This window comes from Tamandua tetradactyla, chromosome 2 (genome assembly GCF_023851605.1).
Source record: "Tamandua tetradactyla isolate mTamTet1 chromosome 2, mTamTet1.pri, whole genome shotgun sequence".
NCBI lineage: Eukaryota > Metazoa > Chordata > Mammalia > Pilosa > Myrmecophagidae > Tamandua > Tamandua tetradactyla.
In genome coordinates this window covers 85,860,158-85,932,246 of record NC_135328.1, presented here as the reverse complement: position 1 = coordinate 85,932,246, position 72,089 = coordinate 85,860,158, and the positions used below count along the sequence as shown (strand labels likewise).

Sequence of the window (72,089 nt, the reverse complement as noted above, 5' to 3'; positions counted from 1 at the left end):
AGTGGAAAAATACATGATCATCTCAATTGATGCAGAAAAGGCTTTTGTCAAAATTCAACATCCTTTCTTGATTAATACACTTCAAAGGATAGGCATAGAAGGGAACTTCTTCAACATGATAAAGGGAATGTATGAAAACACACAACTAACATCGTCTCCCATGGGGAAAGCCTGAAAACTTTCCCTTTAATATCAGGAACAAGCAAGGATATCTAATGTCACCAATGTTATTCAACGTTGTGCTGGAGCTTCTAGCCAGACCAACTAGATAAGCAAAAGAAATAAAAGGTATCCAAATCAGGAAAGAAAAAGTAAAACTCTCACTGTTTGCCAATGACATGATTTTATATGTCAAATATCTTGAAAAATCTACAATAAAGCTATTAGTGCTAATAAATGAGTACAAGAAAGTGGCAGGGTACAAGATCAAAACCAAAAATCAGTAGTGTTTCTATACACTAGTGCTGAGCAATCCAAGGAGGAAATCAAGAAAAAAAATTCCAATAGCAACCCAAAGAATAAAATATATAGGAATTAATTTAACTAAGGATACAAAAAACCTATATGTAGAAAACTATAAGAAATTGCTAATAGAAATCATGGAAGACCTAAAAAGTGGAAGGGCATACTTGTTAATGGGTTAGAAGACTAAATATAGTTTTGATGTCAGTTCTACCTAAATTGATTTATAGATTCAATGGAATACCAATTAAAATCCCAACAACTTACTTTGCAGAATAGAAAAAGCAATAACCAAATTTACGTGGAAGGCCAAGGTGCCCCAAATAGCTAAAAATATCTTAAGAAAGAAAAGTAAAGTGAGAAGTCTCACTCTACCTGACTCTAAAGCATATTACGAAGTTACAGTGGTCAAAACGGCATGGTACTGGCATAAAGATTCATACACTGACCAATGGATAGAATAGGATGTTCAGAAATAGACATGCTCATCTATGGGCAATTGATATTTGATAATGCAATCAAGCCAACCTACCTGGAACAGAGTAGCCTCTTCAATAAATGGTGTTTGAACAACTGGATGTACACATGCAAAAGAATGAACGTGAACACATATCTCACACCCTATATAAAAATTAACTCCAAATGAGTCAAAGACCTAAACATTACAGTTGAGAACATAAAACTGTTACAAGAAAATGTAGAGAAAGTACTTCTAAATCCTGTAATAAGAGGTCATTTCTTAGATTTTACGCCCAAAGCAGAAGGATTGAAAAAAGAAATAGATAAGTGAGATCTCCTCAAAATTAAACAGTTTTGTGCATCAAAGAGCTTTGTTAGAAAGTAAACAAGCAGCCTAAGCAATGGGAGATAATATTTGGAAACCACATATCAAATAAGGGTTTAATATCCAGAATATATGAAGAGATTCCTCAACTCAACAACAAAAAGACAAACAACCCAATTTTAAAAGGGGCAGAAAACATGAACAGACACTGTTCAGAAGAGGAAATGCAAACGGCTAAAAGGCACATGAAAAGATGCTCAACTTTTCTGGCTACTAGGGAAATTCAAATCAAAACAACAATGAGATATCATCTGACACCCACTAAAATGTCCATTATCAAAAAAAACAAAAAACAAAAAAAAACCCCAGAAAACCACAAAGGCTGGAGAGGGTGTGGAGAAAGAGGCAAACTTATCACTATTGGTGGGAATGTAAAATATTACAACTGTTCTGGAAGGCTTTTGGACAGTTTCTCAGGAAACTAAGTTTATAATTGCCATATGATCTAGCAATCCCTTACTAGGTATATATTCAGAAGAACTGAAGACAAGGACACGAACAGACATTTGCATAACAATGTTTATAGCAGCATTATTTATGATTGCCAAGAAAAGGAAATAGCCCAAATGTCCATCAGCGGATGAGTGGTTAAACAAGCTGTGGTATATGCATATGATAGAATATTATGCAGTTGTAAGACAGAATAAAGTCATAAAGCATGTAACAATCTGGATGAAACTTCAGGATATTATGCTGAGTGAAATTAACCAGAAACAAAAAGATAAATTCTGTATGTTTTCACTCAGATAAACTGACATTAATGAGTGAAATTTGAGAAGTGGAGTTAAGAACACAATATCAGGAGATAGCAATGGAGTAGAGATTGGCCATTTGGTGCTGAAAGTATACAGATTGTGCAACAGGAATGATTGCTAAAATTCAGAAATGGATAGCACAATACTACCTGACAGTAGCACAATAATATAAATACACTGAATGAAGTTGATTGTGAGAATGATGGAGGGAGGATGGCTGGGGGCACGTTTGAAACCAGAAGGAAAGATAGAGGATAAAGACTGACATGGTATAACTTAGGAATGCCTAGAGTGGACAATGAGGGAGAAGAGAGAAGTGAGACAAAATAAAGTGTCAGTGGCTAAGAGATTTCAGAGTCGAGAGATTATTCTTATGCATTACATAGATATCACTTTTTCATTTTGGTGTATTGGAATGGCTGGAAGGAAGTACGTCAAACTGCTGAACTGTGTTCCAGTGGCCTTGATTCTTGAAGACAGTGGTATAATGATATAGTTTTCATAATGTGACTGTGCGATCATGAAAACTGTGTCTGATACTCTTTTTATCCAGGGTATGGACAGATGAGTAAGAAAAATAAATAAATAAATAATAGGGGTGCTAAAGGGTAAATAAATTGCATAGATTGAAACACTAGTGGTCAATTTGAGGGAGGAATAAGGGGTTTGGGATAAAGGAGTTTTTTTCTTTTTTCTTTTTATTTCTTTTTCTGGAGTGATGCAAATGTTCTAAAAATGATCATGGTGATGAACACACAACTGTGTGATGATATCGTAAGCCATTGATTGTACACCATATCTGAACTGTATGTCTGGGAAGATTTCTCAATAAAAAATGCTAAGAAAGAAATATACCAACATGCCTAGGCAAAAACTGCTAGACTTACTGGTTCCAGGCATTCAAGCAAACCTCTGTATGATCATTAGCAGACCACAAAGTTAAATGAGCACAGACTCCAGTGGCTTCACATGACGAAGCATACAGACTTTATGAAACTATCACAGAAAAGTCAGTAAGTAAACAACTACCACCACCACCACCCTGACTACCATCGAACAGCAGCAACAGCAAATCCTGGGGAGGGGAGGATCTGATGCCCAGAGTTGAATAGAAACTGTCCCTTAGAAGCCCAGACACTGGGCTTATTAGAAAAATATTTTTAAATCAGCTGTTTTAAATATGTTCAAAAATTTAAGGAAACCATATCTAAAGAAGTCAAAGGGAGTATGGGAATGGTGCCTTACGTAACTGAGACTATTTTTAAAGATATTGAAATTATTTAGAAAGAACCAAATAGAAGCTCCTGAGTTGAATTGTACATTAATTGACATGAAAAATTCTGTAAAAAGGCTCAATAGTGTATTTTAGCAAGAAGCTGAATAAATCACAGAAAATGATCTTACATCAATTAAGATTACTGACAGAGGAACAGAAAGAAGAAGATAAAAGAATGAAGAAAAATGAATATATCTTCAGAGACTTAAGGAACAACATCAAGTATATCAGTGTATGCATAATGGTGCCCTGGAAGGAAAGAGAGACAAAAACGAGCAGAAAATACTATTTGAATAAATAATTGTCAAAAACTTCTATATTTGTTGATAAACATTTGACTATACATCTAAGAAGCTTAATGAATTCCACATGCCCATATCATGATCATACTGAAAGGCAAAGACAAAGACAGATTCTTGAATGGAGGAAGTGTAAAATAAGATTAACAATCTTATTATTATTATTATTGATTGTTAATCAGTAAGATTAACAGCTGATTTCTCATCAGAAAGCATAGAGGCCAGAAGGGAGTGAGATGATATATTCAATGTGCTAACATTAAAAGATTGCTAAACAAAAATCAGTAAAACTATCTTTCAAAACTGAAAGAGAAGTTCAAAATTCCCAGATTAAAAAAAAAAACAAAACAAAACAGAGAATTTCTCACTAGCAAGCCAGGTGTACATTCCATACTCAACAGAGTCCTTCAGGCTAAAGTGAAAGGACAATAGATGGTAACTTGAATTCAAATGAGAAAATAAAGAGCACCAATTTATCAGTCGGTTCTCCAGAGATTCAGAACCAACAGAATATAGGTACGTATGTATTAATAAATTTATTTTAAGCACTTGGCTTATGCACTTGTGGGGGATGGCAAGTTCAGGTTTCATAGGGCAGGCTGGAGGCTAGAAATTCTGGTAAGAATGATGGTGGAGTCTTGAGTCCCAAATCTCCAGGTGAAGTCAGCAGACTGGAAACTCACGGAAACAGTTTTACAAAGATGCACTGTGCTCCTAACTCTTACTTAAGTTTGTACTGGAAAAAAAAGGAATACATATCAGAAGTTCAATTACCAAATTGAGGGTGGCATGGCAACATGATTTATATTCTCTCCGTGATTTTGTATTTCATATGAATAAGCAAAAGGAAAGGGAAAACATATGTGTTACTTAGCTAGAGAAGTATGAAATTTATGTTAAAATAGAATTTTTTCATGAAATAAATGTATGATAACAATTTTATACATAATTCTAGACTGAAGTAGAAAATTTTCTTATCTTGTATAAACATAACACTGAAATTTTGAAATTTCAGTGCAGATGAGAATATAAAAGTAAAATGACTTTTTATATGGAAGTCTTTAATGTGTATTTAAAATAGCTTGAGTTTGTGAGTATGCTTCTCCAAATGTAAATTTAGAAAACCTAAATACTAATCTAGCATACCTAGTGAAAATTTACTATACAATTTGAGATGTGTTATAAGGGTAAAATGTTTTCCAGCTTTTTAAATTTTGACAGTGTAAAAATGTATGATATAGCACTGTAGTGGGTAGAGTTTTCAGAACTCCTCAAAATATGTTCACCCAGAAACTCAACATGTGACCTTCTATAGAATAACAGTCTTTGAAGATATAATTAAGGTAAGAATCCCGATATGAGATCCTGCTGAATTAGGGTACCCTAAATCAAATGATGAGTATCTTTAAAAAAGGCAATAAAGAAGAAGAGAGATGAAAACAGAGGTAGAGGCCAAGTGAAAATGAGGTAGAAATTGGAGTGACACATCTATTAGTTAAGAAATGTCAAGAATTGCTGGCAGCCACCTAAGCTAGGAGAAGATCATGAAACTTTTTTTTTTCTTTCTCAGAGTCTCCAGAAAGAACCAATCCACTCTACAATTTGATTTTGGATTTCAGGGTCCCGCAGCTGTGAGAGCATAAATTTCTGTTGCTTTAAGACACCTCAATTTGTATTGATTCATTATGGCAACCATAGGAAACAAATGCATTTACTAATAATTTTTAGATTGATTATATGTTGAAATGATGTTATTTTGGATATAGTAGGTTAAATAAATGATGTAATTTAAATTAATTTAATTTGTTTATTTTTCATATTTTAATGTAGCAACTAGAAACTGTGACGTTATAAATGTGGCTGGAAATACATTCCTGTTGGACAACAGTCACTGGTATATAAAATGCATTTTCTTTCTCTTCTGAAAAATACTGTTGTGGTTTTAATTTCTATCATTCTCAAGTATTTTTCACACTCTCAACTATTCCTTAAAGGTTGGCAGTGCTACTTTGGTAAATTCCCTTGTACATTGCCAACCACCTGGTTCCAGAGAATAAAAATTATGTGGAACAGCTGAATTACCTCATCTTTTCAAGAATTCTGGGCTTTAATTACTTCAAACTAATGTTAATTCTATTCTTTAAATATTTTAGTCATTTTCTTTGGTCATTTTCTTTGATAAATAGTATGGAAGGTGGCAATTCATACCCATTTACCTGTTATAAAACTCCATAAGCTGCAATTAGCTTTTTGTTTTTCTAATTGCTCTGAATAGAACATTAAACATATTTGTTGTGCTGTTGGTGGTTGTGGTTAATATTTCTCACTTTAGCCTTCTAAATGCAATTCTCGTGATACTCATAACGGTCCTTACTCAGTGATATGCCTTCCATCTTTTAGCTATATCACTGTTTTGTTTACTGTTTTATAAAGAAACTATATGCAGTTTTAGAGTACTCAACCCCAAAGTATAGTTGAGCTTAAAGGAAACTCCTGAGGCAGCCATGGACAGAACTAGCCACTATGCCACAGAGTTTAGTTGTTAGTGCAACTAGCAGACTCCAGCTGTTAGTGCATCCAGGACTGATGTACATTAGACCAGATAAAAATATCTTGTCTACCCCCTAGAAATAGAGGTGATTAGTTACTTTTCTTCCTGATAAAAGAAAGAGCGAACAGAAATGTTATCACATGCTATTCCAATTCTTTGTGATTTAAAAATGATTGTTTTTCAACATAATTTTGTTATAACAAAGCCCTGAATAAGATTTTTTAAGAGCATTACCTGGAAAATGTGTACTTTTAGGCCAAAAATATTTGCTTTGTAAGAAACTTCTCTAAAAACTCTTTTATATTATGGTATGTATTTGAACAAGATAAATAATATGCCAGAAATTTGTAATTTTTTTTCCTTTACTCTTAAAACTATTCATTAATATTTGACATTGTGCTGTATGGTAGAGACTCATGCTCCATTCCCTCAAACTTTTAAATTGGGAATTTGCATAGTTTCTAAATCTGGTGAAGTATGCCTTCATCCAGGGTTGGCAGACTGTAAATTCCAAATGCAATTTAAACTCTCTATTCAACCACATAGTTCCCTCTAGATGTTTAACATGGTGCATGTGAAATACACGGAGCACAGAGTAGCGGTACATCAACATCGGAGAATTTGTTTCTAATAAAAAGGAGGCTGTCACCAAAATTGTTCTACTAGCAGAAAATGCTGACTTAATTGATTTTTAAAATGGGAAGTGAAGGTTGAAAAGCAAAAGATAACATGGTATATGGTAAAGCAGAGGTGGCACAGATACATCCTAATGTAGAAAACTTAAATTTGCTGGTTATAAACACCGGAAGAGGGGCTGAAAGCAGCAGAAAATCCTGAAATGAAGAGATTCTTTTGAGGATCACCCTGAGAAGGCTGAAATGGGGACGAGTGTAATGTGGAGTTCATCAGTTCAGCTTTATGGAGGTCGGGGAAGGTCCTTTCCTTCCTTCCATAAGATAGAAGGAAAAAAGAGGTAGGGCAGTTTTGAGTTGAAATGAGAGTTTCTGAGTCTTTTTAGGGCTCATTATCTGTATAAGAAACAGAGGTGGCTGCAATGGCACTGCAATAATATTAACATGTTAAACAAAGGAGAACGAAGTGTTCCTCCTTGGCAGGGAGAATTAATCTATAGATTTGTGTGACTGTGACCTGTGGATTGTTGGAACAGGTGCTATGCCAGATACATGGAGAAAACAGCAGAATCTTTTAGATAACACAGCAAAATGGTAGAGCCCATAAAAACCTGAAAATTACCAACTTCTGAATAAAGGTATTTTTGTAAAGTAAAGTCCTTGCAGATTCTATTAATATTTTAATCAGATCTATCATTTATCAAGTGTCTATTAGGTATCAGGATTGATTACATATGTTATAATCAATGGGGATTTTTATCCCCATATTCCAGATATGGAAACTGAAGGGCAATGTACATAAAGAATTTATCATAAATCCTTTTCAAACATTTGAAATGATAAGGTAATTCTATTTTTTTTTCATATTGTACTTACTTTTTCTTTTCTTTTTCATTCCTTTTTAGTATTTTGAAAGATCTTTGTTGAAACCAGTAGAACCTCAGTTGTAAAAAATGTATCCCACCATTTCTGCCCATGACAGAGCTTGGTAACGCTGTCTGTCATTGAACAGCACACTTTTGGGGACTAGGCATGTTGGCAACAGCTAAAGGGATTAAAGTCAGAAAATCTCAAAGGGGAGGTAAAACAATGGGACAAAGTCAGTGGACCAAATCAATTGCATAGGTTCATTAGTAAAACTCTGTTTCTACCTCATGGGCTGTATAAAAACAGAAGTCAGTTTGGATTTGGCCCACTGGCCAACCCGTATCCTAGGGAACAGTTAGGGCAGGGCAGGGTCGAAGGTGGGGGTCTAAGACTCACAAACCATTTATCTGCGTGTGGTAGAAAGTGAGGAAAAAATTCTTAGCACAGGAATTCAGTGGCTATAGATTGGACTGTAAAGAGAGTTCAAGACACCTGCGGAAGGAGAAAGTCCCACATGCTTTGTTCATCAGTCTCCTTCCTGTCTTAGGAATCTCTAGGGCAAACTTCCTGTTTTTATAGCTGATCTGCACAGCAGTGCTATGCATCTGAAAGCCTGATCAAATTTTAAAAAATATTTTCTGACCTCAGGGAGCAGAATCTTATCTGACAGACCATATGTGCACCTGAAAAACTGGGAGTTTATGTTCTTCAACAGAAGACTACTGACAGAAATTTTGAGGTTTGTATGCAGAAAACCCTACTTCATTTTGATTTTTTCAATGAAAAAGAGAAAATATGTCCACAATTAAAATGAACAACAACATATAAAATCAGATCTCAATGAATTCAATATAGAAAGTCATATTATTCATAAATAACTAATTTTGCAAGCTTACCAAGATACAGAGAAGTGGATCAAAGTTCTTTTTTGTTTTGTTTTTGCCCCTTTGTCATTTGTCATCAACTTAGAGGAAGAGGGTAGTTGGGAGGAAGGTAAAACAATAAAAGTTAAGGTTATACTATTCAATCCTGAGCTCTCCAGGGGTTAACGTCAGTTCCTAGAGTCAGATAGCAAAACCCTCACAGGGAGACCAATAAGAAGGAAGCCAGAACTGGGGAAGTCCTCAACAGCCCTGTTCTGTTCCTTCATGAGAATTAACAGTGATGAGTCATACCCATTGAGCGGTGGTATGAGATGTGGCCAAAAGTCTGTCATTAGGTTTTAGAGGCAGAACTTCTAAATTCCTATTTGTATAAGCTGTTAAATTCCCCAAGGCTCAGACCCTTCCTCTGAGAAGAACCTTTGACCTGCAAAACTCACAGGATTGTTGTGATTATAATCTGGGATAATGGTGAAAACACTTATGATAAATCGCTGTACATAAGTGACCCTCACTATTGTCCTAATCTCAATCCCTGACACACTTAGGCTCACTCTTGTGGGATTCTGTTTCCAATGAGCCATTCTTCCCAGCCTCCTATGTTTCTCAGATCACTTTGTTTCTACTGTCACTACTCGTTACCCTCCTGTGCTGGTTTGACACTATTATGCACCCCAGAAAAGCTATGTTCTTTTAATCCTTATCCAATCCTGTGAGAGCATACCTATTTGGATGGGACCTCATCATTTGGTTGTTTCCATGGAGATGTGACCCCAAATTTTGGGTGGGACCTTTTGTTTAGATGGAGATGTGACCCCGCCCATTCAAGGCATGTCTTAATTTGTTTACAAGAGTTCTTAAAGTTGCTCACGGAGAAAGAAGGCGCTCTGAGCTGATACAGAGAGCAGATTCTTAGACACAGATGTTTGGAAATGCTGAAGAAAAAGCCCCAGGAGATACCAGGAGCTGAGAGAGCTGTTTGAAACTAGAAGCTGGGAGAGAAGGACAACAGGCATTACCATGTGTATTCCCATGTGACAGAGAAAACAGGGATGTGATCAGCGTTTCTTGAGGGAAGTGATCCTCTTATTAATGCCTTAATTTAGACATTTTTGTGGCCTTAGAACTATAAATTTGTTACCTAATAAGTACGCTTGGTAAAAGTCAATCCACTTCTGGTATATTACATTCTGGCAGCATTAACAAACCAAAACACCTGCTATTTTTCCAGTTTAGAGAACTTGCTCAAGAGAAGCTGAAATGGCACAGTACCTGCTTTCTCTTAAGAGAATAGGTGATTACTCACTTTTCCCTTTTTCCTCTATTCCTCTTCTCAGTATGGACTATTGACCCATAGTGCAGACTGGGGTTGATATGAGAGGGTAATCCATAGGGAAGAAAATGTGAATGAAAGCTTTGGGGCATTGTGAAATTAGTGATGTTAGACCGTGTCTCCCCTGCCAGACCTACCAGACCCTCTGCCCCATTCTGCTTCTAGATGCTGCTTATATATTCTATATCCTGCTATCTACTGGGAAAGCTTCCAGTTGGTTGCAGCTTTCCACAAAGTTACAGCAGGAACCTTGCCATGTTGCCATGAAGGATGCTGCAGTGTGGCTGTGGAAGCTGAGCATCTCCTCTCTTTTTTGGGGAGCTTGTGGCATATTCTATTCCCTCTGTATCTTTTGGTTTCCACAGATCCTCTGGGTCATCACTGTCTCTGACCACATTATCTCTGGACTCTATCCTCTCCCAATTTCCACTTTATTGCTATCCCCACTGGGCAATTCTGCCACCTGAGGCCTTTTACCCACTGGGTCACACTTTTTTTTTTTTTTATGCTTCATGGTAGGGGTCACATTTCATTTTATTTCCATGTGAGTTCTTGTTATTGCAGTACCACTTGTTGAATTTTTGTTTGTTTGGTTGGGAAGCACGTGGGCTAGGAATCAAACCCAGGTCTCCCTCATGGCAGGCGAGAGTTCTACCACTGAACCACCCCTGTACCCCCTCGGTCACTCATTTTCTTATGGACAATTTTTTCTCCTTACGACTTGCCTTTTCCCTTTTGGCCCCAAAGCATACTCAGATATTAGAAACTGTCTCCTAGACAGATCTCAGCACTTCTTTGGACTTTATCTTCTCACCTAACACTTCACTTTCTCAGTGTCTTAATCTTTCATTAGACTTGATCTACCTGATAGATTCAAATGGCGTATTTGACTGTCACCCCCTCCCCCACCAACAATTCTCTCTGCTATATCATCATGAAACTTTTATTTAACTTTGACTCAGTCTGATGATTATAATCTTACTGAAAACTGACTCAAAAAGCTCATCTCCAAATTGCCCTTCTTGGTTGGCCTATTCTGTCCCAACAATCTCAAATAATGACTGTCCATGTCTCTCTATGTCAGCCTTCTCCTAGGAGCAGGCTTCTGCTATGGATCTGTTCCATAGTAGTCCTTATTCTCTTGCAAGGACTACTTTCTCTCCACTTATCAGAAGTCTTTCCCTGGAGACCTCCTGCAACAACGTCTGAGAAAGTGGCATCATTTTTTTATCCCTGCTCTGATTTTCCAGAGTCCCCAGAGATTTAAATTTTAGCGAAAATGAATTTCCAATTTTTGGTGGAGAAAGAAAATAAGGAGAGATTAATTTCCACAAACAGAAGAACTAATTTATAGAAATATTTTAATCACATTATGATTAGCAAGACACCACTGCTTCCAACCCTTCTGGGGTAATGAAGGCAAAGTGGGTCAAGAGGAAAAATTAAGAGTATTATATAAGTGCATTGAAAGAAAACACGTATATAATCAAATGCCATCCTATCCTGGTAGCCAGTAAACTGGGAAATTCTCTAAACTAAATAGAGATGTGAGAAACGTAGGAGCTACAGGGATCAAGAGATAGTCTAGCAAGGATGTTGGATTCAGGATCCAGGATAACCATCCATTACAGAATAGTTTACTGGAAATCAAAATTTTAATAGGTAGCTGAACTACAGAGCCACACTCTGGGCTGTCTCTCCAAAGTGCCTTATGCTTCAGGTAAGTTGAGTTCTAATGTCTCAGAGTATTATCCTCAGAATGTGCTTATCAATGACGGAGCTGGGGACCAAAATATTCTGAACAGGAGGTGGATGGACAGAGACATGGACAGACATCTGAGGAAAGTTGTGAAAATAGAGGATTAGCAACTGTGTCCAAGAGATCTTCCTTCTACATTTTCAGATCAGGGAGCATACTTCCAGCTGGCCCTGACAACCTGGTCCAAGGTTGATGCCAATATATTCCAGGGCTCTGTTTGGGAGTATGTGCCTTTTATATTAAGCCAGAAGATGCTCTTCATTCCTGTGCTGGTTTGAAAGGAAGTATGCCCCCTAAGAAAAGCCATGTTTTAATATAAATCTCATTTCATAAAGGTAGAATAACCTCTATTCAATACTGTATGTTTGAAACTGTAATGAGATCATCTCCCTGATTGATGTGATTTAGTTAAGAATGGTTGTTAAACTGGATTAGGGGATGACATGTTTCCACCCATTTGAGTGGGTCTTGATTAGTTTCTGAAGTCCTATAAAAGAGGAAACATTTTGGAGAATGAGAGATTCAGAGAGAGCAACACTACAAAGCAGAGAGTCCACCAGCCAGCGACCTTTGGAGATGAAGAAGGAAGACGCCTCCTGGGGAACTTCATGAAATAGGAAGCCAGGAGAGAAAGCTAGCAGATGACACCATGTTCACCATGTGCCCTTCCAGCTGAGAGAGAAGCCCTGACTGTGTTCGCCATGTGCCTTCTCACTTGAGAGAGAAACCCTGAACTTCATCGGCTTTCTTGAACCAAGGTATCTTTCCTTAGATGCCTTTGATTGGACATTTCTTTAGACTTGTTTTAATTGGGACATTTTCTCGGCCTTAGAACTGTAAACTAGCAACTCATTAAATTTCCCTTTTTAAAAGCCATTCCGTTTCTGGTATATTGCATTCCAGCAGCTAGCAAACTAGAACAATTCCTTTCCTGGAAGAAATTTTCAAAAAAAAAAGAAATGCTTTAATTCAGTTAGAGAAAAACTATTAGTTCTCATGCTAGCACACAATCCTCTGAGTAAGTTGTTATCTGTTTCTAATAATCAAGGATATGTACTCTTGCCAACTGCGTGTGTGTGGCGTTTGTGTGCGCTGTGTTTGGCGTGTACATTTAGAATATCCTAGGAGCTTTGGCTTGAGAAAGAAAAGGATTAACTGAAGCTCACTGAGTTCCTGCTTTGGCTTCAAAAGTGACCAAGGCTGAGAGGCATATTTACAGAGGCATTAAATATCCATATCACCCCATATCCCTTCATTTGCACCTGCTCAGTAGTCCTATTATTAATATGTCTTATTTTTTTATGATACTGTTATTCCAACAACACAATAAATATGGCAAGAAGAACAATTATAACAACAACAAAAAGAAACAAAAAATATAATTGATTACTATAAAAACATTCAGAGACTTCTCTAAGTGAGAAAATCCAATATCCTGGCTAAATCCAGTGGCCTGGCTAAATCAATCTTTCCCCTGAAACCTAATTATCTTGCTCTTTCTAGAGCTATAGGGTGAAGGTGAGGTAACACAAATATAGTAGGGTTAGAAGAAACCCATTCAGTTCATAAGAAGATTAAAAGCAGGTAGCTTTGTATTTCATAAAAATGGAAGCTGGGAATATGGGAGTGGTTAGGTTCTGAGCACAAAAGGAAAGGAATCTATGATGCTGAATCTTTTGTTGGGGAATAACTTCCACCTTACCCTTAAAGCCCCTTTCCTTCCTGAGAAAGGCTGAGTGATGGGCCCTGCATATACCTCTTAGCTTAGCCTTACTGGAAATATACAGCAGTCCAACATTACCCTAAGGCAAAAGGAACACGGAACTTCCTCTTCTGTGTGTTTGTGTGTATATGCGTAGGTGTGTATGTAGGTGAGTAACTCCCATAGAAGTGTCTCTGGTCTTAGGTCACTTCCCTGCCACAAATGATAACCGCCTGGTGCTCAGTGACCCACTACCAGGTTACCTGCCATCGCTTTATATGTCAACCCTAAAGAGGACTTGAGGTCTCAGTTTGAGTGTTCATGTACATGAACATGTGTGTAGTAAACTTGGCTGTTGATATTGGAGGTTGTAGACCTAAAGCAAGGTAGAGCTTTTCAAGCAGAGTTCTTTCTATGTTCTTCTTCTCTCTGATAGGAGAGGGGAAAAGGAAAGAGAAGGAAGAGGAAGGATGTGAACAAAGCTGAGAAGAAAGGAGGACATGCGACTTGCAGGTTTGGTCAGTCTACATCTATTTAAGGACCATTCAGGTCACCCTCCAGTCACCACCCTGTGGGAATTGAATTCAAAGTTAAGAACCACTGTTGGTGCCACCAATCCCACTCCAGGTATATTGGCTGCAAAGGGGGTCCAGGCCAGAATCCTCTAAAAAAAAGTTTCTGCTTTCCTTTTGTTTTTTAAATATTTTTATTGAGATATCTACACACACACACAGTCCATCCAAAGTATACAATGAATGGCTCACACAGCATCATATAGTTGTGTATTCATTGTCATAATCATTTTTAGAACATTTTCATCACAGCAGGAAAAGAAAAAGAAAAAAAAAATACATCCTATACCCCTTACTCTTCCCTCTCATTGACCCCTAGTATTGTAATCTACCCAATTTTTCTTACCCCTTATCCTTCCCATTATTTATTTACTTTTTGTCCTAATTTTTTTAGTCATCAATCCATACCCTGGATAAAGGAAGCATCAGCTACAAAGTTAATCACACAGTTACATTGTGAAAACTATATAGTTATACAATTGTCTTCAAGAATCAAGGCTACTAGAACACAGCTCAGTAGTTTCAGGTACTTCTTTCTCTGTGCTTTGTTTTGCTTTACACTTTATAAATGTACCTAATGTCTATTAGAAACAGTGATGCTCAATATATGCATAGGGGTTAATGAATGGGCATTGATTTAGCCAGGGAAGAAATTAGGGCCAGTTTAGGTACTTCTCAGAAAACAGCTATATTTGTGATGTTAATCTGACAGGATGTGAATGATAAACTTGAAAACTATTTCCTCACTGAATGAGCAACACAGGGGTGAGAAGCCCCTCCCCACAGAGTCTCTTTATTTGTCTGGTTTGATGACATCATTATAAGACCATCAAAGATTTTGGAATATTAATGATGCAGCCAGTCTTTGCCTCAGGATAATTAATGCCATGTGAGGAAATATGAAAACACATTGAGTGAAAGAAGGAAAAGAACCTAACTAACTGACACTTTCCTTTGTTTCTGATATTGACCACCTCCAGGTACTTGTACAATTTCCATGATAGTATTTTATGTTCTAAAATTTCCATTTGTGTCTTTTTTTTTTACTTCTATTTATTTGCTATGTAAAAGATAACTTTCATCTTTCCATTTATATCAAGGTTGTTTGCACTTACATCTTGAAGTATGGTTTTATTTAATTTTAGTTAATTTACACTTTAAACCTAGCCATACATAATTATAATAATGGACAGCAGAGTGAAAGTCCTCAAAGACAAAATTCTCTTCCCATAACCTGGTCTTCTATTCTAGTTCTGCAAGTATTAGATCAGTTCTCAATGGAAAGCCCCAGCATTGAGGCTATTTCTAGGAATCCAAGCCACTTAATCAGAATCAAGATTCAGGGTTGTGCTGGTTTGAAATGATGTATGTACCCCAGAAAAGCCATGTTTTAATTCTAATCTCATTTTGTAAAGGCAGCCATTTCTTTTAATCCCTACACAGTACTGTATGTTTGAAACTGTAATTAGATCATTTCCCTGGAGATGTGATTTAATTAAGAGTGGTTGTTAAACTGGATTAGGTAGACATGTGTCTCCACCCATTTGGTGGGTCTTGACTAGTTTCTGAAGTCCTATGAAAGAGGAAACATTTTGGAGAATAACAGATTCAGAGAGAGCAGAGAAGAATGACATAGCCATGAGAAGCAGAGAGCCCACAAGCCAGCGACCTTTGCACATGAAGGAAAATGCCTCCTGGGGAGCTTCATGAAACAGGAAGCCAGGAGAGGAAGCTAGCAGATGATGCCTTGCTCACCAGGTGCCCTTCCAGCAGAGAGAGAAACTGTGACTGTGTTCGCCATGTGCCTTCTTACTTGAGAGAGAAACCCTCAACCCTGAACTTCATTGGTCTTCTTGAATCAAGGTATCTTTCCCTGGATGCCTTTGATTGGACATTTCTATACATTTGTAATAGGGACATTTTCTCAGCCTTAGAACTGTAAAATAACAACTTATTAAATACCCTTTTTAAAAAGCCACTCCACTTCTGCTATATTGCATTCTGGCAACTAGCAAACTAGAACAAGGGTGAAATGTGTAGTCCCGTATAGCTGGCCTCTGAGGGTTAACAGTCCATTGCATCCTCATGGGCTTGACCAAGAAATAAATTTTGCTTGTCCTAACATTAGGTAGAAGTGTAGGGTATGATGTTCTATAACTGCAAGGACCATCATTCATTCCATGCTATTATATGTCAATGAAACCCCCGAAGCACCAATTTTTACAGTGAGAATGATGTCCTCAGGAGTGGTGCAACACTGAAAACCTCAGGTATAGACATATTTGACAAAACTTTCTAGAGAAATATCTTTTCATCCTCTCTTCCCATTATTTATCTAATGAGCTTTCCTGCTTTTATGGCATCTTGTGTTTTTCCATATGGCCAGAAAAGGGTGAAACATTGTAAAAGAGAATGGGATTGGGAACACTACCTGCACCGTACCCTAACTCATTTTAAACACTTTATTTACTAGTAAGTTGTGTGTGAAAATTCTGTATGATTGTCTCATTCTCTATATGATCTTCTCCAGAGAGTGTGAACACCCTAGGACAGTCATTAAGTTCTTTTAGGCCACCACCTCTCCCCTTTATGAGAAGTCCTTGACTAATCAGCACATGGAAAAGATTACTGACCTTGGTGTCATGTTACTTGCGGAATTAGTCCTGACTTTTCTATCTATTGAGTAATTCAATTTTTATGAATATCAAGTTGAGAGAATCAAATAAATAGAAGAATAATATATTATGCTTATAATATTGATTTATGCTTTGTTTACTTTGGAAGCCTATTCCTTTCTATAGAAGCTAAAGTACTTCTTTAGGACCACGATCTGGGACTGGGGGGGCAGAACGAAGAAATTGGGCTGATGCCACTATGAGTCACGTCTCCCCTAATCTTTCCCACCCTTTAGACCAACTGTGGTTTGTCAATTGGTTTTAAAAGGTCCTTTCACTGCACCTATCATAGGGGATCTCTCACACCAATTTTGCCACTTGTTTTGTTGGCTCTAACCCTCTGGTATCATATATGCCTGCACTCATCTACTCAGATGTTCAATGGCTTTGACCAGATGATAGGGTGGAGAAAGGAGACCTGCTTAGTCTTTATTTGCTTTGAAATAACTTCACTGAGTACAAATCCAAGGTAAAATCTAGAATTACTAAAACATCAGGATAAAGTAAAGTACCCATACATGATGCATTCAATGACAATATCCCTGGAGGACATCTACTGTGACTCTACCAAATACATCACAAGAAGAAATATCAACTCTGATGGATGAAATATTTGTGCCAGGTATAAAATTCTGTACACTGTTATCAAATATTTCTAGAAGGAGGCACCCAGATCGCCTTCCCCAAATTGAGTAACTCCATTCCTGGTCACATGTATGCAGATATTGTTTCTGTACTCATAAAAATCTCCACAAATATTTCTGTCGGTTCTTCTGGGATGGCACCAGTATACTTTACTTTGTGCTGATCAGCCCCAAAGAGGTAGACCTTGGTCAGTTTGTGGAAGACTCATACTACCTAATGAGTCTACCTAATTGAAGGACATACTATAAAGCTTAAGCAAGCAAGATAGTGCGACATTTTGAAATGACAGAAACATAGATCAATGTAACAGAACAGGGAGTTCAGAAATAGATAGCCATACAAAATAAAATTAGTAGTTTTTGGCAGAAATACAACTGCTTTTCAATGGAAAAAGAAGAGACTTCAGAAACTGGTGATAGAACCATTGGATGTCCATATGCAAAAAAAATGAACGCTGAGACATACCTCACTTCTTATGCTAAAATTAATCCAAAATTGATAATGAGCCTAAATGTAAAACATAAAACAATAAATCAGTTAGATGTAAACATAGGATAAATGCATGTGACTTTTAGTTAGAAGAGTTTTTTGATGTAACACCAAAGTAAATATACATTTTAAAAAATTGATAATTCTACTTCAAAACCTCATAAAATTTTCCTCTAGAAAACATGTTCTAGAAAACAATGAGGCTGACCCCAATTGGAAGAGATTATATGTTAAATCTCATATTCAATAAAGAACTCATTTGATGAGGATATGAAGATTCTCAATACTCAACAATAAGAAAATAAGCAAAACAATAAAAAATAGGCAAACTCTGAAGAGATATTTCACCAAGGAAAATACATGATTGGAGGGTAAACAAATGAAAAAATGCTCAATATCATTAGGCACTGAAAAAATGCAAATTAAAACCACAGTTACATAACCTTATCCACTTATTAGAATTGTTAAAACAAGAAAAAAAATACTGAAATTAACAAGTGTAGTTGAGGACATGAAACAACCAGAGCGCTCATACATTGCTGGTGGGAATACAGTTTGGGATGTCATCATAAGTTTACGCATATACTTTCCATATGGCCCAGCAGTTCCAGTTCAAAGGATTTATTCTAGATAAATAAAAACTTATATTCATACAAAAACCTATATGTAAATAACTATACTAGCATTATTCACAATTGCCACAAAGTAGTAACAACCCAAAAGTACTTCAATGGGTAAGAGAAGAAACTGTGATAGATCTATACAATGGAATACTACCCAGCAATGAAAATGAACAAAATATAGATCCATTTAATAATGCAAATGAACCTCACACACCTGTTAAGTGAAAAAAAAAAGTCAGTTTCAAAAGGTTATGTAGTCCAGAAGGCAAAATGGTAGGATGGTGAGGTGTGGAATTTAGTTAATCCTTTAAGACAGCTAGTAAATAGCCAGGAATTATCTGGAACAACCATATGGGGGTATTTCTATGACTAGACACACATTGTACATCAGTCTGGAATGGGTAAAAGGGCTGAGATCACACAGAATGGTAAATAAAGTCTCCTAAACTATGGAGGCTGGCACCTCTTCCCCACTGGCATGGCAGACTATTTTAGAGTCACTTTCCAGTGGGAAAAAGAAGAAGTTTCTACTAGAAGCAAGGCAAGGAGAGCTCAAGTAAGCTCCAATTGCAGATGCAATTAACAAATTCAGACGCTGAATATAAGTTCCAAGCATAGATAAACCCAGAGCAAGTGTGAAAAGAACCCTGAAGTCTCTTTCAGCTGAGAGGAGGTGGGGCTGATGGAAAAAATAAAACACAGAAGATTTTAGAGCCAGCTGAGCTCAGAATACTAGAAAAGGACTGTGCCCTAAGAAGAGAGGCACACAGCAACAGGTACCGACTCCAGCTCTTAATTGGCAAATCTGGGGGACGAGGGACTGGTTCTGAAAAGGATCTTTTTGTTCCTTTTCAAAACAAAACAAAACAAAGCGAAACAAAACAAAACAAAAACGACCTTTTAAGCAACCTATTAAAGAAAGCCTCAGGCATTTTTAATTGTTAGCACTGCCCTAGCAAAGGCAAAGTTAAGGGATGTCTGAGAAACAAAGATGTAGTCAGGTGAAGGAGATAATTCCCTTCCCCAAGGAAACTTCCTCAAGAAAATGGGGACAGCAGGGCCCAACACAAGTGGTGGCTCTCACCTAGAGAATTCAGACCCCAGGGCCTTGAAAATAGAAACAGCTTAAGCCTACCCTCAGCCTCTGTCTCAACCTCACCTCTGGAATGGACAGGTTTGATGAAATTAAAGACACTGTGCCACTATACACTGGTGGGGAGCTGTGGGCTGACAAGTGCTACCTGCTAGGCAGGATAAAAAGGTACTGAAACAAGAGGCTTCACAGGAAAGACTAGCAGCTGGGTCTTATTCTTAAGGAACCTATACGCTGATTTCATACTGTTTCTGAGATATGGGCCTTTCTTGTCTGGGAAAATCAGAATGAGGTTGATCATATCTGGGGACACCTTCCTCAAAACAAAACTTCCATAAAGGCAGGCAAGAACCAGAAAAACAAGAGCTGAAAACTTCTGATCAGTTAAACAGAAGCTATGTTAGAGGTCTAGAATATGTTGAACTGAATGTCAAAAAACACATAGCGAACAAAGTCAATCAGCAAGAATACCCTAAATGAAAGAGAGAAGATGACCTCCAGAATAAACTAATTGAGGAACTCAGATACCTAGACATCAGCAAAAAGTCATAAGTCATACTAGGAAGCATTCAAAAGACCAAACTAATACTTCAACTGAGATATAGGAGTTGAAACAACTAATTGAAGATGTTTGAACAAATTTTCAAAATCAAATTCAATAAGTTGAAGGAAAATGTGGCAAAAGAGATGAAGGATGTAAAGAAGACATTGGGTGGCCATAAAGAAGAACTTGAAAGCTTGAAAAAGACAATGGCAGAACTTATGGAAATGGAAAACACAATAGAAAACATGAAAAACACAATGCAGACATAAAACACCAGATTTGAAGAGGCAGAAGAAGGAATTATTGAACTGGAGGACAGAACATATGAAATCCCACACACAAAAAAACAGATAGGGTAAAGAATGCAGAAATATGAGCAGGATCTCAGGGAATTGAATAACAACATGAAGTACACAAATACACATGTTATGCACATCTCAGAAGGAGAAAAGAAGGAAAAAAAGGGCAGAAAGAATTATGGAGGAAACAATCACTGAAAATTTTCCAACTCTTATGAAAGACATAAAATTACAGATCCAAGAAGTACAACAAACTCCAAACAGAATAGATCTGAATAGACCTACTCCAAGACACTTACTAATCAGATCATCGAATGCCAAAGACAAAGAGAGAATTCTGAAAGCAGCCAGAGAAAAGCAATCCCTCACTTACAAGGGATGTTCAACAAGACTATGTGCAGATTTCTAGGCCAAAACTGTGGAGGCAAGAAATCAGTGCTATGGTATATTCAAGATACTGAAAGAGAAAAACTGCCAGCCAAGAATTATATATCCATAAAAATTGTCCTTCAAAAATGAGGGAAAGTTTAAAGTATTTTCAGACACACACTGGGAGAGTTTGTGAGCAGAAGACCTGCTCTATAAGAAATAATAAAGGGAACACAACAGGCAGATAGAAAAGACAGGAGAGAGAGGTTTGGAGAACAGCCTAAAAATGAAGATTATCAATAAAAGTAAAAACAGGGAGAAAAAAATAAGATAAGGCATATAAAATCCAAAAGACAAAATAGCAAAAGAAAGTACTGTCATTGCAGTAATAACATTAAATTTTAATGGGTTATACTGCCCAATCAAAATACATAGATTGGCAGAATGGTTTAGAAAACAGGACTGATTTATATGCTGTATATAAGAGATTCACTTTCGATCCAAGGACAAAAATAGGTTGAAAGTGAAAGAGAAAGGCTAGGGGCATGTATGACACCAGAAGAAAAGCTAGAGGATTAAAAACTGGGACTATGTAACTTAGCTAAACCTAGAGTGGACAGTGATGGTGATTAAATGCACTAATATAAGAAAGTTTTTGCATGTAGGAGAATGAATAAATGTCAACATTCTTGGTGTTGAAAATTAGATGGCATTGGAAGAAATAAAATCAGTGCAAACTAGGGTCTTTAATAGTAACGCTGTAATATTCTTCCATTAATTGTATCAAAGGCAATATACCAAAACTAAATGTAAATAAGAGGGGGATATAAAGTAGAGGTATGGGATTCTTGGTGTTGTTGCTGTTTCCCCTTTTTATTTTTTATTCTTTGTTTTTATAAACACTTTTTATTGTGCATGCATATAAAAAAGCAATAAATTTCAGAATACATTTTAACAAGTAGTTATATAAACAAATTTCAGAGTTTTCCCTTCTAGTTGGTATAAGACATTGGAGACTAAAAGACATATCAATATAATAATTGAGCAGTCATACTCATTTGTTAAATCCTATCTTCTCTTTTATAACTCCTCCTTCTCCTTTGCTTCTTCTCCCAACCTTTACTAGTATTTGGACTCTGCCCATTCTAACTTTTTTATATTGGAAAGTGGTGTCAAAATACAGACTGGGCCGGGGGTGATGAAACTAGTTGATGATTTTGGAGAGATTGGCCCCTCTCAGTGTCAGAATTCATCTGGCCTAGGAACTCATCTTGAGGTTGTAGTTTTCTGAAAAGTGATCTTGGTATGTGAAACTTTTAGATCGAGTCCTAGGTATTCTTTAGGGTTAACTGGAATGGTTTTGATTGTGGTTTGGAAAACTTTGACAATTAGCAATATCTAGCTGAAGTTTGCATAAGAATAGCCTCCAGAATAGCCGTTCAACTCTATTTGATCTCTTTTAGCCACTGATACTTTACTTTGTTACATTTTCCCCCTTTTTGGTTAGGAAGGCATTGATGATCCCATAGTGCCAGGGTCAAGCTTATCTGGGAATCATGTCCCTTATTGCCAGGGAGAATTTTACCCCCTTTTAATTTTTTTAATCCTTTATTTTTGCATTTTTTCCTCTTCTTCTTTCCTTACAGGAAAAAAATGAAAATATTCTCATATAGATTGTGGTGGTGAATGCGTAATTATGTGATTATACTGGTAGCCATTGGCCGTTTACTTGGGATGGATTGATTTGTATGTGAATAAAACTGTTAAAAAATAGACAGAAGAATATAAGTGCTGTAGTAGATGTGGAGAGAGATATATACCCATTCACTGTTGGTAGGGAAGTAGAATGGTGCAGCTCCTTGGGAGGGCAGTGTGCTGGTTTCATAGGAGGCTAAGTATGGGGCTGCCCTATGTTCCTACAATGAGGTATATACTTGGAAGAACTGAAATCAGCATCATTTGCACACTGGTATTTATGGAAGCCTTTGCCATGATTTATAATGGACAGAGGTGGCCTAAGGATACATTGGCTGATGATGGGAAGGTGAAACTGTGGTGTATACATACAATGGACTGTTGAGTGATCACAAGAAGGAATGAAGTTGTGAGTCATGCAACTAGGTGAATGAACCTTGAAGATATTATGTTGAGTGAAATAAGCCAGAAATAAAGGATAAATGTTATAAATTCTCACTAATGCTCACTAACTATAATGAGCAAAGTCTGAGAATTGAATTTGAGGGTATAGATAGTCAGGAGACAATGGGGACAGAGATTGGGAAATTGACAATTAAGGAGTGCAGAATGTTCAACAAAGCTTAATGTAAAGGTTTCTAGATTGTAAACTCTTACAGCAGTTATATCGATTCCTGAGTTTTAACTGTTATTTCTAAATTCTGAAATGCTGTGCAATTTGTGTATAACCAGGTAGTTCCCATGAACTTAGGGTATTTGTGTGACACCTGAGACTCAGAGTTAGGATTCTACAGCTCTGAAAGTCAGCATTAGTCCACACAGCAACTGTTAAAGAAGCTGAAAAAGAGATCAGATTTCAATTAGAGTTATAAATGAAATGAACGTGGTTATGACTAAGGTAAATCAGAATACAGGGTAAAGGGTGATATTGACTATATTTTAAAACTTCAACTTCTGTGTGGGACCAAAGGAAGAGATGATTTTTTTCATACTTTGGATAAATTATATCATATGACTATATCTCAATAACATTACTTTTTTTACAAAATAAAAAAAAACATAACCAAAGAAAAAAGGTTATGTAAATTATGATTTCATATATATGATATTCTGTCAAAGGCAAAACTATAGGAATAGAGAACAGATCAGTTGTTGCCGGGGATTAGAGGTGGGAAGAAATGGAATCTAACATTTAAAGGTATTACAAGGGATTTCTTCAGGGTGTTCAAGTTTCTTTGTATCTTGTTTTTGGTTGTGATTTCTAAAACCTATGCATGTATTAAAAGTTACAGAGTTGTACATCATAAGAGCAAATAGTATAGTGCATAAATTAAAGTTATAATAAATTTTAAAAATGGTAAAATGAGGGATCAATATTGAGATATTTTCACCAAATATAAAGTGATTTGAAAAGAAATGTATTAGCAGTCAAAAGAGAGACAAGTGTATTTTAAGAAAAAAGTCATCAAATAATTTTTAACAAAACCTAAGCTCGTAACTTTGCTCATCTATAAAATAGTTTGCAGTGTTTCACAAAAATGAAATAAATATGGAAATATGTAAGATGGGAAATATACAGCAGTAATAATAAATCTGAATGTATCTGTGCATATAGAACTACAAGAATAATACTAAATCAAAGAGCTAAATATAAAAAAATCATTATTACAGCATTTATGCAAAAATGTCAAACGCTATGTTATTTGTGGATATAAACATGAAAGGATAGATGAGAAGAATATATACCAGATTTGTGACATGAGGTGTTTTTGAGGTGAGGCAGAGAGAATTAGGTTGAAAATGAATGGAAAGTAAAACTTCCCCAAATAATCCAAAGATAGCAAGAAAAAAACCTAACTTTTTAAAATTGCAATTTACTTTTTATTTCAATATGCTTTATGTTTGACACTTGAAAAATTCACCAATTTACCTATTCTTTCTACATGTCTAGTGAGTTTCCAATTAGTTCCACTATACCAGAATGATAAAAATTAAAAATAAAGCCCTTTGGCATAGTTCCGCTCAAAGTTACAAGGAGCTTTTCTCTTTTGCCTTTATCATTCTGACAATGCGTTAATCATTAAAAGGTGTCCATTAATTTGAAAGGGAAAACAACAGGAAGCCACTCAAGATAGAACATAGCTCTTTGACTAGAAGTAGTTATTTAATTAATCACATATGACATCAACTGTTGGCCTCTTTTTTATCTTATTCTTTGACTTTTACTTCATATCCAAATGAGGCTTTCCTTCGGAAATTAGGAAATGGGTTGGTATGTCTTTATCACTTTCTTGAAAACTATATATATTGTGGACTTTCACCCTTTGGGGACAGATGACATAATGTGAAAAGTTAACAAGATAAGCAAGAGAAAGAAATGAAATATGGATTTGAAATCCAAAACTATAGTGCAAATTAAGTGTTTTTTTGGCATAAGAACTTCCTTAAAAGTAAGTGAACTAGAGCAGATAGATATAATTTAGTTGCTGCTTGGAGCCAAGCTTAAATTAATCTGAGCCGTTTTTAAGCTACCCTTGTGAATTCCAACTTTAAAGGACAAAATTAAATGGGAAAACATTTTTGGAATACTTTTTCTCCATTAGTATTTACTGAGAGTGAGAGAAGGAAACATTACCTGGGACACAATCATTTGCAAGCCATTCCATGAGCTGTTACTTCAGCACCTTTTCATGAAAAACTCCTACTTAAATTCCCATTTCAATAGCAGCAATAGCAGCAGGGATCTTCATTTCACCTTGATCACGTTAATCATTGACTCCTGTCTTAAAACTGGATCAATCCGAGGAGGTTACTATGTTGCCATGAAAAGCAACAAAAATATCATGTAAGCTAAGTTTGAAAGACTCAACTTTTCATCTTGGTTCTCCTATTAAGTGAGAATAATTATTCAGAGAGCATCATAAAGTATCAGTAATTTTGTTTTTCTAAGACTTATTCCTCTCATAGAAATTAATTCCCCCTTATACCTCTGATTACAAATCCCATATTTCTGTCCAATTTCTTTCATAATCTGGCAAACCAAGAGTTTTCTGTGTGAAGCATGATTATGTGAAATGTACCAAACTGTATTTGAGAGTAAATGTCACACTAGGCCTTCAGGGTAGACATTTTGGCAGGATATTTATTTAAACTTTGTTTAAACTGTTTTTGAGGTGGTCTTTGGCATTACCTCCAAACTCTGGTTCCTTTGAGATGTTTTATTTGGAAAAAAAAGTGATAATATGGAGTACTGACACTAATTTTTAAGATTTGGGGAATCTGTTTGAAGTTTATTCCTCCAAGTGCAATACATTATGATCAGTGAGAAGAAAGATATCTTTGAGCTCCTCTCTGCTAGTTAATAAGCTACTGTCTCAGTTCCATATTCACACGTCGACCCTCTCTGCTTGGGATGTGGGGCAAGGACATTGTAGTCCATCTTTTTCATTTTCCAGTGGGCTTCCGGTTAAATTTTTTGCTTTGGAGAGCCCTAAAGGAAGACTGGAGAGTCAGAGGGAAAACAAGGATTTGATCCTCCATAATTGCTCCCTAACTCTATTGCTGTCACCCCCGGCACTGACAGGTGGCTCCAGAAGCAGCATTCTATTACAATTTTCAGATTTTTTCCACTTCCCTGGGCCCAGCCTCTCTGTGTCACCCTCAGAGATATCAGCATCATCCAGGTGAAACCTTTCCTCAGATGTTTGAGACCAGCCAGGTGAAACCTTTCCTCAGATGTTAGAGACATCATTCCATGGACTGCCTCTGAGCTCTTGAGGTACCAGTATCAGCTGGGCAGCAACCTCACCTCAGAGGTTTGAATTCCAGCTCTTTAGGGTCTTTCTCCAAACTCCTATGTTCTAAAAATGCAAATTCTTCCCTTTATTATCCCCAATCATTTGGGCTGCTTACAGAATTCCCTACCTTTGTGATACCTCAGTGTTCTTTGTTGCCTTTTTCGTTCCTAACACCAGTTTAAGCAATTCCCTGTAAAATCCCCTTTAAAATATTTGGTGTCATTTCCATATTACTGTGGCCAAACCATTAAAATGTCTGCAAAGAACAAATAGAGTAATTTAATAATGAACCTTCTTGTGACTTAATAAAAATTGTGAAAAAGATCTACCCACCCACTGACCCAACAGCAAAAACAGAATAGCCTGAAGGTTAGGATCCTGAATTAATCTAGAGATTAATTGCTTTGGCTATAATTCTGGCTCTGCTGGTAACTGTGTGGTCATGGGAAAACCATTAATTTTTTGGTTGTTCATTGTCCTCCTCTCTAAAATGTATGTGATTATAATAATTATACCAACTCTAAAATTGTTTTTTTTTGTAACAGGTGTTAACACATGTAAAAATATTGGAGTAGCAACCCCATATATTTTTTTTATTTTTACTTACTCTGTTTCCTAAATCAAGTTAATTTCCATCTTCATGGATATTAAAGAATTGAGCCATCTCCTTTAACTTTCCATTTAACTAGACAAGACACAGGTGATTGAAAATAATAATATGATTTTATAGGTGTCCCAAAGTAATTGTTTGCAGCAATGTTCTTCTTATTTATTTATTTATTTTGACATGGGCAGGCACTGGGAATCAAACCCAGGTCTCCAGCATGGCAGGCAGGCAGGAACTCTACCACTGAGCCACCTTTGCCTACCCAGCAAAGTTCTTTTTTAACTTTACTTTTAAATTATAAAACAATCCAAGCATTTAAAGTATAGAGATTAATTGATAAATTAACAGACATATCCATACTATAATGTACGCATGTAACCATCACCAATATCTTAAACATTACAATTAACATGCAAAGGAGAAGCCATGTTGTCAAAATGCCTACTTAACACACTCAAATGTCTCAAATGCACCCTTTGCTGACCTTCTATAACCCCATTTTACTAAAGTTGTTTTTTTTTTTTTATATGCAAGGGAAAGTAGACGGATGTATGTTGGTGAATGCTAACTGTCTATATTTGCACAGAGACACTGTGCAATCCTGAACCCAATACACAGAAACAGAAGGGCAAAAGCTAGAATTCTATGCACTACTACACAGGGGCCTAGCTCCCTCCAGCTTCAAGGAGAGCAAAGGGAGCAGAAGATTTTTGTTGTTATTTTGTTTTGTTTTATTTTTCCCCACAGAGCAGAGTGGTGTGTTGATTCCATAAAGTTTTTTTGTTGAACAGGAAGGGATTAAAACTGAATTTGGAACAGAAGCGGGTAGAGATTCTTTTTCCACTGTATTCTGTGAAAGGTATTTCTCCCCAAATAAGTTGCAAACCGTGGCTTAAAAGAGAGAAAAGAGACCTCAAAAACAGGGTGACCTGATTACAAGAGGAAAACAAAACCCTGCAACTTGCTCCCAGGGTCTGGAGGAAACTAAAAGGGAAAGGTGGAATCCATCAGTGTTCCATTAGTCATTTTCTCCTTCATCCTCCTCCTCATCACCATCCTTATTCCCCTGTTTTCACCAATATCTTTTTTTTTCCCCTTAACTTGCATGGACAGGCGTCGGGAATTGAACCCGGGTCTGCAGCATGGTAGGTGAGAACCCTGCCTGCTGAGCCACTGCAGCTCTTTGAAGGTCTTTGAATATCTTTGAATCCTTCTTCTTCTTTACCATCATCATCATCATCTTCTCTTTCCCCTTCTTCATCATCCATATCAGGAACAAAATGGCAATGTAATGGATTTGGGCAAATGTCACCTTTGAGGACCTCTCCTAACTCATCCGCCTCTGCATCAGAATGGTCAGTAAACCAGGTAAACAAGCTCTCTGGTTCTTCCCGTGGGTTTTATTTTGTGTCTGCCTTGAATGTTTCATCAAGACCTTTCCAGATTTCTGTATGATTTCAGTCGACCTTGAGGATGGATCACCACCCTCATTCAGATGAAATTCTTTGGAGAGAACTTTATTTCCCAAGTAAGGATTTCCATCAAAATAAAAATCTGTCCTGTAACCTGACTTTCTATCTTCAAACTCTGTCACTTTAACTCTGCTCAAATAGTGCAGGGTCTCTTTTCACCTCCTTTCCAAGCAGTGCAGACTCGTGTGAATAGTTGACAAATGTTGTTACCCCAAAATCTGGGATTTTGGCCATGAATTCTGAGTTCTTCCGAAAGAATGGTTGGTGGAGTTTATTATATTTCTATTCTACTTTCAAAATCTCCTCACCAGCTTCAGCATTAAGTCTAATTCATTTTGTACTTCAGCAATATGTTCAATTGCTTCCTTGCTGTTCTCTTTCTGAGATCTCTTCGGTCTTGTCCTGGTTGGGGTTGACCACCCTTTTATTGACTTTGGTCACCAGTGGGGACTTGGTGCTGCTGGGCGGTCAGGGGTGAAGTGGGGGGGTGGGACTGGGGGTGGGGTGCGGAGAGGGGGACAGAAGGGAAGGTGAAGGGGGCGGGCAGGTGGCTTCTCCTCAAGACACCTGCGCTGGCACTCACTGGGTCCCGCCACCTCCTTTTGGCCTTGCTTCCCCCCATCCCTCACTCTGCCCTGCCCCTCGCTCTCCCCCCCTGCCCCCAGTGTTCTGGATCTGACTAAGAAGGAGGAGCTGGGGCTCCTGCCTAAGGAGGGGAGACAGAGGAGGCCATGTGGCTGGCAGGTGGGCGGCTCGGCTTCTGCACTCCTGCTCTGTGCTCTAGCTCGCTGCTCGCTCTCCCCGAGCCTCCTCCTCCACCACCTCCTGCCTCTCCTAATATTTTCGGTGACAACTAATGGCCCTCACACACTGCGAGTGATTGTCTCAAATAAGCTACACTTAAGGCTGGATTACCTTGGAGTATCATCGTACAAATTGGCAAAACACTTCAATTTTCTGTGTTATCATAGACTCCATATGCCTATTTGCATGGGTGGTAGCCCAATTTCTCAGCTCTGTTGTCTTCTGCTATTCTTCTGAATTCCACCCTGAAACTGAGATTTGAACCAGATTTGCCTTTGTTTCCCATTTACGTTCTTTTTTTAATGCCAGAAGTTTTATCTAGCTAAATTCTGTATTTTCCTCCTGTGTTATGGACATTAACCATACTTTATTACTCCATAATTCAGTATAACCTACATGTACTAATCCTCAGGATCTTTCTGCTGAGTCTTCAAGATGTTAGGGCAGAGCAGGTGTGTCCACTATCTGTCTTTCTTAAGAGGATGCTATTGGGTACTGACAGGTCTGCTGCAGTAAATATGACAAAATATATTCAAGAACTTTGCTGAAGTTACCTTTGTTGTTATCTCTGGGTTTGTGGTTAACATAGAGGCAATGGGGCTGAAATTTTATTTAGTCTCTATTAGAAGTCCCATTTAGCTTATATATCCCACCGACAGGATAGGCTAGTATTCTTGCTGTCAAGTTTGCTGTGGGCCTGTCCACATGTTTTACTGCTTCTGAAGGAATAAGACGTTGTTTATGTTTTGGTGGAAGACCTCCTACTCTGAGAGCTCCTCCACAGTTTAAAGTATCCTGAACCGAGAATCTGTAGTTTTATATTTATATCTTTGCTCTAGTTTGCTAGCTGCCGGAATGCAACACACCAGAGATGGACTGGCTTTTAATAAAAGGGGATTTATTTTGTTGGTTCTTCAGAGGAAAGGCAGCCAACTTTCCACTGAGGTTCTTTCTTACTTGGAAGGCACAGGATGGTCTCTGCTGGTCTTCTCTCCAGGCCCCTGGGTTCTGACAACTTTCCCCGGGGTGACTTCTTTCTGCATCTCCAAAGGCCTGGGCTGAGCTGCGAGTGCTGAGATGAGGAATGCCGAGCTGCTTGGCTGTGCTACATTGCGCTCTCTCATTTAAGAACCAGCCAATTAAGTCAAACATCACTCATTGCAGCAGACACGCCTCCTAGCCGATTGCAGATGTAATTAGCAACAGATGAGGATTCATGTACCATTGGCTTATGTCGGCAGCAACAAGACTAGGTATGCTCGCCTGGCCAAGTTGACAACTGAATCTAACTAACACAATCTTTAATATATTCTGACTTTTAAAGATCCTTAATTGACATGTTCCCATAAGCAATGACTGTTTTCTTGACCACCATCAATTATCAGCCTTGTTATTCAAATAGCCAAATCTATGATAACACTTAGTTGATCTGGTTAGGTTACATCTGTCGGATTTAAAGTTTCCTGCAAATGCCATCAACCAAGGCTTTGCTCTAGGAACTGTTTGTGCATGTGTGTGTGTTCCCTGTAAATTCAGTCTTCCAAACTCTCTTTGTCAGGGAGGGTTCGTATAACCATGCTAAACTGAAACCAAGCATCAATAATTAAACCCTATGCACCCTCATTTCACCCACCCTCTGTTGTACAGAGCCTACCTTGCGCTTGGCAGATTTCGAGAGCTTCTTACCAGCTCAGGACTTGGAACTTTCCATTTTTCAGAGTCTTATTTGTCTAGCTTTCTTGATCTGGTTTTCTCTTACTTAATTTAAAACCAGTTCCACAACCTTTATTTTCTCCTGAGTGGAATGTCTGTTCTTGGTATTAGGTCATTTGGCTGACAAAATGTATGCATTTACAATTTGTGCACATTTGTTTTTGAAATGAAGCTATGGTTTCAGCACGTCATGCCTACTCTTCTGAGGTCCCTAAATTCCTATCTACTGCATTAAATCAGTCTCTATACCTTGATGATTGTCCTTGCATATTTCTTTGGAGATTCTCTGATCTATATATCTGTTCATCATTTAGAACCTTGAGCATGAATCTATCATTAATTTCTCCCTTTTACAGGACTATACATCTGCCATTCTCACATATTTCTCCCAATTTTGCCTAGAAAGATAATCTATAAAAGGAGATCTGAAATCTGTCATTTCTGGGTCTGGCAGATGCATCAATTACGCAATCAGATACTGCTTGCCTTTTCCATCTTTAGTGAGTAATTTCATAGGAGATTTCTGAACCTTTTTTGTGCAAGGACCCGTGTGGCAGTTTGGTGTAGTCAAGCATATAGATCTCTTCTCAGAATAATATTTTAAAATAAAAATACAAAAAACCCCACAAAAACATAAGGTTGCAATCAGAAACCAATCTTATTGACTAAGTGTTATCACAATATTAAAAATTGTGATATAGTAATATATGTTTATTAACCTATTATACATCAATATTTAGCTTTGGGTCTGAAAGCTGCCATAATTTTAAAGGATGGTAAATATAGGCAACAGTTCAAAGTATTAACAATTGTAATGTGATACAAAATATCTGTGAGCTCTAGGTAACAAGTCATGAGATTGCTAGAATGAATGTTATTTGTGGCCTATAATAATATTTGGAAACAATACTATACTTCACTTAGAGCTTAGTGAATATAGAAATGTAAAAATTTTCCATTCAAGTTCACGGATCCTTAAATTCTCTTCATGTATCCCTTGGTTTTCACGACCTCAGATGTTTGGGGAGCACGTTTCCTGAGAGCACAGTCAACACCTGAAACTCAGCTTTCAATAACACATTGAGTCACCTTAAAACTCCCTAAATTATTTTTTGAATCACTTATACTCATCTTCCCAATTTTCTCCCTCACGTAATTCTGGATTTGATGTCAGCGTTTGATGTAGATTCCCCAGCCTGCAAAATGTGGTTCTTGAAATACTTTCTGTTAGAACTTTGAATTAGCAGCTTGGAGATAATGCTTCTCCGTAGTTTTCTAGGTCTTAGCTCCCACTGGGGAAGTCATTCCAAACCTTGCCCTGAAATATCTTCATCTCTTTTTATTATATCTCTCTGGACCACTGTAATTTTTTTCTGACCTGATAATTACTAAAACACCAGTAACACACCTTTTTTAAGTCTCTATTTAACATAAATTAAGTCTGTGTATAATAATTTTATTTTTTACCTTTCCTGTAAGTTTCAGGCAAATTTTCACTACTGATCTTTTGGGCCAGGTAATTCTCTGTTGTGGAGGGCTGTCCTATGTATTGCAAGATGTTAGCAATATACCTGGTTTCTACCCATTAGAGGTCAGTAAGCCCAAAATTAGGACAATCAAAAATATCTCCCAATATTGCTTAATGTTCACGAGGGGATGAAATTGCTCAGCTGGGAATCACTGGTCTAAGGTGATCTTTTAAATCTTGAGTCTCTTGAAGAACATCCCTCTGTTACTTAATTCCTCAGTAAATCTATAGTTTGCATCTAGTGAAAGATGAAAGAAAATAAAAATGAAATGGTCCTTGTTCCCATGACTCTTAAAACTCCAGTGCTAAATTATATAAGAGGCACACATTACATAATTATTAATAATTGGTTGGATCTATACTACAGAAGACAACAAAGAAATCTAATTACTGACATCAAGGCCTGTTTTACAGTAATAGAAATATTGAAGACTCTAAGGTACTTCAGGAAATAAGTAATCAATAGGGCAATTGATCTTGTCCCTTCTCAAAGAGCTAGGTCTTTGATTTTCATTACCATTCAAGTTGTTTATCATTTTCCCTCCCTCTGCTTTCTCATCCCCATGGGTTTCTCATTTTCTTTCTTTATCTTGCTTTCCTCTTTAAATGCTTTCTCTTTTTTTCCATTTAATCATGGTTCAGTCGTCTTGGATTTCAGTTATACACAGATTCCAAACTTTTGAAGTCTTTTTTATAGGTTGAAGAAAGGGTGGCTATTTGAATGATAAATAATATTATAAGTAATTTTATACTATATAGGGACCTATCTCTGCCACATGTTAACATATATGATTTAGTATTTCACAATCTTTCATAACAATGTAACTTCCTTCACTGGTGCCACTGTGTTTGTTTGACACATGCTTGCATTTTCTTACATATGTGTAAATGAATGAATCAATTAAGGGTTGTGGTGGCCATAAAAGCATGAATCTAATGACTTTAATACATACGATTTTTTTTCTCACTAAACAAGACCTTTTGGGCTGGATACTTCATAAGTCTGAAGGCAGGAGATTACTGGAAATGTTTAGGCAGTTAAAGAATGGTAGGTCCAGGGCATCTGCATTTCTGTTGTCCTTTCTTCTGTGTATTGGTTGGATACTGCTGCTCCCTCTATCATGTCTAAAATCCAGCAGAAAGTCGGACTAGCGGAAGTAGGAGAGAAGTGTCTGTGTCAGGAATACATAGACTTTTTCAGATATACCTGAGAGATATCTTCTTAAATCTCATTAACCAAATGCTATTGTGGCTGCTCAAGGTTGGCCAATCATCATGATTTTCAGAGCTCACTTATCAATTAAACAGGGTAGATACTATCTAGGGCCCATAATACATGTTTTAATCTTAATTTATTTCAAAATCATAAAAAATGAATTTAACAATAATACATATATAATAATGATTTCACCCTGGATAGTATTTATTTTTATATGAGCATCATTATAAAATATAATTTGTAATGTTTTGTTATGAAGGAAAGAGCCTATGAAGACAAAGGTATCAAATCCCCATCATAGTCATAATATGACTTTTCAGGCTTTACTGGGTTATAGAGGATTCCTGGATATGAGAGTTTTAGTGGTAAAACTGGTACTATCCGGGCAAACTGGGATCGTTGGTCACTGTAAGGCATTCCCCCATTTCAGGTACCTTGTGAAGATTAGTTTTAGTAGTTTCTAAAATTGTGGAAAGTGAGAAAGAAGAGGGTAGAACCAAATGCTGCAGGATAATTGTGACATAATTCATTCTTTTAACTATTCCGCATCCACAAATCCTTCTTCTCATCATACACAATTATTTGGGTTATACTCACTCTGCTCCTTAAGAGAAGTAAGCATTGTCTTCTCACTTAGAGCATACAAGTTCAACTCAAATATGTCTGGGACATGCATGGATTGCACCTGCCTCAACACAACTAACATACAAGATTGAAGTAGCTGCCCTAAGAAAGCAAAGCCAAGGGCAATTGGATTGGCTAATTAAGAGGCTTACCTCAACTCCAAGGCAGAGGATATTTACTGCACTTGCCCAGTGGGATCTGATACTGACTTATGACTGCTGTTTGCTTCCCAAGCATTGTAAGTGTATGTTGATTGTGGTGAGGCATGTTAAAATCTCTTAATATAATCTCTTACTATAAATATTATATGCTCCTGTTTATGAACATTTTATCATTTTGAAATGCCCTCTGGTTTTGTATCTTGCTATAATGTCTACTTGATATGATATTAGAATGGCTAGAGAAGCTTGCTTTAGACTATAGTTTTCATGATATATCTTTTCCCACCATCTTATATCAACATTTGTGTACTTTTATTTATGGGAATTTCTCCTTTAAGGTATATATTGTTGGGCCTTATTTTGTTTTCCTTTCATCCAGAGTTGATGAACTGAGTAATTTTTGGAAATTTTACTCCATTTAAATTTAATTAGGGTAACTCTACTCACATTCTTTGGGCAGTGTATTGGTTAGGGTTCTCTACAGAAACAGAATCAACAGGGAACACTCACAAATATAAAAGTTATAAAAGTGTCTCACATGACCGTGGGAACACAGAGTCCAAAATCCGCAGGGCAGGCTCTGCGCCAAAGATTCCAATGCAGGGGCTGGACAAACTCCACAGGAGAGGCTCACCAGCCGAAACAGGAAGAGCCTGTCTCTTCTGAATCCTCCTTAAAAGGCTTCCAGTGATCAGATTAAGCATTACTCATTGCAGAAGACACTCTCCTTTGATTGATTACAAATGTAATCAGCTGTGAATGCAGCTGACATGATCATGATTTAATTCTATGAAATGCCCTCATCACAACAGACAGGCCAGTACTTGCCCAACCAGACAAACAGGTACCACAATTTGGCAAAGTTGACACATGAACCTGACCATGACAGTCCACCTTTTGTCAACTTGGCAGCTATACATTTGACCTGAAACCATACCTAATTTCTAAATAAAAAGCAATAAAACACACATTTTTTATGTCACCTAACAATACTCAACTGTCCTGCATATAACTGGATAAACATTAAATCTCTCCAGAATAAGGTGCAAATCCTTGGGTATATTCATTCTTAAACTTGATATCTTACAACTTAAATAGTATAACATGAACAAAACAGCATTACAGTCCTCATTTCTGTAACTGATCACGTAGTCGAAGATCATATTTACCACTACCTTCTTCCACTACCCATTTCATGTCCCCTTTACCCTCAGCAAGCACTTCAGCTGGCTGTGGTTCTTTGCCTGGTGGGGTGACCCAAACCTTCATTCCTGAAGTTTCAGAGCCATTGGTAGCCCTGCCTGGATTGGGTTGTTGCAGTTTTCCATTGATTTTAATCACAGGGCATGGTAGTACTAAAAGACGTCCTAGGGGATCTCTATATTCCAAGAAAACTCTTCTTTACCTCCATTGCAGTCCATTTCCCCTTGATAGTCAAGATCAATCATCCCAGACAATAATATAATCCCCTTCTTGGCTTGTTGACCCAGTGGCATAAGTAGCCCAAAGTGACCAGGAGGCAATCTTAACTTCCAGTTCAATGAAATCATTGTTGTTTCTCCCGGAGGAAGCACTCCCCATTTTGGAACTAAAATCTGTAGAGCAGCAGAGCTCAGGGTCGCAGGGACAAGAAGCAAAAATTTTCCTAGTGGATCACTAGGGGTAATAGTGAGTGGTACCACTCGCATTTCCACCCCTTGGTTCCTGGACCCACGGATCCTGGTTATGGGAGAAACAGCACCAAACAACGGATGATGATTCAGAGCATACACAGCTTCCTGGAGAACATTACCCCAGCCTTTCAAGGTATGGCCACCTACTCAGCACCGTAGCTGAGTTTTCAAAAGGCCATTCCACCATTCTATCAATCCAGCTGCTTCTGAATGATGGGAAACATGGTAAGAGCAGAGAATTCCATGAGCAGGTGTCCATTCCTGCACTTCATTTGCTGTGAAGTGTGTTCCTTGATCAGAAACAATGCTATGTGGAATACCATGATGATGGATAAGGCATTCTGTAAACCCACAAATGGTAGTTTTGGCAGAAGCATTGCATGCAGGGAAAGTAAACCCATATCCAGAGTATGTGTCTATTCCAGTTGGAACAAATCGCTGCCCCTTCCATGAAGGGAGTTGTCCAGTGTAATCAACCTGCCACCATGTAGCTGACTAGTCACCGTGGGGAATGGTGCCATATCGGGGGCTGAGTGTGGGTTTCTGCTGCTGGCAGATTGGGTACTGAGCAGCGGCAGTAGCCAAGTAAGCCTTGGTGAGTAGAAGTCCATGTTGCTGATCCCATGCACAACCTCCATCCTTACAACCATGACCAATTTGTTCATGAGCCCATTGGGCAATGACAGGAGTTGCTGGGGAAAGAGGCTGACTGGTATCCACAGAACAGATCATCCAATCCACTTGATTATTAAAACCTTCCTCTGCTGAAGTCACCATCTGGTGGGCATTCACATGGGACACAAATATTTTCATGTTTTAAGCCCACTCAGAAAGGTCTATCCACATACTTCTTCCCCAGACCTCTTTGTCACCAATTTTCCAATTATGGTCTTTCCAAGTCCCTGACCATCCAGCCAAACCATTAGCAACAGCCCATGAGTCAGTATACAAATGCTCCTCTGGCCAGTTTTCCTTCTTAGCAAAATGAACAACCAGGTGCACTGCTCAGAGTTCTGCCCACTGGGAGGATTTCCCCTTACCACTGTCCTTCAAGGACACCCCAGAAAGGGATTGTAGTGCTACAGCTTTCCACTTTAGCGTGGTACCTGCATATCATGCTGAACCATCTGTAAACGAGGTCCGAGTTTTCTCTTCCTCAGTCAATTCACTGTAAGGAACTCCCCAAGAAGCCATAGCTCTGGTCTGGGAAAGAGAAGGTAATGTGGCAGGAGTGGAGACCATGGGCATCTGGGCCACTTCCTCTTATAACTTACTTGTGTCTTTAGGACATGCTCTTGCCCTATCTTATATATACCATTTCCATTTTACAATAGAGTGCTGCTGCGCATCACCAACTTTATGGATTGGTGGATCAGACAACACCCAGCTCATGATAGGCAACTCAGGTCTCATAGTAACTTGGTGGCCCATGGTTAAGCATTCAGTCTCTACTAAGGCCCAGTAGCAGGCTAAAAGCTGCTTCTCAAAAGGAGAGTAATTATCTGCAGCAGATGGTAAGTCTTTGCTCCCAAATCCTATAGGGTCCTGCCAAAGGCTCCAGACAGCTTCTGTATTTGCCACTGACACTTCCAGCACCATTGGATCTGTTGGATCATATGATCCAAGTGGCAGAGCAGCTTGTACAGCAGCCTGGACCCATCACAGAGCCTCCTCTTATTCAGGTCCCCACTCAAAATTAGCAGCTTTTCTGGTCACTCAATAAATGGACCGGAGTAGCACACCCAAATAAGGAATATGTTGTCGCCAAAATCAAAAAGACCAACTAGGCATCGTGCCTCTTTTTGGTTATAGGAGGGGCCAGATGCAGCAACTTATCCTTCACCTTAGAAGGGATATCTTGACATGCTCCACACCACTGGACACGTAGAAATTTTACTGAGGTGGAAGGTCTCTGTATTTTTGTTGGATTTATCTCCCATCCTCTGACATGCAAATGCCTTACCAGTAAATCTAGAGTAGTTGCTACTTCTTGCTCACTAGGTCCAATAAACATGACATCCTCGATATAATGAACCATGTGATGTCTTGTGGTAGGGAGAAACGATCAAGGTCCCTGTGGACAAGATTATGACATAGGGCTGGAGAGTTGATAAACCCCTGAGGTAGGACAGTGAAAGTGTACTGCTGACCTTGCCAACTGAAAGCAAACTGTTTCTGGTGGTCCTTACTAATAGCTTTTGAGAAAAAAGCATTTCCCAGATCAATAGCTACATACCAGGTACCAGGAAATGTACTGATTTGCTCAAGCAATGATACCACGTTTGGAACAGCAGCTGCAATTGGAATTACCACCTGGTTGTACTTACAATAATCTACTGCCATTCTCCAAGACCCATCTGTTTTCTGCCCAAGCCAAATAAGAGATTTGAATGGGGATGTGTTGAGAATCACCGCCCCTGCATCCTTCTAGTCCTTAATAGTGGCAGTAATCTGTGCAATCCCTCCAGGAATCCAGTATTGCTTCTGATTTACTATTTTGCTTGGTGGGGGCAGTTCTAGTGGCTTCCACTTGGCCTTTCCCACCATAATAGCCCTCACTACATGAGTTAGAGAGCCAATGTGGGGATAGTGCCAGTTTCTCAGTATGTCTATGCCAATTATACATTCCGGAACTGGGGAAATAACTACAGAATGAGTCCGGGGGCCCACTGGACCCACTGTGAGATGGGCCTGAGTTAAACTCCATTGATTATCTGCCCTCCATAAACCTCCACTCTGACTGGTGGTCCAGAGTGATGTTTTGGGTCCCCTGGAATTAATGTCACTTCTGAACCAGTGTCTAATAATCCCCCAAATATATGATCATTTCCTTTTCCCCAGTGCACAGTTACCCTGGTAAAAGTCTGTCAGTCTCCTTGGGGAAGGCTTGGAGGAAAATTGACAGTATAAATTTGTGGCAGTGTAACAGGGTTCTCCCCCAAAGGGACCTGGCCTCCCCTTCATTCAAGGGGCTCTGGGTCTGTAAACTGTCTCAAGTCTGGAAGTTGATTAAGGGGCCGTGACTCTGTTTTTGTAATTCAGGCTAGACTTCTGTTCACTTGAACTAGAACTCTTTTGTTTATACAGCTCAAACAAGAATTTAGTAGACTACCCTTCTATTGTATTTCTAGGTACCCCATGATTTGCTAGCCAATGCCAAAATCTCTGCGAGTCATATGATTTTGATACCTGCTTTGAGTTTGCTGTCTATTATAATAGCCACTTCTACCCTGTCTTTGGTGATTGGTGCTGCCACCTGACTTCTGCTAACTCAGGATCCTGTCATCCCCATTGTGTTTAAGAATTTCAGCTCTGTGACAGCAGTTCCTACAGTAATATCTGACCTAGAGAGAAGTGCAACCACAGAGCTCTTCAGGGATGATGGTGCTAGTCTCACAAATTTATTTCTCACTGTTCTGGTAAAAGGTGCATCCTCTGGACATTCATGGGGTATAAGAGCAGGCTTTGCATGAAAAATCCACTCTAACATTCCAACCTCTCTAAGCCTCTGGATCCCCTCATCTACATTATACCAGGGTAGTTCTGGCATTTCAACCTCAGGTAATGTTGGCCACCTTTTGATCCGTGTTTCAACCAACCATCCAAACAAACTATAAATACCTTTTCTAACCCCTCAAGCTATAACATTGAATGCAGAATCTCTTCTGAGTGGGCCCATATCAATAAATTCAGCCTGATCCAGCCTTATTTTCCTCTCACCATCATCCCACACCCTTAAAATCCATTGTCACACATATTCCCCTGATTTCTGTCTATATAAATTGGAAAACTCACATAGTTCTTTTGGAGTATAACGTACCTCCTCATGTGTGATACTTTGCACCTCGCCTTTAGGGGCCTGTTGGGACTTTAGTCTAGTTATAAGTTTGGAAGAAATGAGGGGTGGTGGGGGTTGGTCATGAAAAGAATTGGAAATATCTTCCAAGCAATTTGCTTCAGGGCCTTCATTTGCAGTTTCATCTGGTGAAATAGGATTAATCACTCTAGGGCTAATCCCTTCAGGAGGAGGTTGGGTGGCCAACTCCTCAAGGCGGAATTACAAATGTAATCAGCTGTAGATGTAGCTGACATGATCATGATTTAATTCTATAAAATGTCCTCATTGCAACAGACAGGCCAGCACTTGCCCAACCAAACAGGTACCACCACTTGGCCAAGTTGACACATGAACCTAACCATGACAAGGTAGCATGGGTGATGTTCCTTCCATACTTGACCTTTTTTTCTTTAAATCCTATAAATTTTTTTCTGTATCTTCATATTGTCAGTGTATTTCTTTCAGTCAGCAAATTGATACCATTGTTACCATTTCTGACAATGTTAAGTACTTAAAGAGTATTTAATATTTTATATTGAATGTAATTTTTTTATATATTTGAATAAAATTCATAGTCTTAATGTTTACTTCCTATTTGTATCATCTTTTCTGTTTTTTCCCTTATTTCCTGCATTTTGTGCTTTTTTGGCATGTGATTTTGTTCTATAATATTTTATATACTACAAGAATATTATATATTATATAATAATTATTTATTTACATGTGCCACATCTTTAATATTTCTATTTTTCTTCTTTCCCTTCTGAATTTCTCTGGGATCATTTCCGTATAATTGAAGAAGTAACTCTACCACTTCCTTTAGTGTGGTTCTGTTGGTGCCAAGTCCTTTCAGTATTTATTTGTCTAAAAATATCGTTAATTTACATTTATTTATTTATTTATTTATTTATTTATTTATTTATTTATTTTGCATGGGCAGGCACCAGGAATAGAACCTGGGTCTCCGGCATGACAGGTGAGAAGTCTGCCTGCTAAATCACTGTGGCCCATGTCTATCTGTATTTTTAAGGGACATTTTCTTTATATACATCCTAAGTTATTAAGAATTTCCTCCCAGCCTGTTAAAGATAGCATTCTGTTTTCTCACGGCTTCCATTATTGCAGTTGAGAAATCAGCTGTCTATTATCGCTCCTTTAAAGTTTTATGTCTTTCTTCTCTATCTTTTAAAATTTTTTTTGGTTTTCACCAATTTTCCTTTTATGAACCTATATTTTAAATTTTATTCAGTTTGAATATATTTTGAATCTGTAGTTCAATATTTTTTTTATTACTTTTGGAAACTTCTTTTTCTTCCTCTTGCCCCTTTTTTCCCCCTTGTCTTCTGGAGCACAAATCACATGTTTATTAGACCTTCATAATTACTCATACATCTCATGTTCTTTTCTCTATTTTTACTCCTTCCTTCTCTTTGATTCAATTTGAATGTTTTCTGTTAGAGAAGATATCAGTTTATAAATTATACCTTAATCCATATCTAATGTGTTGTTAAAGTTGTCCACAGAGACAAGTTTATTCTCAGTTATAGTATCTTTAACTTTAATTTTTTTCTTTATGCTCTTGTTTATAGCTTCAAAAATGCTAGCTTCAAAAATGCTAGTAAAAGTTCTCTGTGTTAAATTCCTTGACCATAGTTACTCTACTTACTTACATATCCTTATTCAGTAGCTCCATTTTCTTGATATTTCAAATTTTGTTTCCATCGTCTCTGATTTCTCTTGCATTTTGGCCAGTTTTATTTTTCTCTTTTTTGGGCTATTTTTATTAAGTGTTTGATATTGTGTATGAAGATTTGTATAAACTACTTGAGAATCTGATGATGTTAACCTTCCTTAGATCTTTTCACTCTCTTTATTGGTTAAAGAAGGTGGCCTTGTCTAATCTCCTTGTCAACAAATCTTCTGGGTAAATAGACTAATTATATTTCTTGAAGGATGCCTCTTCTGTATATAGACCACCCTTCATAGAATGCTCCAGACATAAAAATCTAAGTCTTTATCACTATATTCTTATGTCCAGAACTCTTCAATCTCCAATGAGAATCTACATGTTTCATCATTTTCAGGGCTCTAAATTTATATACAAAATCTACAGTGTATTGCAGCATGTGTGTATGTATGTGTGTATGGTTTTAATAAAATCTATGTTATGTTAACAAAGCTAGAGCCTATATTTGTAATACTTTTAGCACTGTTAAGAAAATGAAAAATTACCATTCTTTCTATGATTTTCCTGTGATTTTTGCTCATAAGAAATATCATCTCTCTAGTTGAGCATACTATCTCAGATATGCTGGGCACAGAAAAATGTTATAAAAATTGAGATAGCCTCAAGGAATTACTTGGACTCTTACAAAGGGCAAAAATGTTACATATAAATCTTTAAAGGGTATCTCAAACCATAACTTCCTAGGAAGTCTTTTTGTGTTACCAAGATATGCATACAGCCTCTTTTTCAGATAAACTTGGCAGGAATCTTATAGCACAGCCTAGGGCAGTCAAAAACATCCTCATGTTCTATGCATTTTCTCCATTTTATTTCTCTATTTCTAAATTCATGCCACTTTTTCTATATAATCTTCACTAATTTCCAGGAATACACTCTAGTCACATATCTGGTGACTTTAATAAATGTAATGCATAATTCGGGTATCATGTTTTGAATGAGATTTTTTTCTTTGTTCAGCTTTCATTAATGAATGAAGATATTTGTTAAACAAATAAACAAAATTAATTATACTTAAATATTTCTCTAAATATTTTGCATATAAAGCAATGTCTGCATACGCTTACATTGAATTTAGTTTATTCAACATATTTCCAAATATGTCCTCTCTAATTAATTCATGTGTTTTCATTTTATTCCCACCCCTACTTCACCCAAAGTATAATCATCTCCTAAAGAGAAAACCTATGGTTTAACCAAAAATACCTAATTTGGCTTTCCCAACAGCCTGAAATTCCTTAACAAGCCTGACAACCAGAAAATAAAAGTAAAAGAAAAAGTAAATGCCAGAAAATATATGCATCAGCATTCATGAATAAAGCCCTCAAGACTTTCTTTTGAAGTATAATAGAAGCAAGCAGAATTACTGGGCTTTAGAGTACCTGGCTATCTAGTTCTCAGGCCACTGAATATTAAAAGCAGCAAATGTTTCAAAAGCATACATATAAATATCACGACAGCTGGCTCATTTAATGTGGGGAATTACAATATTATTTCTCTCAAATAGTTTTTTTTTTTTTTTTTACTGGTAATACCTTTTTAATAGATCGAAGAAACTATGTAGTTCATTATATTCTTCCTGAGAATAATTTATGGCCCCTGACAAATGAAACCAAGGGCATATTTTTCAAAATTATTATTTAACAGAATGAATGGTATAACCAGACATCAAAAGGAAACCAGAGCCCTCTGTTTTACTGAATTCTTTCCTGGGAAGACAGACACAATAAAGGGTTAGTTAGCTCCAGTGGCTGTAAAATAGTCAACATGACTTTAATCTTTCTTTATAAATTATATAAAAATGGAAAACAGGGCTGGTTACGGAACGGCTTCTCAGTGCAGTCTGGAGGTGCTCTGGTACAAAGCATTTCTGCTTCCAAGAGAAACATAAATTGCTACAAAAAACTGGTACATTATTCTGGTGAAAATAGATGAGACTTTTTAGTTGTGTGCTCTATACAGCTAGTTTCCAACCAAATGCTTCATGTATCCACATGAAAGCAAAAGGCAGGAAAGATAGAAAAGGTTGTAGTTTTTGTCTGAAATCACTCAGTTTTCAAAATATAGCTTTTATATTTTTTCTTTGTAAAGTGGTATTAGCATATTGCAACTGAAGGATGTTCTAACAACAAAACTTCCAGTCTGGAAAATAGTTCTATGGTAGGCAAAATAATATCAGCCCTTGAGTTTCCTGGAATTCTTCACGTCACACTATTTTCTTCCAATATACAGTTTAGGCAGTTTGGAATTAAAATGTAACTTCTTGGGCATTTCCACTAAAATATATCTAATGAAACATAAACCAGTTTCTTAGGTATAATTGCATTCTCAGAAAATGCCATATTTTGAATTCCACATATGTCTGAGCATCATGATTTAAAAAAAAATCAAAATCAAAATATGATTAAACTTATATAAGAGATGTTCAACCCGCTCTCAGTGAAAGAAGTTGGAGCTGTCATTACTGGCGACTTAAGACGCAGGGTTAACTCCTCCATGGAAGGCTGGAGGCAGAGCCCCAGAGGATGCTTCTCTCAGTTGGGAATGCCCCCTCCACACGCCAGGCTTAGTGCAGCCTCATCTGCTCAATCTTGTTCAGTCTTGCTTGGGCAATGACGTCCAGTAGGATTTTGATATTCACAGCCAGGGCGTGGGCAAGTGTCAGGGTCTGCTTTTTGTGCTCCTACTGGAGGCTGGTCATGACTACTGCTGGGCAGTTTCATTGCGTTGATGAGCTCACCCAGGTCAGAGTTCAACACCTTCTGGGCCATCTCAATCTCTCAGTTGGTGAGTGCTGGTGGGCAGGACAGGAATGGTCTGATCCACAGAGGCCAATAGCATCCTCAGGGCCAAGCCGACCGCCTTCACCATTGGAATATACTCCTCAGGTGGGGCTGGCTGCATTTTACTGGACGTTTCGATGACCGCTTTCATCAGGCTCACTGGACTGGTAGACATGGGCAGTAGGGAGAGGACTGATCTCCTGGGGCTGAAGCCTCCACATCTTGACACACTCACTGTAACAGACCCTATGGCCTTTGAGGCCCAAGAGGCTGCCCAGGTGACCAGGGGCTCCAGGGCATGGCAGTTTCTTTGGTGGAGGTGTAGGGTCTGGTTTCTGCATAGGCCAGTAGATGTGGTGGTTTCCATTTGGATCCTGGGTGCCTCAAGAGAGCCTCATGTCAGGCTTCAGGAGTCTCTCCTCTTTTTCCAGCCAGTGCTGATAGCCTTCCATTCCCTGCTGTTGTTGTATCTGCCTCATTGCCATCAGGTGGTTGGTAATACTTGCCCAATTCCTCAGATATCTAATGCTGCAGAATCTTCCATGGTTGACTGTCACATTGATATCTCCAGAGGCCTCTGATTCCACAAATCTGTTTGGTCCAAAAGAGATTACCTGACTCAGGTAGGTGCTGCCAGCCATAGCAGTGATTCCATGTGAGTCAGGGTAGCCAGAGACCTGGTAATGGTTAATCTGTACTAGGTGCTGGGGACTGGTATAAAATCCTTCACTGGGTTGGCTAGTATAACCAAGCCTGCTGGGCTTGAGAGGTGCTTCATCGGACTCTCCTAAGTCTCAGAGCACTTTGACCTTTTTTCTTGATTTGATGCTTGTTCTAGTTTGCTCACTGAACTATACTAGAAGCAAATGGCTTTTTAAAAGGGGAATTTAATAAATTGCTGGTGTACAGTTTAAAGATGGAGAAAATGTCCCAATTAAACAAGTTTATAGAAATGTCCAATCACAGGCATCCAGGGAAAGATACCTTGGTTCAAGAAGGCGGATGAAGTTCAGGGTTTCTCTCTCAAGTGGAAGAGTGCATGGTGAACATAGTGTCATCTGCTAGCTTTCTCTCCTGGCTTCCTGTTTCATGAAGCTCCCCAGGAGGTATTTTCCCTCTTCATCTTCAAAGCACTGGCTGGTAGACTCTGCTTCTCGTGGCTATGTCATTGGCTGCTCTCTTGGAATCTCCTCATTCTCCAAAATGTTTCCTCTTGTATAGTATTCCAGTAAACTAATCAAGATCTACTCCAATGGGCTGAGACATGTCATCATGTTATCCAGCTTAACAACCCCTCTTGATTAATTCACATCTCCAGGGAGATGATCTGATTACAGTTTCAAACATACAGTATTGAATAGGGGTTATTCTGCCTATATGAAGTGGGATTTTGATTAAATCATGGTTTTTCAAAGGTACATGCATCCTTTCAAACCAGCACAATTCTCATCCATTCTTCTTGTTGGACATTCTTCTCCAAGATTGTGCTGAGCTGAGCTTTAAGTTCCATAAATGTGGCCACGAGCTAGGGTTGCAGGCCCAGCACTTGGTTATAAGACTGTAGAGGGTAGGAGGCCAGTTTGGAGGCATTAACAATCTTTCTTCATTTTCAATGTGTCCAATCACATCATTGTTCTTTACTTCTTGCCATGCATCAATATCTCCCACATACACACACCAAACATATATACCTAGTAGCTGAGGTAAAATGACAAAAGCCTGATAGACTCTGGAGCCATCCATTTAATAGGCAATTTTCCTTTAGAGGCTTTGTAATAAGTACTGTCTTCCGTATATTGGAATAATCCAAAGTCTCCTAATTTTACACAATCAGTTGAGGAAACCAGAACATTCTAAGCAGCAATGTCCCTGTGTACAAATCTTTTGCTCTCTTGGTATGCAAGTATCTCTTGGCAGTACCAAGCTGATAGGCATACAGGATCAAAGATGCCAGATCCGGACTATATTTTCTTACTTGCAAAAATGACCTCAGCTCTCCAGCATGCACAGCTCCAAGATTATCCAGATGGGATTCTCCATGATGACACTAATCAGCTTCACGATATGAGAACAAACAAGGTAACACATTGTCAAGGCTTCTTGAAGGAATTTCTGTCTCATGCTGTCCAAAGTACAGTGTTTACATATTTTATTGCAATGGCCAAAGCAGGATTTTCTGGACTCATGTAAACTCCTTGATGCACATCTCCAAATTGAGTTCTCTGATACATTGTCCAAGTTCTATTCTTTCTCTTTGAACTTCATAATCCCTGGCTGAGAGTTTGGAATAAGTATATTCTTCATCTATGATCTCAGCATAGTTGTTTCTGACATAGTGATAGTGTGAGTCTGCGCGCCTTGCTCTTAGCTTAGCTTCGGTATTGATGGTAAAGCCTGCTCACCTTCTTTCTGGGATACTGATAAAAGATTGAGCAGATCCATTCACCAGTCAGCAATATTCATCTATTAAGTCAGAGGCTTGGGTGCTCCTGCTATTTTCAGTTGCAGCATTCCTCCTTTATCCTTGTCTTAACTGTGTGTGTACTGAATAGTCTGCACTTGATTAAATTTTGCCAGATGTCTAGGACTGCAGCTTTTGTTGGTCAGGTAACTGGTCCCCTCTTCAGGGCTAATCACCAGTGCCACACATATAGTCCAGCAAGAACCAAGAGCACATTTGAAGCATTCCTTATCAAGTCTGTACACTGGTGAGAGAATCTTAAAGAATTTCAGAATACTTTTCTTCTCTGTTAAGGTTAGCAAATTGTCTAAGTGTTAGTTGGATCCGTTTTCTTAGTGTTTTTGGCCTTGGCAGAATTCAGTACACTCTTAGAAAATAAAAATCATTTTAAACCAACATCTTTATCTAATACTTCTAGTCAGACTTCTTTTCTAGAATGTTGACCCATAATAGCTGTATTTCTAGACCATTCAACTTCAAACAATTTCCTGGTCCACTTGATCAGCTATTTCTATCATATGATCACTCTTCACCTGCTGATAGAAGAAATTCAGAGTTAGCTTATCTGGGTAATCTGGTTTAGAAATCCTTTAGGCAAATAACCAATTCTCAATACATATCTGGACATCTGCAGTGTCTTCACGTCTGGTAATACTGGCCTACGTAGTTGGCTCACTACTGTTTTCAAAATAATGAGTTACCTTTAGCACTTGCTCCATTGCTTCAGGGAACATTCCACACCAGCACCCCCCAGGCGAGTCTTGGTACTCGAATTTGGTGTGGGATTCAAGTCTGGGTCAAAGTAAGCAGCTGCCATTTTTTTTATTGGATGCTGAGTGTCATATTATTTCAGAAGGCTACAATAACTCTGTGATCAAATCAAATGAGGATTAAAAACAAACTAACTCCTGGTTTCTCTTTCCTCTTTCCATGGGGGTCAAAAAGAACTCGGACCTGTGGCTCAGTGAGTGGAAGCAAAGCGTGATGGCAGTGAAACAGCCTAGGGTTGTCCCAGTCCTCAAATAACTTTTTCTTTTTTATATGCTGCATGGCAAGGGTTACATTTCTTTCTTTTTCCGTTTCCATGCATCTCCTTATTATAGCATCACTAACTGAATTTTTGTTTGTTTGTTTGCTTGTTTGTTTGTTTGGGAAATGCATGAGCCGGGAATCAAACCCGAGTCTCCCGCATGGCAGGTGAGAATTCTACCACTGAACTACCCTTGCACCCCCCCATACTTTTTAATGATATATATATATATCATTAAATGATATATATATATATCAAATGATATATATATATCATTAAATGATATATATATCATTAAATGATATATATATATCATTTAATGATATATATATATCATTAAATGATATATATATATATATATCATTAGATGATATATATATATATATCATTAAATGATATATATATATATATATATATATATATATATATATACATGCTGCTACTTCAACCTACAATGACTGTCCTCTTTTTGTTCGTGTATAAATTCCAATTATCTCCCAAAACTCAAAATAGATATTACAACATTACCTAGGCCTTCCCTGATGAAGTCAACCTTACAAAGATGTGCAGGTTTGAATCTGCTGTGTACCCGACAAAAAACAAGATCTTTAATCCTCATTCAGTATTGCAAGGTGAGAGCTTTTTGATGGCTTCCATTTGTGGACGGTGACTTTTGATTAAATGGTTTCCACTGAGATGCGTCTCCATCCATTCAAGGTAGGGTTGCTTATGGAGCCCTTTAAAAGGGAACCATTTTGGAAAAAGCTAGAGAGCCGTGAGAGCCATCAGAATGGAGAGAGTCAACAGAAAGGACAGAGCCCCAGGGAAGCCACTGATGAGAAAGCTTTTCCAGGGAAAGCCTGGAGAGAAAGCTAGCAAACATCATGACGTATGCCATGTGCCTTTCTTGCTGAGAGAGAAACCCTGAACTTCATCAGCCTTCTTGAGCCAACATGTCTTTCCCTGGATGCCTTAGATTGGACATTTTTACAGCCTTGCTTTAATTTGGACATTTTCAAGGCCTTAGAACTGCAAACTTGTAACTTAATAAATTCTCCTTTTTAAAAAGCCAGTCTGTTTCTGGTATATCACATTCTGGCAGCTCGCAAACTAGAATGGTACGGTATATATTTCTTTTTACTACTTATACTACTACTACTATATTATTGGAATATTCAATCATATTTTAACTATTGACTTAATTGTTTTCTTTCTCCTTAACCTGAAACCCTGGATTGTTATTTTATAATATATTTAGGAAGTCAAAGTAAAGTACTACATTTATTTTAGAAAAATTCTAATATATTTTCAAATATTTGTGTTAATGGGTTCCCATTAAAGCACACATTTTATCTTTAAAATAGCATGTGCATCCCTACCTGCTGTTTCTCAAATCTTAAAAATTTCCAGTTATAAGAGGGTGATATTGTTGTTCTTATTATGTTATGATTTCTGGCAACAGGATCTGGCACTTAGCAATTAGCAAATATATGCCATCTGAGTTTATCATATTGCTCACTAAATTAGAACCAGAATGCACATTCAGTTATAAATACAATAGTTATTAGAAAGACTTTCAATTTCTGAAATTGAAACCTTGGAGATCCTTGGAATTATATTGCAAGTCATGGGAAAATTCAAGAACATAGATTTTGTGTTTCTTCGTTCCCAAACCAAAAAGTGTCAAAAATTGATCAAAGAAATTCTATTCTCTGTACTCCCTGCTTAGCTATTTTTTTCTTTGTTAATTCAAAGTACAACTACTGAGAATAACTTTGCATAAAATTAAACAACAATAAGCCACTGTTTTTTGGGTGAGAAATTAGAATGCCATTGCTATCGCCTGCAAAAGTTATTGAAATGCAGATTACTAAATCCCACCCTCAGATCAAATGAATCATAATTTCAATGGGTGGATATTGAGTCCATATTTTAAGAAAATTTCCCAGATGTTTTGGAGGTAAAATCTGATTGGTGTAAAACTGGAACTTTTTGCGGTGCATAGTTTTTGATTCTGAAGGAACAAAAAAATCCAGTGTCTGTGTGTAATCTCTTGAGGTGGCATTAATGCTCCCCATATCATTTATAATTATCGGGCTATTAATTATTTCCATTTCATATGTTAATTCTTAATGAAAACAGGGAGAAAGATCAAATAGCCAATTCTGGCCTGAGGGAAATATCTTAAGATTCTATGACCAAAATGTTTTCTGTCTCTGGGGTCCAGGAAGTGGAAAGATTATGAATAATCTTCATAGTGAGAAAGCAACAATGTGTTGAAATCCTGGGTAATTAAATATGATTTCTCGGTCTACTGAGCACTTTTGTCATTCAACAGCATAAATATGCTGCTGCTGATTCTTCTTGTTTATTTAAATATTTCAAAATATTTTAAAAGTAATTAACATATATTTGTTTACCTATATCTGTGCTTAAATTTGCATGATTTTCATATATTTATTGGACACAAGATTTTATCTGACAGCAAAAAAATAAAAAGCAATATTAATGTAGAAAATCATAAAATCCCAATTGTCTCTGTTTTTTATCCTGAGGTATAAAAACAATGGTTTATTTTTATGACTGATTATATATTTGTCCACTCATTTTATTCAACTTGGAAAATAAGACAACATTTATCAGGTTAAGTTGCAAATGCTAATACAAAAGAAACTTGATTATATTTTGTTTAAAACATTTTCATTTCCTTTGCTGGTTTATATTTCTATTTGTGTTTTAACCCAAGATATAATTATTCTGGAAATAATATTTAATATTGGACAGACATAATTTATTGGACTGCCAAGATTAAAATGCCAATGCTGTACATGTCAGTTACCTGTACCTCAATACCTCATCAAAAAAATGGTGACACAAAAGTTTAAAGGATTAAATAATACAATTTTAATAATAGTGCCTAGCCCTTAGTAAATATTGTTTACATATGCACGATAAAATACAGTACTATTAGAAAGTGTGCATCACCAACTAAACTAAAAGAAAACTATGCATATATGTGCATATCAGGGGAAGGAGCAGGAAAATTTCTAAGATGAAAGATATATATTTACCCGTGTTTCTCCCTTCTTACCCAGGTCAATTTCCTCCTTTCCATCTGATTAATCTTTTCAAGTTCATCTACTATCTACCTTGCTGTATCCATTCCATTCTTTCTTCTGATTCCATCTCTACCTTTTTTTTTTTAAAGCAATCTAAAATTGCATTCTTCAAGGAAGAATTTCCTCTTCAGCTGCTTGAACTTGGTCTGAAAAATCTCGCTATGCTTAAGTTTTATCTCTTTTTAAAATATGGGTAAACATTGTATGCATCTTATACACCTGTTGTGGCCAGGAAAATATGAGTTAATGCATCAGGCAAAGTGTTTAGATTAGTGCCTTACACATTGTATGTTTTCAATAAATCTTAGCTATATGCTTTAGATTGGGCAGGTCACGGTGGCTCAGCAGGCAAGAATGCTTGCCTGCCATGCCAGAGGACCTGGATTTGATTCCTGGTGCCTGCCCATGTTAAAAAAATATATATATGCTTTTGATTTTGCTGTTTTAGTCTATAATGACTGTGCTGATTTGAAAGGATGTATGGGCCCTAGAAAAGCCATGTTTTAATCAAAATCCTATTTTGTAAAATGGCAGAATAATCCTTATTCAATACTGTATGTTTGAATCTGTAATCAGAGCATCTCCCTAGAGATGTCTCCCAATCAAGAGCGGTTGTAAAAATGGATTAGGGGTGATGTGTCTCCACTCATTTGAATGGGTCTTGATTGGTTTACTGGAGTCCATAAAAGAGGAAACATTTTAGAGAATAAGAGATTCAGAGAGAGCAGAGCAGAATGATGTAGCACAAGAAGCAGAGTCCGCCAGCCAGCGACCTTTGGAGATGAAGAAGGAAAATACCTCCCAGGGAGCTTCATGAAACAGGAAGCCAGGAGAAGAAGCTAGCAGATGATGCCGTGTTCACCATGTGCCCTTACAGATGAGAGAGGACCCCTGATCGTGTTTACTGTGTGCCCTTCCAGCCAAGAGAGAAACTCTGTGTTTACTATGTGCCCTTCCATTTGAGAGAGAAACCCTGAACTTCATCAGCCTTCTTTGAACCAAGGTATCTTTCCCTGGATACCTTTGATTGGACATTTCTATAGACTTGTTTTAATTGGGACATTAGAATTGTTAACTAGCAATTTATTAAATTCCCCTTTTTAAAAACCATTCTGTTTCTGGTATATTGCATTCTGGCAGCTAGCAAACTAGCACAATGATGTTATCCTATTTAGAGACCCTATTTTTCTTTCTTTGTTTACCATCATTAAAACAATTAACTTACACTTTATGTATTTATTCATTTTTATTTAACATTGGGACTGCATGCTGCATCATGAAAATGCACAAAGCGGATATGTCAACCCAAGCACATATATGCTTAGGTAGAGAGAATCCCATTTTACCTAGAGTTCCTATCTGTTATATTGTACTCTGCTGTATAAAATGAGAGCATACTCCTAGATTAAATGAATGTAACCAAAATTAGTCATTTTTCCAAACTATCATCATTTTCATATTACAGATGAGGCAGCTGAGGCACAGAGAGGTTATGTGGCAATTCCCCAAAGTAAAAAATAAAATAAAATAAAATAAAATAAACGTAGAAAGTGGCTGAGTCCCACAGGCAACAAATACTACATATGTCTAAACTGAACTCATCTACTCCCACTTCCTACATACTTGTACCTTCTCCAGTGGTCTCTAACCCAGCTGCTTAGGCCAGAGATCTTTTTTGTTTATTTTTTAACGTTTTTTATTGTGAAATACAAAAATGCAATAAATTTCAAAGTACATTTTAACCACTATTTGTTAAAGAAATTTCAAACTTTAGTATGGGTTATAGTTCCATAATTTCAGGTTTTTCCTTCTAGCTGTTCCAAGACACTGGAGACTAAAAAGAAATATTAATACAATGAATCAGTAGTCATAGTCATTTATTAAATCCTAATGTCTCTATTAAAACTCATCCTTCTCCTTTGATCCTTCTTCCAATCTTTAGGGATATTTGGGTTATGCCCATTTTAATTGTTTTCATGTTGAAAAGGGATGCCAGTAATATGGGATAGGGGCATAGAACTGGTTGATGTTCTTGGAAAGGTTGGCACCTCTGGGTTTTAGGACTTATCTGACCTAGGAACTATCTGAAGGCTTTGGGTTTCTGGAAAGTAAACCTAGAGTCTGCAACTTATGCAGGATCTCAGATAGAGTCCTGGATATTATCCAGGATTGACAGGAATGATGTTGGTTAGGGTCTGGCAACCCCTAACCAATTAGAAATATCTAACTGAAGCTTGCATAAGAGTAACCTCCAGAATAGCCTCTTGACTCTATTTGAACTCTCTTAGTCACTGAAACCATATTTTGTTACATATTGTTTGCCCTTTTGGGCAGGAAGGCATTGTGGATCCCAAGGTGCCAGGGCCAGGCCATTCCTGGGAGTCATGTCCTAAGTTACCAGGGAGATTCACACCTCTGGACATCATGTCTCACATAGGGGAGAGGAATAATGATTTTCCTTACAGAGTTGGACTTACCCTGGAGTCCTTAGTATTTGAGAGGATATCTGCAGTTTCCCAGCTGAGAATGTTTTATAGTTCTATATTTTTTCTTCAGTCCCTTAAGGGACTTTGCCTACACAATTTAATTATCTGCCCATCATACTCTGGGATGTATACAGGTATTACATTATGCTATACAGAATTACAGGCCCTTGTTCCTATTCTGGGTTCCATGTATCTGCGTTGCTTAAATGAACTATTTAGATAGGTTGTTAGATTGTGTGCTTCAGAAATTTTAAGTTTTGGACAAAATAAAGGTCTTTCCTTTGGTCTCATACAGTAGGTGAAGTTCTAAAATACAGACACTGTCATCTTTTACCCTATATCCTGATTTACCTTAGCTCCAAACAGATCAGCTTCATTCTTATCCCTAATTGAAACCTGATCTCTTTTTCAGTTTCTTTAACAGGTTTTGTGTGCAGCAATGCTGACTTTCAGAGCTGAAGGACTCCAATTCTGAGTCTTAGGTGTCACATAGGTACCCAAAGTTCCAGAGAAATGCCAGATTATACATATATAGCGCAGCATCTCAGAATCTAGAAATAGCATTTAAAGTTCAGGAATAAATGTCACTGCTATAAGAGCTTACAATCTAGGCCTCAATTTTCTTATAATTATTTTCTAGAAGAAACCATACAACATTTGCCCTTTTGTTTATTGGCTTATTTCACTCAACATAATCTCCACACGTTTCATTCACCTCATTGCGTGCCTTATGACTTCATTACTTTCTGTAGCCACACAATATCTCATCATATGTATATACTACAGTTCGCCTTTCTGCTTCTCAGTCATTCTACCCTTTGGCCACCTCCATCAAATGGGTATCATGGATAATGCTCAAAATAAACATTCCATGTCTCACAGTATTCCTCACTTAGTTGTACATTCCTCAGCAATCTCAATTTTAGACAATTTTCATTGCTTTAACAGGGCTGTCTTAGGGAAAGCATACAGTATTTATCCTTCTATGTCTGGCTTAGTTCACTCGGCATTATGTCCTCAAAGTTGATTCACATTTTCATATGCTTCAAGACCTCATTTTGTCTTACTGATGCATAATATTTCATCATATGTATACACCACATTTTGTTTATACACTTGTCTATTGATGGTACTTGGATTGTTTCCATCTCTTGGCAATTGTGAATTATACTGCTATGAAGATCAGTGTGCAAATGTCTGTTTGTGTCACTGTTTTCAGCTCTTCTTGGTATATACTGAGTAGTAGTACAGGTTGTAGGGCAACTTGATATTTAATTTTCTGAGAAACTGCCAGATTGTCTTCCACAACAGCTATATCATTATATATTCCCACCAACAGTGAATAAGTGTTTCAACTTTTTCATATTCTCTTCAAAATTTGTAGTTTCCTGTTTGTTTAATAGAAGCCATTTTTATAGGTGTGAAATGATCTCTCATTGTAGTTTTGATTTACATTTCCCTTATAGGTAATAAAGATGTACATTTCTTCTTAGGTTTCATAGTCATTTATATTTGCTTTTCAGAAAAATGTCCATCCATATCTTTTGCCCATTTTATAATTGGGCTCTTTGATGTTTTGTTGTTGAGTTGTATGATTTTTTTATGTATACTGGATATCAAACCCTTATCCAATATATGGTTTCCAAATAATTTTCTCCCACTGAGTTGGCTGTCTCTCGCCCTTTTGACAACGTCCTTTGAGGCACAGACGCATTTGATTTTGAGAAGTTCCTGTTTTTCTGTTTTTTTCTTTCGTGGTTTGTTTTCTTTTTGGTACTTTGGGTGTAAAGTTTAAGAAGTTACATCCTATTACTAGGTCGTGACGATATTTCCCTATATTTTCTTCCAGGAGTTTTATATTTAGGTCTTGATCCACTTTGAGTTAATTTTCTTTTACAAAGTGTGAGGTAAGGGTCCTCTTTCATTCTTTTTATTATCGATATACAGTTCCCCCATGCCCATTTATTGAAAAGAGCTTTCTTTTCAGTTCAGTGGATTTGGAGGCCTTGTCAAAGATCAATTGACAATAGATTTGATGGTATATTTCTGCACTCTCAATTTTATTCCATTGATCAATATGTCTATCTTCACGTCAGTATCATGATGGTTTTTTAATCTTCTTTTTTACTGAGAAATCTTCACACACATACGTGGTGTACAATCACAACTGAGCAACAACAGAGGTCCTCCAGAAGTAACTCTTAGGCATACCTATAGGTAGTCTAAGCTTCTCCACTATCTACATAAGCTTCACAAGGGTAAGCCTCATGATCAAGGGCATGGCCTATTGATTTGGGTATCCCTGAAGTTTGACACAGTATCAAGGAATTCCCTGATGGTAAGGTTTAATAGTTCCATATTTTTTTTCCATCCCACGGGGGAATTTGCCAATACTTTTTGATTATCTGCTTCGTATATACTAGGATGTTTTCAGGCATTACAATAATCTATATAGGGTTAGAGGACCTCTTGTTCTTGGATCCCTATGTTTCAGTTGTTCAAATGAGCTATACAGATAGGTTGAATTAGATTATGCATTACAGAAAATTTCTGTCCCAGATCAAATAAACCTTTCTTCCATTGATCTCAGAGTATGTGTAGTTCTAAAATATAGACACTGTTTTTCTTACAATGTTCTGAATTACTTTAACCCCAACCTGTTAGACTCCATTCTTACCTCTAAATATCAGTTTATATATGTATAACAGCCTTTAAAATCCAGAAATGATAAACACCACTTTGGTAATGTGTCTGCTCTAAAAGCTTACAATCTTGGCCCCTGTTTTCTTATAAGAATTTTCTAAAGATGACTATACCATTCTTGTTCCTTTGTTTCTGGTTTATTTTGTCTCACCAAATGTCCCACATGTTCAATCATGTCGTTGCATGTCTCATGACTTTGTTCCTTTTTGTTCCTCATGAACAATCTTTGTTCATAAATATACACCATTGGTTGTCAATCTACTTCTCCAACAGTGCATGCTTCAGCCACCTGCATTTATCAGGCATCATATGTAGGGTCCAAAGCCCACAGTCCATCAACATTCTCAGTTTTAGATAATTTCATTGTTACAAACACACCCTCACCACATAGAAGATCTAAACCTCCTCTTAAATCTTGTCCCTCACCCCATTATTTACCTCTGCTGTTGCTGTGGTAGTACTGTTGGTTTCCTTTTGAACATAGCTCATAGCATGCAATAGCAGTTTTCACCCTGTGCTCTGGACTTAAACAGTCTTTGTACAAGAATTATATCTTTCAAGTAATTCTTGTGAGAACTAATTCATATTTCTAGTGTTAATCATTGGGAAAATTAGGTCTACACAACCCCCTTCAATCTTGTTCATCTTCAACATGGTAATAATACTTATAGACCCACTAGAGAACCACCTTCACTCTTATCTATTCCCTTATATTGGAATTCAACCTCATTAGCTAAGTGTTCACCCATCTCTAGCTTCTACGTATCTCTAAGTCCCCTATATTCTGTAATATAAGCATCTGTTAATATCTTTATGCTGGTCATAAAAGTGGACTCATACGGTATCCTTTTGTGTCTGGCTAATTTTACTCAGCATTATGTTTTCAAGCCTCATCCATCTTGTTGTGTGCATCAGGACATCATTTTGTCTTACTGCTGCATAATATTCCATCATATGTACATACCACATTTTGTTGATCCACTTCTCTGTTGATGGGTATTTGGTTTGTTTCTATCTTTCAGTGATTGTGAATAATGCTGCTATGAACATCGATGTGCAAATATCTGTTTGTGTCATTGCTTTCAGCAGTTGGTACTGTGTTGAATCTGTAGATCAATTTGGGAAGAACTGACATCTTAACTATAGTTAGCCTTCCTATCCATGAGCAGGAAATTACTTTCCACCTATTTAGATCTCCTTTTATTTATTTTAGCAATGTTATGTAGTTTTCAGTATACAAGTCCTTTATGTCCCTGGTTAAGTTCACTCCTAAGTACTTGAATCTTTTAGTTGCTATTTTGAATGGAATTTTTTCCTTAACTGACTCCTCATCTAGGTCATTGCTTGTGTATAGAAATCTTACTGGTTTTTGGACATTAATTTTACATCTTGCCACCTTGCTGAATTTGTTGATCAGCTCAAGTAGCTTTGCTGTAGATTTCTCAGGCTATCCCAAAGGAAGTATCATATAATCTGCAAATAATGAGAGTTTTACTTCTTCCTTTACAATTTGTGTGAATTTTCTTTGTCCTGCCTGTTTGCTCTAGCTAGAACTTCTAGCACAATGTTGAATAATAGTGGTGACATGGGCATCCTTATCTTGTTCCTGAGCTTAGGGGGGAAGTTTTCAGTCTCTCTCTTTTGAGTATGATGCTGGCTGTCGATTTTTCATATATTCCCTATATCATATTGAGGTACTTACCTTTGATTCCTATATTTTGGAGCTTTTTATCAAAAAAGAATGCTGAATTTTGTCGAATACTTTTGCAGCATCAATTGAGATGATCATGAGATTTTTTTCCCTTTAGATTTGTTAATGTGTTGTATTACATTAATTGATTCTCTTGTGTTGAACCACCCTTGCATTCCTGGTATAAAGTCCACTTGGTCATGGTGTATAATTCTTTTAATTTGTCCTTGGATTTGATTTGCTAGTATTTTGCTGAAAAATTTTTGCATCTATGTTCATTTGGAAGCTTGACCTATAGTTTTCCTTTCTTATAGCAACTTTACCTGGTTTTGGTATTCAAATGATATTAGCTTCATAAAATGAGTTAGGTAGAGTTCCTTTTTCCTCAATATTTTTTTAAATGTTTGAGCATGATTTGTAGTAGTTCTTTCTGGAATGATTAATAAAATTTCCCTGTGAAGCCATCTGGCCATAGGCTTTTCTTGTAGGAAGATTTTTGATGATTGATTGAATCTCTTTTCTTCTTACTAGTTTGTTGAGACCTTCTATTTCTTTCTGAATCACTGCAACTTGTTTGTACATCTCCAGGGATTTGTCCATTTCATCTAAGTTGTCTAGTTTGTTGGCATATAGTTGTTCATTCTATCCTCTTATGATTTCTTTTATTTCTTCAAGGTCTGTAGTAACACAGTCCTTCTCATTTCTGATTTTGTTTATTTGCATTCTCTCTCTTTTTTTATCTGTCAGTCTTGCTAGTGGCCCATCGATTTTATTGGTTTTCTCAAAGAACCAAATTTTGGTTTTATTAATTCTTTCTATTGTTCTGTTTTTCTCCCATTCATTTATCTCTGTTTTAATCTTTGTTATTTCTCTTCTTCTGTTTATTTGGGTTTAATTTTTTTTTCCTCAAGTTCCTGCAGGTGTATTGTCTGAACACCTGATTTTTGTTCTTTCTTGTTTTTTAATATAGGCATTTAGGGCAATAGATTTCCCTCTCAGCACAGCCTTTGATGCATCCCATAAGTTCTCATAAGTTGTATTCCCATTTTCATTCATCTCCAGATAGCTACTGATTTCTCTAGTGATTTCTTCTTTTCCCCACTGGTTGTTTAAGAGTGTGCTATTTAATCTCCACATAGTTGTGAATGTTCTTGTTCTTTGGTGTTTATTGAGATCCAGCTTCATCCCATTGTGATCAGAGAAAGTGCTTTGAATATTGCAATGTTTTTAAATTTATAAAGACCTGTTTTGTGTCCCAGTATGTGATCTGTCCTGGAGAATGTTCTATGAGCACTAGATAAAAATGTATATCCTTGTGCTGTGGCATGCAATGACCTATATATGCCTTTTAGGTCTAATTCATTTATCAAGTTATTTAACATCTCCATTTCCTTGTTGATCTTCTATCTGGTTGTTCTATCTATAGAGGAGAGTTGTGCATTGAAATCTCCTACCATTATTGTTGGAACATCTATTGCTCCCTTTAATTTTGCCAATGTCTGTCTCATGTACCTTGGAGATCCTTGATTGGAAGCATAAACATTTATGATTGTTATATCTTCTTGGTGAATTGACTCTTTTTATTAGTATATAGTATCTTTCTTTTTCTCTTATGATGTCTTTACATTTAAAGTATATTTTGTTCAATATTAGTATAGCTACCCCTGCTTTCTTTTGGTTACAACTAGTGTGGAAAATCCTTTTCCATCCTTTCACTTGCAATCTATTTGCAGCCTTGTGTCTAAGATGAGTCTCTTATAAGTAGCATATAGCTGCCAATCTGTATCTTTTAATTGGTGCCGATTGAGTAGTCTGAACTCAGTCTTCTTTGGTTTCCCTTGTATGTAGTAGATTGTTTTTCTCTTGTCGCTGTCATGATTTTCTTCTGTGCTGAGAGGGTAGCTATTTTTCTATTTATTCTTTCAAATTCTTCTTTATGCTTTTCTACTATCTTCTTGATCTCCTTTATGTCATTTGGTGCCCAAATTATTTTATTAAGTAGAGCTGTATGAACATCTTTGTTTAGTTGCTCCAATGTCTGTGTCTCCTCTAAAACTCCTCTGGTGTTTTAATTTGGTCATTATGCAGGGTTATATCTATCTGCATTGTGTGTTATATCACTGCATTAGTGATCTTCTCCTGTCTATGTGACATGTAAATATCTTTGATTGATTTACTTTGGGAGTTGATTTCTTTCCATAGTCTAAGGCCCTGTGTTTCAGTATGGCTATGCAGCAAGACACAGGGTACAGGGTGGGGCACCCAGTGCAGTGATTTGTTTCAGGGCAGATATAAGCAGCTTGGGGATGTTACACTGATGCTTGTGAGCATGGGTGCCCAGTGGCCAAGGAGAACATAGCTGTATGGGTGCACCAGTCTGGGGTGGAGTGCATAACCCTGGTGTGTGCTGGTCTAAGGCACAGGGACCTTTGTGCACATGCATTGGTCTGTGGCAGCAGGTTGGAGCTATGTCTTCATGAATTGGGGACAGACGTGACCCAACTGCACAGGTCAGCACTTTCTCAGAGCTGAGAAGTGTGGCTGAGGGTCAAGTACATGTACAGTTCTAGGACAGCTGTAAACCGAGTTTCTCAGAGCCAAATGACACAATTGGGGGCCCGCACGCAGGCCTGGGTCTAGGAGTGTCATTAACTGATAAGCAGAGCTTGTGGGTGGGGCACAGGTGAGGTTATGCGACACTATGAGCAGGGGGACGGGGTAGCCTGGGTATGGAGGTTAGTGCCTGCAGCCTTTGTGCACTGGCAACAGCCTGCAAGGAATATGGTGGGGGAGGTAGTGCTCAGGAGGGGTGCAGGAGAAGTGGGTTAGGCTGCATTTGGGGTGGGAGTGTGGAGCAGGTACGTACACTGGAGGCTGGTGGGGTGGGAGCTCCTGGAGTGTAGGGAATGGGAGCAGGTGAATGGTTTCATAGGGTGTGGGGTGAGTCTCAGGTCATGGGGTTGCACTGGTGAGGGTAGAGCACCCAAGGAACCTGGCCTAGCTTACTTCCTAGACTCCAGCTCCCATCCATGCACTCCTGCAGCCTCTATGCCTTCACGAGGGGCTCCAGCTTTCTGCCTCTCATTTTCTTGGCCTCTTCAATTAGGGCTGCCCTATGTAGTGAAGACTCTCCTAATTCAGCTGCACTCCCAAATTGCCACCTCAGTTGCCCTCCTGACCCTTCTCTAACTTTTCTGTGTAGCAGGGCTAATCTCCTGCTACTCTATTCAGCCATCTTCCCAGAAGTCCTTCTTATTTGTTTTATATATTTGAGTTTAAAATGCAAGTCAGATGATTTCAAATAATTGCTGGAGAAGGGCGAGCCATGGTGGCTCAGCAGGCAGAGTTCTTGCCTGCCATGCTGGAGACCCGGGTTTTATTCTCAATGCCTGCCCATGCAAAAAAAATAAAAATAAAAAATGCTGGAGTAACCATTCTCATATTTTACAATAAACTCTGAAGCAGAAGACTAAAGAAAAATCACTCTGTGCATGATTCTATTTCACCAAATTTTCTTCATGTTTTGCATATGTCTTTGAAGTGCAATGAACAGATGTTAAAAATATGCATCAATTGTAGATTTTTTCTGAATTGTAATGCTAAAGAAAAACTTTTAATTATATTTCTTATTCTCCCATGATAGTCATGAGTCTTTGAGAGCCAAGTATTTATGGCATCTCATTGAAATTTTTGTTTTGGAAGATAATCATTTGAGCCTGAATGTCTAAAGAGTACTGAAGCAAATACTCTAAAATATGTGATGCTTTTTAAAAAAACGTATGCAAAACATATAATGAATACTTAAAACTTATTTTAGCTTTTGCTTATAAATAAAATGGGTAAATTCTTACAAGTAAAATTTCATTATAATGCTTATTTTCCATATCATAAATTATGTACCATAGAAATAATGAATTGATTCTCTTGGATTAAATAGGATTGAAATTATATATAATATTATTTGTGGCATTTAACATTTTTATTAGTAACATGTTTTAAATGGACTATACTTTCTTTAGCTTCCAAAGACATCTTTCTACAATAGCACAAAAAATAGCCAAGAAATTCTCTCATATTGCCTTTTTTTCAGTATAATATCCAGATTCCTTCAGAATCTGATCCAGGCTTATTTCTACAGGTTATCCCTTGATGTTTTCTTTCAAAATATTGTACTTCATCCTTATCAAATTATTACCATTCCTCACACCTCATGCTTTTTGCTGTCTCATGTCAAATTCTGATTCCCAGAAAATACCACCAAGCCAATTTAACAATAAGGTAAACCTGCATTTAGTCTTACCTTGATGAGGAAGATCCTTAGTGAATACTAACAAGGTCCCAGAGGAGGAAGGACAAAGTTTGGACACTTACAAGGTTTTTGCAGTCTGGTTTAAGGCAAGTCAACAGGACGGCTTGATTAGGATTAGGTAGATAGCATGATATGATAATTTAGGATTGGTGGACCCAGCACAGCAAGAATTTTGAGGTGAGGGTCTATATGAATATTGGGGAATGAACAGTCATTTGATTCTATCTGTGAAAAACTGATATATAAGTGTTTTGTATGCTGTATGGCAGGATCACATTTCATTCTTTTTCCATGTGAATATCCCATTATTGCAACACCATTTGTTGATTTTTGTTTCTTTGCTTTTGTTGGTTTCTTTGTTTGTTTGCTTTGGAAAGTGCACGGGCTGGGTACAGAACCTAGCTTCCCTGCATGGCGGGAGAGAATTCTACCGCTGAACCACCCCCACACCCCCCACATTGTATTTTAATGCAAGCTGCCTGGAAATTTTCTTCTATTCAGCTTGAACACACTATGGTTTCTTATCATTCTTTAACCTATTTTCATCCCTCTCAACCTACCCCTGCTTCCACTCCACACCAGTCTTTCCTTCCAGTCGCTCCCAATTGCAGGTCTCCAAAGAAATAGCCTGGCTTAGTAGGCTTATGTGATCACCTGTTGGAGTGTCTGCAAAAAGTGAACTATTGGAGAATAGTGAATAAAAGTAGATTCCTCTTTGGTGGGCATGGAGAGGAGAAAACTTGATAATGCTTCCTCTCTACTTGCACTTGAATTACTGTTTACAAGTTTATATTTGTTAATAATCAATGAAAAGGTTGAAATAAGGAACCTGATCTTATTCATTATTTCTCTGTACCCAGAACAGTAGTGCTTTGCTCTAGTACTGTCAATTCCAGCTTAAACTCTAATGGATTGTTAGTTACAATATAGAAATCTCATTGTGGTTTATTACATTTGAATTGGGAGAAGGGAAAATTTTAGCTTAATGAACTCTGCATTAAATCAGAATTTTTAAAAAAAAATCTATCCACCTTCCTAACTTAGAACTTTAAATATGCTTAATTTTTTCTCTTCATACAAATGACACTAATGGAAAATAAAGGAAAACTAATATTTCTGGACTCATTCTAGGTTCTAACCCTGTTATTAGGCACTTTACCTGAATGCTTTTTCTACTTACTCTTCATAACAATATTATTAGGATATAATAATTAACAGTATCTAACTATTAAAACTGTATCTAACTATAGAACTGCATTTAAGTATTAAAACTTTAAAATATTAAAGTTAAATAGTCTCACTGGTCTGCCTGAAATCTTAGGCTTTGCTCTCTTGTTATGAGAAGTAAGAGTGAAATAAGTCATACCTTACTAAAGTTTAAGGGACTGGAAAACATGAAATGGAGGATTCCTACATGTGATTAATTCTATTCCCATGCCTAAACATACATTTATTTTGGAGGAAATAAAAAGTAAACACAATCATGAGTTTGTTGTGTTTGTGAATGTGATGTTTACCTACTATTGTAATAGTGCTGCATAGCAGACCACCTCAACAGTCAGTTGTACAAAGCAGCAAATATTTATTTATTTTTTATGGATCTGCTGGTTGGATGCAATTCAGTTGACCTAAATTGGAGTCTAGGATTCATCCTTCAGGGTGCAGTTTGTGTGTAGGTGTGCAACACCTGTTGAGACCACTTGACTGATAGACCAAAGTGATTTGATGTTATAAATAAAGTACCATTGTACATATGTGTTTTAATGTTCACACAAGTGGAGTAAGGTTTTGCAAATTGCCTTTTTTTTGCTTGTTATTGTGCTATGAAGATCTATAAATGTTCTATATCATTGACCTAATCCATTTATTTGAATTGCAGTATGCAGTATAACACAAGAATATACCATATGCTGTGTAATTATTTCCCTAGTAAGCAACACATTAGGTTGTTTTTTGGTTCTTTTTATTAAAAAGTTAAGATGCTGAAGTGCTGTTCCTTTTACATGTCTCTACGCACATAAGCCACAGTTCTCTGCAAGTAAAATTACTTGTCTTCTAATGGTTGCATTTTCAATTTTTGCCAACATTGCCATATTGTTTTCCAAAGTATTTGTACAAATTTTCATTGTTGTTAGCTATGCAGGGATGAATGAGAGTTTAAGACTTGATTTTTTGTCAGCCTAAAAGTTATGAAATAGTACATCATTGCCTGTCTGTTATAAATTTTGCTGACTGCTTGCAAGTTCTTCCAGTTTATGCATTGTATGTTTAATTTCCTTTGTATTGTTTTTTATTATAGAATTATTTTATGATGATGATACAAAGTTAGCAATATTTTCATTCGTTGATTATTCCCTAGGAATTTAAACATGTCATATATGAGAAAGAGGGTATTGAGTAAGATAATATTTCAATGTTTTTTCTGTTTGAAATCAATTGTCCATGTTATCTCCACCAACTTCTAGAACCGTTATCTGTCATATACCAAAGTCCAGCCTAAAGTTGGATGTATTTCATACTATCTGATCTCTTTAATTATTCCAATATTACTTCCGTGCATGGAGAGCACAATATTTTAATTCTTATCACTTTATGATAGGAATTTTTTCTTAACAGGAAAAACATTCTCTCCCACTACATTCTTGTTTTTTTCTTTTACTTGATTACCTTCACTTTGACTTCATTCTGCTTAAAAAATTTTGAATTTTGTTTGATTAATACCATGAAACAGCCTTTAAGAATGTTAACTGGAATGGCATTGAAAAACTAATTTATAAATAATTTATATCTTCCTAACAACAAACATTATATATATTTCACTACTATTTTAATTTACCTTCTGATAATATTTTTAAAGTTTATCCTTCAAGTTCTTGCACATTTTGGGTGTATTTACTCCTAAATATTTATTTTTTTAATAATAAACTCTACTTGTAGATCATTTTAGATTTAAAAAAAAATTGCACAGAAAGTATAGAATGTCCCCATGTATCTACGTACACTCCATGGTTTCCAGTATTACTAATATTGTGCATTAGTGTGGCACATATGTTATAACTGATGAACCAATTTTGATACATTATTAGTACTTCAAATCTGTAGCTTTCATTAGGGTTCATTCTATGTGTTATACAGATCTATGGGTTTTGACAAATGCATAATATCATATAACCACTATTAGATATATATATATAAAATACTTTCACCGCCCTAAAAAATGCCCTGTGCTTCACCCATTCATCTCAACCCTCCTTCCCCTGAACTGGTGGCAACTGCTGATCTTTTCACTATTGCTACAATTATGCATTTCCAGAATGTTACATAGTTGTACTCAAGGAGTAGGTCGCCTTTTCAGACAGGCTTCTTCCACTTGGAAATACCCATATAAGGCTTCTTGGTCAAAACTCAGTTGACTGTATTTGTGTGAGTCTGTCCCTGGGGCCTCTAATCTGCTCCCTTAATTTATTTGTCTATTATTTTGCTAGTACTGCACTGATTTGGTTACAGAATCTGTGGTTTAAGTCCTAAAGTCAAGTAGTATCAGTCTTCGGAGTATGGTGTTGACTTTTCTGTTTTTTTTTTTTTTATTTTCCATAAAAACTTTAAAATCAATTTGTTGATACTCACAAAAAAACTTGCTAGGATTTTGATTGAGATTGCGTTGAATCTATTTATCAAGGTGGCAAGAACAGGTTTATTAATAATAATGTTTTCCTATCAATGAACATGGAACAACTCCTCATTTACTTAAATTTTCTTTGATTTATTTTATTATTTTTTTATTTTCTTCAAATAGGGGATGTTCACATTTTGCTGGATTCCCACTTAAGTATTTCATTTCCTTTAGTGCTAATGTAAATGGTATGTGTTTCATAATTTCAAATTCTATTTGTTCATTGCTGCTATATACAAAAGCAATTGACCTTTGCATATTAATCTTGCATCTTCCAAATTAGCTATAATTTATTTGTTTCAGGAAATTTTTTTGATTCCTTGAGATTTTCTTCAAATAAAGTTTTATTTCTTCCTTTCCAATCTGTATACCTTTTATTTCTTTTCTGTTGTTGTTTGTTTTATTACATTAGCTAAGACTTCTAGTATGATGCCGAATAGCAGTGGAGAGAGGAAACAGCCTTGTCTTGTACCTGATTTTAAAAAAGAAAATCTAATTTCTCACCCTAAGTATAATGCTGGCTCTAGGTATTTTGCAGATGTACTTTATGAAATTGAGAACACTCTACTCTATTTTTAATTTGTTGAGTGTTTTTATCATAAACAGGTAATAAATTCTGTCAAATGCTTTTTGTATACATCTTTTGATAGGACCATATGAATCTTCTATGATGGCTTACATTAATTGATTTTTTTTCATGTTGAACCAGACTGACTTTTTCTCAGCTTTCTGTATCTGTGGCTTAGTGTCTTTCATTAATTTTGAAAATTTCTCAGCCACTCCAATACTTCTTCTATTCATTTCTTTACCTTCTGGTATTCAAATTATGAGTATGTTACATTTCTGGTAATTGTCCCACAGTTTTTGGATATTCTGTTCTGTCTTTCCCATTCTTTCTTCTCTTTGAATTTCAGTTTTGAAAGTTTCTCTTGACAAATCTTCAAACTCACTTATTCTTGTCTCGGCTATGTCCAGTCTACTGACAAGCCCATCAAAGGTGGTCTTCATGTTACAATTTTTTTATTTCTCCTATTTCTGATTCATCCTTTTTTAGTTTCTTTCTTTCTGCCTGCCTTACCTCTCTGTTCTTGCATGCTGCTGACTTTGTGTAGTCCTTGGTATCTTAATCATAGTTATTTTAAATTCCTGGTCTCATGATTACAACATCTCTTCCACATCTGATATTGGTTCTGATAAACCAGTATCTTTCTCCTCAGTCTATGTTTTCTGCCTTTTAGTATGTCTTGGGATTTTTTTGTCGAAGGCTGAACATCATGTATAAGATAAAAGGAACTGAGGTAAAGAGGCCTTTAGTGTGAGGTTTTACGCTTATTTGATTAGAGGTCAGGTTGTGTTTTTTGTTTGCTGCAGCTGTACATGTCAGAGGGCAAAATTTTCACTGGTGTCTTTGTTTTTGCTTCTCTGTTTCCTTTGGGTTTCTTAGAGACTTCTTAAATAAAGCCTGAATCTTGCCAAGGTGTTTGGGGAGAGCAAGCATTGTAGAGTTTTGTAGAAATAAGAGGTATAGAGATGTTGGTTTGTTGTTGTTAGATACACTGGCTGCATTAAGGAGTGAAAGGGATGGGCTTAAGGCTTCAAACGAGAAGCTGAAGTGCCATCTGACAGATGTAGACGTTTCTATGAGTATCCTGAAGGAAAACCTTATTTCTTGTTGCCGTATACTTGAGATCTCTGAAAATCAGACTCAGAATCTTATTGTTAGTAGCAACTTTTCAACGTAAACTGAAATCCTCCCAGTGGGCAGAACTTTGATCAGTGCACCTGGTTGTTCATTTTGCTTACAAGGAAAACTGGCTAGATGTGCGTTTGTATACTGACTCATGGGCTGTTACTAATGGTTTGGCTGGATGGTCAGGGACTTGGAAAGATCGTAATTGGAAAATTGGTGACAAAGAGGTCTGGGGAAGAAGTATGTGAATAGACCTTTCTGAGTGGGCTAAACACATGAACATATTTGTGTCCCATGTGAATGTACACCAGAGGGTGACTTCAGCAGAAGAAGGTTTTAATAATCAAGTGGATAAGATGACCTGTTCTGTGGATACCAGTCAGCCTCTTTCCCCAGCAACTCCTGTCATTGCCCAATGGGCTCATGAACAAAGTGGTCATGGTTGTAGGGATGGAGGTTATGCATGGGCTCAGTAACATGGACTTCCACACACCAAGGCTGACTTCGCTACAGCCACTGCTGAGTGCCCAATCTGCCAGCAGCAGAGATCCACACTCAGCCCCCAATATGGCACCATTCCCTGAGGTAACCAGTCAGTTACATGGTGGCAGATTGATTACATTGGACCACTCCCTTCATGGAAGGGGCAGCGATTTGTTCCAACTGGAATAGACACATACTCTGGATATGGGTTTGCTTTCCTTGCACGCAATGCTTCTGCCAAAACTACCATTTGTGGGCTTACAGAACGCCTTATACATCGTCATGGTATTCCACATAGCATTGTTTCTGATCAAGGAACACACTTCACAGCAAATGAAGTGCAGGAATGGGCACCTGCTCATGGAATTCTCTGCTCTTACCATGTTCCCCATCATTCAGAAGCAGCTGGATTGATAAAACAGTGAAATGGCCTTTTGAAAACTCAATTATGGTGCCGACTAAGTGACAATACCTTGAAAGGCTGGGGTAATGTTCTCCAGGAAACTATATATGCTCTGAATCAGCATCCATTGTATGGTGCTGTTTCTCCTGTAGCCAGGATCCATGGGTCCAGGAACCAAGGGGTGGAAATGGGAGTGGCCATTCACTATTACCTGTAGTGATCCATACGAAATTTTTTTATTCCTATCCCTGCGACCTTGAGCTCTGCTGGTCTGCAGGTTTTAGTTCCAAAATGGGGACTGCTTCCACCAGGAGAAACAATAATGATTCCATTGTACTGGAATCTAAGACTGCCACCTGGTCACTTTGGGCTACTTATGTCACTAGATCAACAAGCCAAGAAAGGGATTACATTATTTTCTGAGGAAATTGACCCCAACTATCAGGGGGAAGTAGAACTGCAACTACATAATGAAGGTAAAGAAGAGTTTTCTTGGAATATAGGAGATCCCCTAGGGCGTCTTTTAGTACTACCATGCCCTGTGATTAAAATCAATGGAAAACTGCAACAACCCAATCCAGGCAGGACTACCAATGGCTCTGAAACTTCAGGAATGAAGGTTTGGGTCACCCCACCAGGCAGAGAACCACGGCCAACTGAAGTGCTTGCTGAGGGTAACGGGAACATGGAATGGGTACTGGAAGAAGGCAGTGATCAATATGAACTTCGACCACATGATCAGTTGCAGAAACAAGGACTGTAATGCTGTTTTGTTCATGTTATACGATTTAAGTTGTAAGATATCAAGTTTAAGAATGAACGTTGCCCAAGGATTTGTGCCCTATTCTGGAGAGATTTAATGTGTTTCCAGTTATATACAGGACAGTTGAGTATTGTTAGGTAAAAGAAAAAATGTGTTTTATTGTTTTTATTTGGATATTGGGTATGGTTTAAGGTGATATATATAGCTGCCAAGTTGACAAGGGGTGGACTCTCATGGTCAGGTTCATGTGTCAACTTAACCAGGTGGTGGTACCTGTTTGCCTGGTTGGGCAAGTGCTGGCCTATCTGTTGCAATGAAGATATTTCATAGAATTAGATGATGATCACATCAGCTGTATCTACAGCTGATTCCATGTGTAATCAGCCAAAGGGGAGTGTCTTCTGCAATGAGTGATGCTTAATCTAATCACAGGAAGCCTTTTAAGGAGGATTCAGAAGAGACAGGCTCTTCTTGTTTCAGCTGGTGAGCCTCTCCTGTGGAGTTCATCCAGAACCTCCATTGGAATTGTCGGTTTCACAGCCTGCCCTGCGGATTTTGGACGCTGTGTTCCTGCGGTCATGTGAGACACTTTAATAAATTTTATATTTGAGTGTTCTCTGTTGATTCTGTTTCTCTAGAGAACCCTAACTAATACAGCTTTCAATCCATGAGTGTCAGTATATAACATTCACCAGTGCTCTAAGTTTTCCCTCTTACCTTATGAGAGGAAGACTAGAGGTGCCTAAAATTTGGTATTTTCCTTCTCCCACATTATAGGTTAGAGGGGCTTGTAGTTGTACATTCTGGTAAAGTTATTTCCTTTGAAAGCAACAATCCTTTGTAAAGGAGAACAGGTTGCTCTGGGCATATTTCAAAATGGTTATCCTCATACACACACACATTTCTCCTGGAAGCATGAAGGGAGTGTTTTTTCCCTGTCTTCACATTGAGAACCTGGCAGTACTCCTGGAGAACAAACTCTGGAAAGCATAGAGTCTCCTTAAAGAGAGCCCTACTAGCATCTTTATTTCACAATCTACTCCACACTGAGCCTCCAACAATCCATTAATTACAATTCAAGCAGACCTACTAATCCTGGCTCCAGTGGAAAGCTTCTGTTCCTGGGCTTCCTATCCAGTTAAGTTGCCATTTACTTTTACTAATTCTCTCCAGTTTTAAGGGTAATTGGTTTTCCTACGACCTCAATTCTCTGACTTATGTAAAAAGAATTGTTGTATTTCAGTTTGTTCAGCTCTTCTTATTTTGTTGCGATGGAAGTGAAAACTTCTAAGTACTTTACATGACAAAAGTATAATGCATTTTTACTGAATTATGATATCCATTTGTTTATTAGGGTTATTTAAAAATAGTATTGATTTTTGTAAGATGATCATCCTAGCAGTGGAATTTGTGGGTTTGTGTCAAACATTTGTAGGTTTAACAAAAAAATTTCTATTGTAATATCTGTCATCTGTAATTAGTGAAAATAGAATGTCTCTGCCTTTCCAATCTGCATACATCCATTTTATTTCTTGGGTTACCAGAATATCTCTTAATATTTGAGGATGCTGGGAAACCATATATTGTCCCAAAATTTTAAAAAAGTGCTTCCCGAATTTTACCTTTATATATAAATTTTCTGTAGGTTTTTAATAAATCCTTTTATAGTGTTTTAAAAGCCCCCTATATTCTAAGTATGATTATAGCTTGCATGAATTAAGAAGCAATATAGCAAAAGTGTTATCATTGCAACTTCTTGAACCAAACTTCAGGGTTCAATTACTGTTCTTATTAGCCTTGTAATTTTTGACATAGCACTTAAAAGCAATGTATCTCAGTTTCCGCCACTGTAACTGGAGATAATTACAATACCTATTTTGCAGATTAATTAATGAGTTAATGGCTTTTAAAATGTCTAGAACTCTACTTGGCATTATATGCTATTGCAGTGTTTGGTCACATACAAAATGATAAACTTTCACTATATCTGATGAGATCATGTAGTCGCTATCTGTTAATATGAAGAATGGCATTATTGGTTTTTTGATGTGGAAAACATTCCTCTATTTTTTTAAAAAAACACCTATATGTTAACTCACATTTATTGTCTCTTATACTTCATCAGTTCTATTAAATACTTGTCTCTTTTGTTTTGGCCTTATATATGAGTCCCTCAATCACTTTTTCATTAGTTAATATTCATTTTCATTACCCAAAATGTTTAAAGTGTTGTTTTTTCATTGTACAAATCATTTCTTCCTGCATTCCACCATGTCCTTATGTGTTAAGTTCTTCTTGAGAAAGTATGTATATATTTAGTTCTTTCGAAGCTTATAATAAACTCTTGCAAAGTGTCCTTCACATTATTATAGCTGGATAGATTTTAGATTGACTATTACTTTGAACTGTGAAGATAATATTGATTTATTTTCAGATATCTCATTCCTGGTGAGGAGACAGCTCTCAGAGAATGTCCTTTCTCATCACCTTTTAATATTTTTATTACTTCCATTTCTTGTTTTAACTTTAATGTGTCAGTAAATATTTGCATTGGTTTATTCTTCATGGGACTAATTGTGTCCATTAATCTGAAGCTTCATTTCCTTCTTCAGTCCTAGAATATTCTCACCTTATTTCTCACCCATTTCCCCCTCCTTTTCTAGTCTTATTTGTGTACACGTGGAACTCCTTATTCTGTTTTTTCCCATATTTTTTTTATATTTTCTGCGTCTTTTTCTGTTTATGACGCATTATAAGTAATTTCCTCAGATTTATCTTTCAAATCATCTTTCATTTCTTTCTACCACTACATTTATCATTTTGTCTATTTAATGGAAGTGTGAGTGAACTTGTTTTAATTTTATTCACTGTACTTTAATAGAACATTCATTTGGCTAACGTTTTTAGACGTTTTGAGATGCTCTTCCTAGATTTTTCTTGCTTTTTTAAAA

The 72,089-nt window shown here is 37.2% G+C and overlaps 2 pseudogenes; both read right to left on the bottom strand.

Moving 5' to 3' along the window:
- Positions 1-27,827: 27,827 nt before the first annotated feature.
- Positions 27,828-44,043, bottom strand: LOC143656991 (protein SET-like; annotated as a pseudogene).
- A 68-nt stretch (positions 44,044-44,111) lies between these two features.
- LOC143656989 (focal adhesion kinase 1 pseudogene) lies at positions 44,112-47,606 on the bottom strand (annotated as a pseudogene).
- Positions 47,607-72,089: the final 24,483 nt, after the last annotated feature.